At 40.3% G+C, this 72,089-nt stretch overlaps 3 protein-coding genes across 6 annotated transcripts in view; 2 read left to right on the forward strand and 1 right to left on the reverse strand.

Annotated features, from left to right (window-relative positions):
* Window positions 1-8,450: 8,450 nt before the first annotated feature.
* Window positions 8,451-18,862, forward strand: LOC116496056 (arylsulfatase D-like). Its single transcript, XM_032198965.1, is given in 10 exon segments — window positions 8,451-8,487; window positions 9,775-9,936; window positions 10,754-10,876; window positions 12,353-12,776; window positions 13,688-13,822; window positions 14,032-14,168; window positions 16,563-16,725; window positions 17,420-17,547; window positions 18,020-18,090; window positions 18,092-18,862. Coding segments are annotated over 10 exon segments (1,671 nt in total). The 3' UTR covers window positions 18,383-18,862.
* Window positions 18,863-23,027: 4,165 nt separating this feature from the next.
* On the forward strand, window positions 23,028-48,862 carry LOC116496139 (arylsulfatase H-like). Its single transcript, XM_032199086.1, is given in 12 exon segments — window positions 23,028-23,091; window positions 24,253-24,321; window positions 24,799-24,939; window positions 25,809-25,930; window positions 27,043-27,165; window positions 28,722-28,777; window positions 33,748-34,193; window positions 35,305-35,441; window positions 37,152-37,286; window positions 42,303-42,465; window positions 43,418-43,539; window positions 48,492-48,862. Coding segments are annotated over 11 exon segments (1,869 nt in total). The 5' UTR covers window positions 23,028-23,091; window positions 24,253-24,268.
* Window positions 48,863-54,824: 5,962 nt separating this feature from the next.
* Window positions 54,825-72,089, reverse strand: part of GYG2 (glycogenin 2) — an 18,141-nt gene continuing 876 nt past the window's right edge. For 2 of the 4 annotated variants that reach the window (XM_032207913.1, XM_032207914.1), the window contains exons 2-9: window positions 67,597-67,738; window positions 65,640-65,814; window positions 64,220-64,382; window positions 63,525-63,651; window positions 62,339-62,561; window positions 60,971-61,102; window positions 59,147-59,257; window positions 54,825-57,335 (exon numbers count right to left, since the gene is read on the reverse strand). In XM_032207913.1, coding sequence (XP_032063804.1) covers window positions 57,174-57,335; window positions 59,147-59,257; window positions 60,971-61,102; window positions 62,339-62,561; window positions 63,525-63,651; window positions 64,220-64,382; window positions 65,640-65,814; window positions 67,597-67,738 — 1,235 coding nt within the window. In that variant the 3' untranslated portion in view covers window positions 54,825-57,173. Of the gene's footprint in view, window positions 57,336-59,146; window positions 59,272-60,970; window positions 61,103-62,338; window positions 62,562-63,524; window positions 63,652-64,219; window positions 64,383-65,639; window positions 65,815-67,596; window positions 67,739-71,060; window positions 71,102-72,089 lie in introns of those variants that run through there. The other 2 variants (XM_032207916.1, XM_032207917.1) reach the window with 2 other exon arrangements.

The raw sequence follows: 72,089 nt of genomic DNA on the forward strand, positions 1-72,089 counted from the left end.
CAGCACATGAACAAAATGGAAGGCTTGTTGTTCAGTCTAGCAGATCCTTGTCTCAGATGAAATTATACACTTCTGTCTTAAGAGAGAAGCAGCAATATATTTATTGATATGATGTAGTAATCAAACAAAGCTTAATTGTAAATAAGACAGCAACTGAAGATTTGAGATGCCAAGGTACACTTGATTATTTATTGCATAGAGGACAAAATCAGACTCATTGGGGGAATCCTGTTGAGTCATGAGGTTCAGAGTGGAACCCTATGCTTTCTAAATTCCTTGAACCAAAGAGGTAAGGAGACTAGGTGTGGCTAAATTTACTTCTAGTCCCAGACATGGTAAATGGTTTATGTCTAAGGATTAGAAGTGCACAATCAATCTAAGATATAATCTTAGTGAAGTTTACAAAGTTTGGCAAGCTATTAATCACTTACTGGATCTGTTGCCACAAGGAATCGCTGTGAGGAGTAAGGGATGACCTTGAAAGATACCCCTGTCCCTTTGAGCTCCTCTTGTGCAGCCAGCTGCCATGCAGAAGAGCTCAAAGGGCTCTTGGCCTGCTCACTATTTAAGAGGTAAGACATTGAACTAATTGACATATTGTTTTTTGGCGCATACTCCATTGGCCCCGAGCCAGACGTCTGTCTGTCAGTTTCTCCAGCACCCAGCTTGAGCCAATATTGTGGTCACTATCCACACGAGCAAGGCATCAAGTGTAGCCAGTACACTGGTGACTATCTGCCTGAGCAAGACCTCAGGTTCAACTTGACTTCAGCATGAAATCACCTGCAAGATCATACACAGTTTTCAATATTTCAGGATGTGCTATTCTATGGAGATCACAATGCAACATTCTGAGCACCTGTCTGGCCCCATGGAGTAACATTTTTGTTTCTGAATATAAAATTTGGTATCTGTGATGTCTGCACTTAGGGACATGGTTTAGTGGGTGATATAGGTGTTAGGAGGATGGTTGGACCAGGTGATCTTGGAGGCCTTTCCAACCTCCATGATTCTATGACTATCTCAAGTTTGACTGACAGCTTCTGTCAAATAGCATCTCAAGTGCAAGAAAGGAATGGCAGTACCTGGAAATGTCAAAATCAGAATTATATGGAAAAAAAAAAATCACATAGTGTCTGCCTGTACCGCAATACTGAAGTGCATGCAACATTGCCACATAAGTTCTGTTCAGTGTCACATCATAACATGACTTTGTAGCTGACTAAGCAATTTAAAAAAAAAAAAAAAGTTTAATCCTTGATTACTAGTAATATAATAAAAAAGGTAAGACAGACTTCTGTCATGCTTTTCAGAATTTGTCTTCAGTTATTGTTTTCTCATCAGTACTTCAAGGTTCTTCTCTTGTCTTTACACTTCAATATTCTTCACAGGACTTTTTTTTTTTTTCTTATGAAGAGTTTTACTAACTTCAACAGAAGACTGGGATACTTCGAAAATTCAAACACATGAGATAGTTACAAAGTTGACTTTCTTCAAGTTTGGCATATATTTTTTAAACAGTCAGCACACCCATTAGGCAGTCTATTTATTTTTTATTAATCATTGCTAAGAGTAATAAACTATTTACAGATTAGTTACCTCAGTTTCTTCTTTCCATTAAATTCCATAATCTCTTTCTAAACAATGAGGGTAATACATTAGTGGTATGTAATCCTTTGATTACTACAGGTTATTTTTTCTATTTCTCAAAGCTGGCAGAATTAAAAAAAGACCAGAGCTATTCTGTATGAGATTGTGGTTTGCATCTCCTTCTTGTGTGTGACGTACATTAGAGGGCCATGCAGACAGCCACCAATTCTGATAGAACTTTATCAAGGAAAAGAAAATCTAAAGGCTAGCAGTGAGGAAGCTGATTTTTAAATATTGTTTCTTAACAATTAAAAATATATGTACTTTCAGGAAGCCACCATCAAGGTGCTTACTGTAAAATCCACAATGACCACTGTCATCACCCTTCAAATGATGAGTTTGTTTATTTTTATGGAATGCCTTTTAGCTTAGCAAAGAACTGTCAGATGACTTACCCTCCACGATTGATGTGAGTGTTCAGAGTGAAGCTCTGGTTTTATAATCAGATGATTGGCCTCATTATATTCACTTTTGCCTTACTTACTGGCTTGGTATCAGCTGGCAGACCATCATCTGCCTTGTTGGGTTTGTTCTCTGCAACTTACTGCTTATTATTGATTTGTAAAGCACAGGAACAGGGTTATGATGAGAGCCCACGAAATGTCAGCACACCCACTGCTAATGGAAAGGACTTCATTTCTTACCTTGAGGGAGACAGCATCATCTATCGAAAGTTAAAGTGTATTACCCTGCAAATATACTTCTGTTTCTGAGGCAGCTTGCTTCTCTGTTTGAATGTCTGAGAAATGATCAGTAAGCCACCAGTTTTCTGTCTATCTCTGTAGGCCAAACTGAAGATGCTGTTGACAAGGAGGGCTTTTAAAAAGTGCCATATTACCTTTCCCTCCTTCTGATTATGGCAGACAGTTGGAGAAACTAAAAGAAAGTGGCAGAAAAATTCTGGCTTCTGAGAATGATATTTCTGCAGGTGGGAACTGTTATTCAGAGACAGGAATTGTGTGGTCAGACCTGAAATAGAGTAAAGGGGACAAAACCAAATTTTATTTGTGCTGAAGGCTCCTGCTCCTTCCTTGCTTTCACACTCTTTCTTTGTCCTACTCCATGAGCTACAACTATCCCCATCAATTACTTCTTTGGGCTGAAGTTGTTGGTTCTTGAAGAAAATAATGGAATTGCTATTGCAATATGCAGATAAACATTGAAGTCCCTAATGCACTTCTCAAGACTTATGTACTGTACCCAGTAAGGACACTATGAATCTCTTCCAGATGTTGGTTTCATCAAGGTCTGCTTGTCAAGGTCTGTGGATTTTTTGTTTGTTTGTTTGTGTTGTTGTTGTTGTTTTGGTTTGTTTGTTTGTTTGTTTTGTGTGTGTGCATGTTTTTTCTTTTCTCCACATTGCAGGGATATTTTATATTAACATTTGTTTTGACTTCTGAACATTTTAGGATTCCCAATACACCAAGGACCTTTACCTTCTTTCCTATCTCTGGTTGAATAAAAGTATATTATTCATAGAATCATAGAATGGTTTGGGTTGGAAGGGACCTTAAAGACCACCTGTTTCCAACCCCCCTGCTATGGGCAGGGACACCTTCCACTAGACCAGGTTGCTCAAAGCCCCAGCCAGCCTGGTCTTGAACACTTGAATGGGGCAACTTTTTCTGGGCCAATCTTTTCTAGGCAACCTGTTCCAGTGCCTCACCACTCCCTGAGTAAAGAATTTCTTCCTAATATCTAATCTAAATCTAGCCTCTTTTCATTTAAAACCATTATTCCTTGTCCTATCACTCCACTCCCTGATAAGAGTTCCTCCTCAGCTTTCTTGTAGGCCCCCTGTAGCTTCTGGAAGGCTGCTATAAGGTCTCCCTGGAGCCTTCAGTTTTCCAGGCTGAACAGCTCCAACTCCCTCAGCCTGTCTTTGTAGGAGAGGTGCTCCAGCACAGATTCAGTGCATTATAGTGTGAGACATTTGTACCTTGTTTTTAAACCACCATAAGCACACACATTCTGTAGAAAGAGGGGTCAGGCTCTCATGGACCTCTGAAGTTGCATGACAAACCATGACAACACCATGCAACCACACAAGTATTAACACTGGCAAAGGAGAGAACCAACAGACCAAGAAGCTACAACAAGGATACAACCAGGAATTACAGAGGCTGAAATTGCTATGCACACACCAACTGCAGTGACTGATTTTGTCTCGGCAGGCTGGCTTGCTTGCCCTCTGCATTAGCCATGGCTGCCCTGCTTCCATCTGTATGGTGATTCTCCACACAACACAGAGCAGTCACTAGCCTCACTGCTTGTAATTTAATGATCTTCCACTCAGTTACCACTAAAGCTCCTTCTATTGGCCTTGGCTGTGAGAGTTTTCACTTTAAAACAGTTACTATTTGGTCAGCATTTGTCACAGGGAGTGAGCAGAGAAGTCTTCACCTTGGGGTAGGTGGAACGAAAAGCTTTGTGCTGCAATTTTAAAGAAGATGAGCACCCTCCGATTACTCTGAAACAAATACAAGCAGTGCTTTTGAAAAACCTCTCTTTACAAAGACCAGAAATCTTGAGAGGAAGAGGAGAGCAAGAGCAAAGCTCATGCAGCAGAGTAGGCATGAAGTGAGTAAAAGCTGAGCTGCTAATGAGGGGGAAAATAAAATTAAAAAGCCTTCGTATTTCCCCCGGGGCCAAATTTTCCCTCCTCCCCTTGCAGGCCACTGGCACCCTTCCCAGCAAGCTGGGGCTGGTGCTCCCTGGGCCTGGCAGGGCCTCTCCGGCACTCCCATAGCCAAAACAACATGTGAGTGGGGTTGGGGGGAACCACGGGGGTGCTCCATAATTAATGGTCTCTGTTTTCCTTCCCTCCTAAACGTTTCACACCCAGTTCCAATTCTGGGAGGATTCAGTGGCGAATGGCAGGTATTCCGCTTCCCTCATCATCTCTGGAGAGTTGCTGGGGCCTTGCAGTGGCATACAGCCAGCACAGTTTGCCTATGAGTTGATTTCATGCGGTGTCCACAGCTCCTCCAGCATCAGGGCTCATCCTTGATTAAAAAACACAGGTCAGTTTCTTGGAGAGTTTGGGTTAGTGGCAATGCGCAACACCAAGTGGTAATACAGTGCTATATAGTGACAGATAGCAAGTAATGATGGTAGCAGTATATAATCTAAACTACAATACAAAAAAAACTCACCAGCTGCAAGTACTGAGCAAATGACTGTGCTTACACCAGCTCCCAGCTGATTGCCCACACCCCGCCCTGAGCATCTGGCTGCCTGGAAGCTGTGTGAGGAGAGGGCAAGGTGGAACAGCATGTCGCACATGGCATGTGGCATGTGTTTCTTCTGGAGTCATAGAGCATGCTGCAGTTAGCATTTTTAATTGCGTTCTAATATATTGTTGAATGTGATTAACCTGTTGTACAGTATGTCTTTATAGAAAAGAGAAAACAAGCATTTATTCTCAGCTAACAGCTAAACAGCAGCATACCTCTACACATTATTTGGAAAAGTTTGTCCTAATACTTATAATTCATTTCTGTTGTATTTAAATAAGTGGCAAAGGGTGTTCTGTTGTTGTTTGGTTGGGTTTTTATTTATGTACTTATTTCTCACTTAAATGAGAAAATTATTTATTTCAGTATCCAAAGTAGAAAAACAAAACACAGAAACAAAACCAATTGTTTTGCTGTGTCTGATGACTGACATTTTGTGTAACTGACATTTTACAGCTGTACATCTCCTAGCATCTTTAAGAAGGAGTTGATTCTTTAAACTCTGATGGATTCCCAGAGTGCATGGTTGTGTGGCCAGTCTTCTGGGAATGAGGGAGATGAGATATGAGAGACACGACTGGCTTTGCTATATTAGCATTTTGGTCATGGGCAGATCTTTTTTAAATGAAGGTGTGTCTTTTTTCTTGTCCATAATACTAAAAGAAGGATAGACAAATAAGGATACAATCTGGAAATGTATTCAACATGTTAAATATTCAGAGGATGCGCAGAAACTGCCAGGAGTCAAGCTTCAAGGGGTGAGGAAGGAGCTGATTTTCTTGCAATTTCAAGCATGCAGCTTGCTTGCTGTAAAGCAAAGCTGAAGAAAACAGCTCTGCATGACAAGCTGCCTAGAAAAAGTTGTATAAACCTATCTGGAGTTGTTACAAATCCATTTGAGTTAGGTCCACCTGATTCAGCCACATAATAAACAAAGCAAAAGCTTCTTTTATTAAATCTCTTAAAGTGACTGTTTAGCTGCAGGCTTTGTAGCATTGCTGGCAGGTTGAACAAATTGTATCAATTAAGCCTTCACTACTGGTTGATAAATTTGGAGAGAGAAGTGATGGGGCAGTCATGTGTAATATCACTTTCAGAAGACAGTAATTTCTAGATAAGGCTTACAGACAATTAAAAAATGTTTAACTGAGTGAGGTATGTCCACACAGATGTGGGCTGGCCTGTTCCTGGAGCTCATGGCTCATTTTGCAGAAATGTTTAGTGTGATTTACTACAGTCCCATGACATTTTATGTGGAGGTACTAGGCTGAATAACTGATGGTGCGTACTTCTGGCTGTAAATGGAGAAATAAAGTTTTTAGTTAACACTGCCATGTGAGAACTTTTCAGCTGAAATTTAGTAGTAATACCACTGATTACGTTCAAGCCAATAGCAAGTATTCTTACAGTTTGTCAGCTCTATTCGAGCTTTGGGAATCTGCCTTTACTTCCAGTCATTCTAGTGATTCTTTGCCTGGGAGACCTACTGAGAATACCCTAGTACCATCAGAGTTTCCTTTGGCCATGCAAAGACTAAGGAAGCCATATAATTATTATTTCAAGATCAGCAAATACCCAGCACTTCACGCCATGAGAAAACAAAATGCTAAGATGCCACTGCAAACATAATTGAAAGTGGATTTCATCATTTGCTTTCTTTTTCTTTTTTTATGTAACAGACAGAGATGGGAAGCACTACTCTTGTCCTCAGCATGGAAGGAAGAATACCAGAGTGACAGCAATTGGCTGCTAGAGGCTGCTTATTTACAGGGTTCTTTAGAGACCCTCCCCCTGCACCTCGAACTGAACTTATTAGTACTCTGGAAGGATTCATTACACCAGTACAGTGCTCTGTAACTCTTACAGAATGGTGCATTGGCAAATAGGATATTTTCCTTTGCTTAAAATAATTAATCCAAGTATGGAGATTGAAAATACCAATGCTGTTTCTAAAGCAACATTTCATCACAGTTCTGTAAATCACTGTTTTAAAAGAGTAGTAGATTGTACAAAACACATCTAGAACTTTGCTCCTGAATGACTGAATTCCTGTAGTAACCAGCTGGTTACTTATTTACGGCTAGGAGTGCTCAGTCTTATCTGTTTACAGAAAATCCTGTGTGTTGTGTTTACCTGTTAGAGGTGATGGTTTCTTGTTTATTCAAAAACACTCAGTGAATCTTAGACAAAAAGACAATTTTGTCTTTTTACAAGAGAGACTGAACTGCCCTGTGTCCATCAAAATTAGCATGTATTGCAAATACAGTGTGCAAGTTAAAAATCAGTCCAGGACTAGGTCTTAATATTGTTGATCTAGCAGTACTTATTTGGAGGGTTATGTAGCTTCAAATATTCTAGGCATATTTATATAAGTCTGTTATGCATATGTAAAAATGTAAATTCTCTTTTTGCCAGATATTAGATATAATTGTCTGGTATGGGGGTGCTGGCATCTTGGAATGCCAGTAGAAAAGCTACTGCAGCTTCTCTGACCCAAGTGACCTAGGTGGTAGAGATGGAAGAAGTGAAATCAGTAAAATTCTACCCTTCTGCTTCCCAGTGAAAGTAAGGCTGGAAAATGGAGTTTCCCACTGTTTTGTTTATCATATTGCAGATATGCTGCCAGAGGAACTCCCAGCACTGCCCCAGTCTTACAAATCCCATATGTTAAAAGTTCCTTTGCTGCATTTCAGGAGATGCCTACTATTGGCACTGTCTTCATGTTTACTCTGGAACACATTTGGCTTGTCTACAGCTATGGACTCTAAACCCAACCTAGTTTTGTTTCTGGCTGATGATCTCAGAGATGTAGGATGTTATGGGAACAATACCATGAGGTAAAAAAAAAAAAAAAAAAAAAAAAAAAAAAAAAACTATCAATATAATATATAGCATAGAATATCTTCACAGAATCACAGAATTTCTAGGTTGGAAGAGACCTCAAGATCATCGAGTCCAACCTCTGACCTAACACTAACAGTCCCCACTAAACCATATCCCTAAGCTCTACACCTAAACGTCTTTTAAAGACTTCCAGGGATGGTGACTCCACCACTTCCCTGGGCAGCCTGTTCCAATGTCTAACAACCCTTGGGTAATTAAACCTAATGATAAAATAAGAAAAATTCTTAAGGCACTGGTAATTCAGGAATTTGTGCACTTAAGTCCTTGTTGTATGCACACACATTTGAGGCCTAAGTAAACAATGTATAGTGAAAGAAAAAATCATATTTTCATTTTGTTCTTTTTTAAGTTCTTTCTGAGAATTTCTCCCCCACTCCTCAATGTGCTAACTCTCCCACCACCTGTTTTGGTAATAAGGTTTTCTGTCATTCTCATTCATTAATTTCTTTCATTTTTTTTCATAGTTCAGCCTTCCTGTGTCCACCCAGTGATTTTCCAGAATCCCTTGTCCACTTACTTGCTGTCTCTTCCGATACACCCTAGTCTAGACTCATGTGGTCTGACACAAATGAGTCGTTGCATGGTTAAGTTCCTTCAAAACTGGTGGTTCCATTCCTTCAAATCTTAAAGGCAAAGCAGAAGTGAATGGGCATTGGGAGCATGTCTTACAAGCCTCAGCTCGTGCCATCTGAATGGCGTACAGCCATTTTGCTGGCAGGCTCTGCACTCATCTCCCTCAGATGATGGTGGTGGGGTTGTGCAGAGGAGTAGGCTTATGGAAGTCCATTATCCTTTTCTGCTGGTTGTGAAAATAGTCAGGAGACCTTTTTGTTGGTGTTGTAGTCCAGTTATCTGGGAGATCTAGGCTACCATACAAATGTAAGCACATCAAGTTACATGTGAAATGCTAGAATATAAAATATTAAAATATTTGTTAAATGTAAAGTTACATGCAAAGATACGCCAGTGTGTTATGAAATAAGTACAGTGTTTAAAAGCACGGAACAGAAAATCTTGGTTCCAATAACTCTAGACACTTGTCGTGGTTTAACCCGACCGGCAGCTAAACACCACGCAGCCGTTCGCTCACCCTCCCCCCTCCCTCTCTGGGACGGGGGAGAGAAATGGAAAGTGAAGCCCGTGAGTTGAGATAAAGACAGTTTAATAAGACAGGAAAAAAAAATAACAAAATAATAATAACAATAATAATAATGATGATACAATGGTGATAATACGAAAGTAATAATAGTATGTACAAACAAGTGATGCACAATGCAATTGCTCACCACCCGCTGACCGATGCCCAGCCTAACCCCGAGCAGTACGGCCCCCTCCCCCCGGCTAGCCACCCCTATATATTGTTTAGCATGACGTCAGATGGTATGGAATACCCCTTTGGCTAGTTTGGGTCACCTGTCCTGGGTCTGTCCCCTCCCAGCTCTTACTGCACCCCCCAGCCTGCCCGTTGGCAGGACAGAGCAAAGGCTGAGATGTCCTTGGCTTAGTATAAGCACTGCTCTGCAACAATTAAAGCATCGGGGTGTTATCAGCACTCTTCTCATTCTAAGCCAAAACACAGCATTCCACCAGCTACTAGGAAGAAAATTAATTCTGTGCTAACTGAAACCAGGACAACACTCTGGGAGACTCTCTGGCTTAGTGAATTCTAAAATTCAGGGTCGAAATGGGCTGACAAAAGCAACTTGCAGGAAGTATTTGAATAAAAAATATAACCCTCCTTAGATAAATCTTTCAAGTTGTATTTTCAAACTAAACATTACCACCAAAGCCCGGATTTCTTTTCAGTGTTGTCAAATGTGCTCTATGGCTATGTCCCAAGAATGTATTCTCCAGTGGCTACAACCTAATTCACCCACTGTACCAAGATTTTTTTACCATACTAGTCCTGCAGTTTACAAAAAAATAACTTTCTGAGGAAATGCCGAAAAGCTCCAGTTCTTCTTGGAAATGTATTAAAATAAAGTTTGGGTTACTTTGCTTCTATTGAAATTGAAACTCTCTTTTAGGACCCCAGACATTGACTGCCTGGCAAGAGGAGTGAAGCTTACTCAGCACATTGCCGCAGCTCAGTTTTTCACTCCCAGCAGAGCAGCGTTTCTCATTGGCAGATACCCCATCAGATCAGGTTGGGCCCATCTTGAATTGCAAATTTCTCAGTGCTGAGATACTACAATAACCAATAAGAAGGAACAGAAGAGAATTCAACTATTTCCTCACCCTGAGTTGGAAAGTACATTGCCAGTGGCTATAACTTTATATATGTGACTTCTGAATGGGAACACTACCTCACCAGCTGAGACACCTTTAGCCTTACTTTGTAGGATTCAGGAACACTATATGATAAAAATAGATATGTATGGAGAAATGCTGACAATAATATGTCATTTCTTTACTACAACACAACCTGGGGCAAACTGTTGGAATTTGTCTTGGAGTGTTGGATCCATTCCTCACCTACCTGAGGCACCTTTTGGAGGACTTTATAGATATCTTTCTTTCACTAGAAAACATACGGCAAAATTATATTCTTAGTTTAGGAGACCTACATGCAAAATCTGTATGTTGGGTAAACTGTATATCACTTAACATTGCACAGCATCCCCAAGACAGGGAAATGCAACTGTTACCTCTCATTTTAGACTAAAAGCAAAGAGACTAAATTAGCAGTTACTCAGAAAGGCAGAAAATAAAACCTACTGTATAACGTCACTATTGATTAATTCTTAACTTGATGGTAAATCTGGTGCCAAGCAGTATTTGTTTTGACGGATAACTCTTGACTATCTGAAGCACTTAGGCACGCTATTGATAACATGATGTGACTGCCTTCAATATACGCTTGGCAGAGTGAGGCACCCTGCTATCCTCAGGTTAAGTACCAGATTTGGGGCTGAGAGGAGCAGCCCAGCAAGCAGAGTGACTGACCTAGCTATTTCCATCAGGGATGGCTTCCAGCAATCGGTACCGAGCGCTGCAGTGGAATGCTGGATCAGGAGGGCCCCCTGAAAATGAAACAACTTTTTCCAAGCTTCTACAGCAACAAGGCTATACCACTGGGCTGGTAGGTACGTGAAAAAGTTTTAGCATGAGTCTGAAAAATGACCTGGTTACATGAAGGGAATTTAGGGATTGTAATTGCCCCAAATTGTCCGTGAATACTCTCCAAAAGATTGAGGAGAGAAAACAACAACTTGTATTTGCAAAATTTAAAATACTGTGGTGTAAAGAGTTTTAAGAAAATATGAATGCCTGTATAGGGTATGGGAGACAGGAAGGATTAAAACCCAACTCATGATTATAATGGGTGAGAATTTATTTCACTTGGCCTAAGACTTTTCAATGATTGGTCCACTGAAAGAGTTTTGTTAACATCAAGATTGTTCCAGATAAAACAGTCTTTAAGTGTTTCACCTGCCTTTAGGAGTCAAGAGGCAAATAAACCAAAGAGGATAGGGAAAGAAAGAAATAAAGCTTGTACGCACAGAGCAGGTGATGTCTCACAGGTGAGGTTGTGAGGTCCCAAAGAGTCATGGTACTGTAGCAGTTCCCTCAGATAAAGCCAAGATACAAAGATGTCAGAGAAACACTACCCTGGAGGACTTTCCTATCTGTGACTTTGGTAAGACTTCAGCAGTTTCAAGTTTCATCTACTTTTGCCAAATACTCAAAAATGGACTAGCTAAGTGTCTCTTTTCACTTCTATTCTGCTTTTACTACTGCTCACGTGATATACACTTCTGCAATGATTGCCTTAGCATGAATTAATAGGTAGGGTAAGCATTGTGTCCCTTAAAGTGATGGGCTTCAGCTGTGCCAAATGCAGTCATCTCCAAGTTCTGGAAATAAATACAGCTGTATGGAATCACAAACTAATGAAGTGAAGTCTTCCTGGCTGAGTCTATAAATTACTTGGCAATCGTGTAACCCAGCAAACATTAGGGTGCTTTGATCCAGCAGTTTTCTAAGCAGAAAATAGTTTTTGTCTGCTTGATCTGTTAGGGAGACTGGGCAGGGATGGAGTGAATGGTTGGAATATAGCTTTTTCTCCTTTTCATGTTGAGTAGGGATAATGCCTGGGAAATCATCTTCCTGAGTCTGGTGATCAAAATGTTTGGTAATGTAGGCAAAAGGCTTACTGGATCTTCTAGTAAATTTGTAACATTATATTAAAATGAAGTTGCAAGTGAAGCATTTGAAAGTTGGGAAGTGAATGTAATAAAGCAGATGGTGATTTAGAGTACTGTAATTCCCTGATCTTCATTAAAAGGTGATTAAAATCCCATCCCTATGTGACCCTCATCACTTCAGTAGCTGACCACCCTGCAGATTTCTCTGTTTCTTGCATGGGGATTGCATATCATGATACAACATTCACCTGATCAAGCACTGGTTTCTCCCTGCATCCTTATGTACCTCAGTACTACATTGAAAGAGGGAGTGATTCACCTAATCCCCAGGCAGATATTTACAATGCTACCTTGGGCTCCTTTTGAGTTGTCCACCTTTATGTTCTAATTTCTGTCATGCTTCAAAACTTTCAGGAAAGTGGTATCAAGGTGTAAACTGTAAATCCTTCAATGATCATTGTCACCACCCTCTAAATCATGGGTTTGATTACTGTTATGGCATGCCTTTCACACTTCTGAACAATAGTCAAGAAAACAAACCTCCAGAGCTGGGTGTAGCCCTTCAAGCTAAACTTTGGCTTTACAGTCAGATAATTATCATTGCTGTGATCGCTCTTACCACTGGAAAACTGACTGGTTTGATTTCCATCTGCTGGAAGATAATTGCCTGTTTTACTTTGGTGGACTGCCTTTTCTTTATTTCATGGTACTCCAGTTATGGCTTAGTGCAGCACTGGAATTGTATCCTGATGAGAAATCATGATGTCACTGAGCAGCTGATGAGATTAGAGAGGACCACTTCCCTCATGCTGAAAGAGGCAGTGTCATTTATCAAAAGGTAAATGATTGTGGTTTTCTTTAAAAGTGGGAGGATACTCTGGGCTCTTGGAATAGTATTTTTTTTCCACAATACCTATAGCTGTATCTTGATAACTTTGAAACTCACATCCAAGTTCCCTATTAAAAAAACCAAAGGACTTAAATTTTAATTGCAACTGCCCACTTTTGAAGTGACAGCAAATGAGATGGCTTTTCACCAAATCATACATGACCATCTCACTATAAACTCTAATCTGTACATAGTTAATTCACTCCAAGATTAACCAGCTAATTTTTACATTTCACTCTACAAGCCTCATTTTTGCTTTTTCTCATAATCCTTATAAAACACACAGATAAAAGGTGTATGATGCACAAAATCTTGTGAAAATCTCAAAACACTTGAATTCCATTTTCATGCCATTCAAACACTTGAAAAGGGAACTGAGTAAGATCATTCATTTACTAGCTTCAAGTTACTCTTTGGCCTGCACAGCTGATGATAAACAATTCAGTGTGCCAAATATCTTTCTGGAAAACAAAGAGAATAACTATTCTTTTCTTAAAATCTGTGAAAACAAATGTACTGACAAGTATAAAAGGCCATCTTAGAAAAGCCATATAAATCTTAAAGTAAACATAAGACTGTATCCATTTGCATTTAATTAAAGAGGCATCAGTCAGTCAACTGATTCATTTAAGCACTGTGTAAATGCTATGCCTGTTTACACATTGGAATTTGAAAATAATCTGGCTGGAAATGATCCTTCTTGCCTACATTTAATGCAACAATAATTAACTATGATCAATGAGGTGCGTTATGTGTGGGCACAGTATAGACCCATTATGTCTATGCATAGATGAATATGAAAACTCAAGATATTACAAATGTATATAAAAAATGATTATCATTTTTTGTTGTTTTTTAAGAAACAGGTATGGACCATTCCTTCTCTTTGTTTCCTTTCTACATGTTCACACCCCTCTCTTCACCACAGCAAAATTTATTGGGAAAAACCATCACGGTTTATATGGAGACAATGTAGAAGAAATGGACTTGATGGTGGTTAAGTATTCTTGATGAAGGGTGTGTTTCAGATACATATGCCTGTGTATTTTAAAGCAGGAGAACTAATAAAACCAAAATATCCACAGAAATTTAAGCTGTTAAAGACTTCTCATAGTGCATTGCAAAAGATTATTATTGAAACATTATAAATGTGGGGTGATTTTTCTAATTGCTTAATAGGAAACTTTCTGTCTCCTTAAATTTAAGGCAAAATTCTGGATTCACTTGACAAGGAAGGTTTGGAAAATCATACGTTCACATACTTTGCCTCTGATCATGGAGGACACTTGGAAGCTCAGGCTGGCTCTGCCCAGCTAGGTGGCTGGAATGGTATTTATAAAGGTAGAAAATTCATTATGGCCTTACATCTAGGCCAGAAACAGAAACAATGAATTTGCCTGTCTGCAGCTGTCAAGGCTGGAGTGAGTTATGTTGTTTTCCAGCTTGAAATACAGGTGACATTCAGAGGTAATTTAATCTTAAAATTACCTTTTTTTTTTTTTCAGTAAAGTGCAAGTGTTATTACACATCTCCTTGACAAAGGGATTGTATAGTTTGATACCTGTAAACTATTCAGTGTTCTCAGATGAAAGTCACTGAAAAAAATGTGATAGTTCCCTTCATCTCTCCCCTTGCCACCTCCAATAGGATTGTTCCTGATTTGCTTGTTTTTTCTCATTATCTTCAAGAAATCATTGCTACTCACCTAATTGTTATGAAATAGGGTAAGGACACATTGTGCTATGACTTGCAGCAACCGTGTAGTGCCTGTATGCTTTTATACTCTATGCAAAATCAGTGATTAGCATAAGATCTGAATGACTTTGGTGGTCTACAAAGACCTCATTCTCTACCTCCTACTCTGTGCTGTGAATTATGCTTCAATCTGCTCAGTGGTGTAGTAGCTTTTTCAAGCAAAAAGGATATGTATTCATTACGTATTCTCCCACTTACCCCAGTAGTCCTGTGTCATCATGCAGATGACACCAAGTTAGGTGCGTGTGTCGATCTGCTCAAGGGTAGGAAGGCTCTGCAGGAAGATCTGGATAGGCTGGACTGATGGGCTGAGGCCAACCGTGTGAAGTTCAACAAGGCCAAGTGCCGGGTCCTGCACCTGGGGAACAACAACAGAGCTACAGGCTGGGAGATGAGTGGTTGGAAAGCTGCCTGGAGGAAAAGGACCTGGGAGTATTGGTGGATAGTCAGCTGAATATGAGCCAGCAGTGTGCTCAGATGGCCAAGAAGGCCAACAGCATCCTGGCTTGTATAAGAAGCAGTGTGCCCAGCAGGTCTAGGGAAGGGATTGTCCCCCTGTCCTTAGCTCTGGTGAGGCCGCACCTCGAGTACTGTGTTCAGTTTTGGGCCCCTGGCTACAAGAAGGACATGGAGGTGATCAAGCAAGTCCAGAGAATGGCAATGAAGCTGGTGAGGGGTCTGAAGAACAAGTCTTACAGGGAGCAGCTGAGGGAGCTGGGATTGTTCAGCCTGGAGAAAAGGAGGCTCAGGGGCGACCTTATCACACTCTACAGGTACCTTAAAGGAGGCTGTAGCGAGGTGGGGTTGGTCTATTCTCCCATGCGCCTGTTGACAAGATGAGGGGGAATGGGCTGAAGTTGAGCCAGGGGTGTTTTCGGTTGGATATTAGGAAAAAATTCTTTACTGAAAGGGTTGTTAGGCATTGGAATGGGCTGCCCAGGGAAGTGGTGGAGTCACCATGCCTGGAGGTCTTTAAAAGACTTTTAGATATAGTGCTTAGTGATATGGTTTAGTGGAGGACTGGTTAGTGTTAGGTCAGGAGTTGGACTAGGTGACCTTGAAGGTCTCTTCCAACCGAGATGATTCTGTGATTCTGTGATCATACCACTTCATCCTGTGTCCTGTCATGAATAGGTGAGAGAGTGCAGTGGAGGAGGTTTAGGCTCTGTTACCAGCAATGAATCATCTACTACTTATCCAAACTTCTGATATGTTTATTTTCCCAAAACAGATTGCTTCCAATTCAAAACCTTCTTAAGCCTCTCCACAGGACACAGTCAAGGTCAAAGACATGAAATTTTGGCTGCCATGTGGTGGATGCTTTGCTGCTGAGCAATGGAGCTGTTGGCTCTTACCAAGGAGAAGGGCTTTCAACTAGTACACTGATCTTCTATCTCACTCCGTATTTCCTGCCTTTGCTTGATAAATTATTTCTTTTTATGCATAATAAGACTGATTCATAAGCCTGAAGGGATCTAGCAATGGCAGTGTTTTTGCCATATTGAACATCTTAATTAAAACAGATTTCTGCCTTCAGAGTTAGTTAAATATTGTCTTAATATATATAGAGCATCAAGATGCTTATGCTGGTAGCAAGTTGGAGAAGGATGTTTTCCTTCCATTTTAAGTAATGTGTATATGACTTGATTTCTCAGGTTCATATCTTTTGCTTCTAGGTTGTTCAGAGATGTTGCATTAAGCATTGGGAGAGTTAGGTCCAAATCTCAATTTCAAAAATGCAAAATGTGTATAAAGCATATGGAAATGTAAGTGTTAAGGACACAGATTTTGAAAGGAATTCATGGCTACAAAAATAAGATTTTTTTTTTTTTACAGCTATTTATTAAAGTGGGATATTAAGTCTTGTGTAATTTTAAACAGAATATCAAATACTTCTTCAGTCTTGTGAGTACTTCCTCTGTGAGTTCTTCCTCATGAGTTTCCCTCTGAACTGCCATATGTTGATTAATTTTACTGCAGGTAGAAAAGGCATGGGAGGCTGGGAAGGAGGGATTCATGTGCCAGGAGTATTCAGATGGCCAGGAGTGTTACCTGCAGGCACAGTTATCGATGAACCTACAAGTCTGATGGATATTTATCCCACGGTTGTTCATCTAGCTGGAGGAATATTGCCACAGGACAGGTGGGGAGATGTTTTCAACAAAAGAAATTGATAGGAGACCTAACTACTAAATAATTACAGTGTTGTTGTTTTTTGTATCATCCTTGGAGATCCCACAAATATTCCATTATTCTCAAGTCTAGTCTAAGATTTTAAACTAGAGAACAAATCCCCCCAGATATGCCCACAGGTATGTATGTCACCAGAGGAGTTGCTACTGCAAAAGACCAGGTGCTTCTTTCAAAAACAGGTTCGGCATCTCTCATGAAAGAATTGGTGGCTGAGGTTCTTCTGGTACTGACTGACCTCAGTTATGGACACAAATTCCACTTTAGATTCCTCCTAAAATGATTAAACACGTTCTTGTCCAACAGATTTCTAAAAGCTCCTTTGAAATGTGCTATATATAAACAATTATGAGATCAGTATTGATTTTCTGAATAAAGGGTATTTTTCCAGTAGACCAAACTCTAAATGGAGTTCAAATATTGCTGGCATGAGTTGACCCAGCTATTTTTAAACTAAATAAATTAATTAACTAAAATCTAGGTATTTAAAATACTAATTGACAATCTTCTGGCTGCTCTAAATCTATGAACAAATTATTTTTATGCTGTCTCTAGCACTAGTGTAGCTAATGCAAAATCAGTAATAAGTATACAGTTCACTCTGTCAGGTTTGTCCCCACTTAAGTACATTTCTTTCATTACATTAGGGTGATTGATGGACGAAACTTGATGCTTTTACTGCAAGGAAGAACTCAAAGTTCAGAGCATGAGTTCCTGTTTCACTGTTGTGGGTCCTACCTGCATGCAGTGCGGTGGCACCAAAAGGACGGTAAGTGTAAATGTTTGCTCCATGTTAACTGCAGAATATGAGGTTTCTCCTCCTGTTGGCTGTTTTGCGAATTGACAGGTTTATTATATGATAGGTGTATCTGTACTGATATCTGAGATTCTTGAAATTGTTATGCATGATATATCAGTAATTCTAGGTAGCTGGAGGTGTCTTACAGCAAAGAGAGATTTGTAATAAAGGAAATGTATTATAGAAAGTGGGGTAGGAATACAGGCTGTCTACTACTGCATTGGAAGATGGATGTTGTTGTCTTCATATTTGTAGTGTTTTCCATCTTCAAAGTCAGTACTCAGTGCAGAGGATCTGATCTGTGATGATGGGAGAGCCAGGGCGTATGAGAAGAGGTATCTGTAGTAAATAGTCATATTCCTTGAATACACTTTAACTTGAAGACACTTTCCATTTTTCTCCATTGTCTTATAGTCATGCCATAAGATTTCTTTCCTGCCTGGTGAAGCCGTCTGGAAGGCTCATTATGTGACCCCAGTCTTTCATCCACTTGGGGCTGGGACTTACTATGGAAAAGGAAATTTGCCTGTGTTTTGGGGAAGGCATGACCCATCATGAGCCTCCGTTGCTGTTTGACCTCTCACAAGACCCTTCTGAAGCCAAACCTCTGTCAGCTGACACTGAGCCCCTCTTTGACACTGTGGTAGAGCGGATTGGGAGAGCCATAGAAGAGCACTGCAGGACACTGACTCCAGTACCAGAGCAGCTCTCCCTGTACAACGTCATCTGGAAGCTGTGGCTGCAGCCCTGCTGTGGGACATTCCCTTTCTGTTGGTGTGATAAGGAAGGTGACAGCACACAAAATTTGTGAGATGAATGTCAGGTAACATGTCCTGAGGCACTAAGTCCTCTGCTGAACAAGCTTTCAGAAAATAATCAGGACTTTCCACTGTCTGGTAAGCAAAGTGGATGAAATAAAGAAAAGTAATGTTGAGTAGAGATTTTTTCCTTTATTCCTCACCAGTAGTCAGAAGTCTAAGTCCTGTCTTTTGTGGTAAAGGGCTTGAATGGATGGATACTGTGGTAGTTTTTTTTTTTTGTTTGTTTGTTTGTTGTTTGTTTGTGGGTTTTGTTTGTTTTTGCTTTCAGATTTACATGTAAGAGACAACTGTCCTAATAGGCCTAAACTCTATCAGATTTATGCCTGCTCAAAGAAGACAACTGGAGAACTCTGCAGAGAGCCTAGTGTATAGTGTTGAGCAGGCATACAGTAAGAAATATTGGACTTACCTAGAACACTACGTGTTTGCAGTCATGCCCTGTGGTCTATAAATCATAGTTATCCAACACAGCAGTTTGAGTCATTATTGCTTCCTGTATTCTTCTGTTATCTTTCCAAGAATATTGTTGAGACTCTGAACAATTGTAAGTTTGTGAAGGATACTCCTCAAGCTGTAAATAACTTTTTGAGTAGAAGAATAGAATAGAAATTGAATAGAACTAGAACTTTGAATAGCACTTTTTTTTAAGCTGTAAATAACTTTTTGAATAGATTTGCAGCTTTAGTTGAGTGACAATAACACATATCACAGATAGTAGAAAGTTCCAAACACTGAAGTCCGGTATAACTCTGCAATACTGACAAAAGAGAGAGAAGCATTTTGCTCTACAGATGGAGGTCTTGGTGCGTACTAACTTGGCAAACAGCAGTTTTATTGAATAAAAGATGCCAATTAAAGTGTTTTGGATAAATAGCTTACACTGTTTCAGATGACACCAAGTTAGGTGCGTGTGTCGATCTGCTTGAGGGTAGGAAAGCTCTGCAGGAGGATCTGGATAGGCTGCACCAATGGGCTGAGGTCAACTGCATGAAGTTCAACAAGGCCAAGTGCCGGGTCCTGCACCTGGGGCGCAATAACCCCAAGCAGAGCTACAGACTGGGAGAGGAATGGTTGGAAAGCTGCCAGGCAGAGAAGGACCTGGGAGTGATGGTGGACAGTCGGCTGAATATGAGCCAGCAGTGTGCTCAGGTGGCCAAGAAAGCCAACGGCATCCTGGCTTGTATCAGGAACAGCGTGACCAGCAGGGCTAGGGAGGTGATCGTCCCCCTGTACTCAGCTCTGGTGAGGCCGCACCTCGAGTACTGTGTTCAGTTTTGGGCCCCTCGCTACAAGAAGGACATCGAGGTGCTTGAGCGGGTGCAGAGAAGGGCGACGAAGCTGGTGAGGGGCCTGGAGAACAAGTCCTACGAGGAGCGGCTGAGGGAGCTGGGCTTGTTCAGCCTGGAGAAGAGGAGGCTCAGGGGCGACCTTATCGCTCTTTTTAGGTACCTCAAGGGAGGCTGTAGCGAGGTGGGGGTTGGTCTGTTCTCCCATGTGCCTGGTGACAGGACGAGGGGGAATGGGCTTAAGTTGAGCCAGGGGAGTTTTAGGCTAGATGTTAGGAAGAACTTCTTCACTGAAAGGGTTGTGAGGCACTGGAACAGGCTGCCCAGGGAAGTGGTGGAGTCACCATCCCTGGAAGTCTTCAAAAGACGTTTAGATGTAGAGCTTAGGGATATGGTTTAGTGGAGGGCTGTTAGCGTTAGGTTGGAGGTTGGACTCGATGACCTTGAGGTCTCTTCCAACCTAGAAAATTCTGTGATTCTGTGATTCTGTGAAAGTCAGTTAGCAAAACACAGTTCATTTGAGAGTCATATTGGAATTAGCGCTCATAAATATTTGGCAGCAGTATACTTATGTTTACAAACTGTAACTTGTAAAAATGGATCATGCCAGTACTAGTTAAAAAACAAAACAAAACAAACAAACAAACAAAAAAAAACTGCTAGTGATGTGATCCTAGCCAGACTTTCTAAGGAGGCAAGTGACTTTGTTTGCACTGAAGATTGTAGTGAAATTGCAGAGATTTTAGTGCTTTAAACTGTATTTTTGACCATTCTTTGCAGTACGTAGATGAAGTCAGAGTTTATCATAAGCATGCTGCTAAAACTCTGTAGAGAAATTGGACTTTGAAGTGAGGAATTTGAAAGTGAATGATTGTAGGGATTTTTTTATTTTCCTATGACTGCCCCTACAAGCATTTTACTTGCTAAGCCAGTTTAGTTGCTTAACTGTTTCTTTATCATCTCAGTGTTTTTCCATAAGTATTACATAACAAAAAATAATACAGATTTCTGTTTGTGTCATTTCAATATTTAGCTTCTTCTGTACAACAAGTTCAATCTGAAAACTTGTCAGAGTTAAAAGGGAATATTACCACTGTCATCGTCTCTTTGTAGTACTGAGATGTGAGAAACAGAGAGGCCATATAAAGCACACAAAAACTCAAATGTTTTTTCTGGCAGAGAATTCACCAGTAGTAGTGTGTAGTGAGGAAACAACAAATTCCTGTACTTTGGTACAATTTAAACACAGCTGAAAAGGAGGAAATACTACAGGGCTTGGAATGCAAATAAACATAATCCCCTTTCTGCTTCATTGTTACAAACTTTTTTTTTTTTTTTTTCTTCTCCTAATAAATTATCTTGGTTTAAAAATTAATTTTGTTGGAAACAATAAGTTATCATAGGTGTTACCTTTGCTTTGGGTCACTAACATAGTGGTGAGTAATAGGATGTAAGGGCTGCACAAGCAGCCTCCACTTCCAGACATAGTTTTATTACTAGGGAAAAATTTAAAGCATTTTTTGTTATTATTATTTTTTCCTTGTGGTTTTAAAGATATGCCAGCAGCAGCATGGACACATCTTCAGTAGAGATCACATGGTCAGAACAATGGAAACAGCCTAGAAAACTGAAAGAAAAATTTAGTCATAATTTGGACCAAAGACAGATGTAATTTAATTCTTATATTATTGGCAATTTTTAAAGACACACCTTTCCCAAAGTGTGACATAATTTTCAAGAGAGACAATTCTCAATAACAATCTTTGCACCAGAAAGATCACAAGCTGTTAAGTAATTGTACTAAATAAGTATTATAGTCAAACAGGTCTTAGTAAAAGTAGCCAAATTTGGTACCTTGTGTCTTAAAAGGTAACCAAGCAGTCATGTGTGCAAGGAGGTCAACAAAAACCTGCCTCTAGCCATGGTTATCCCTGCCAATGTGTTGTACGAACCCGCCAGGTGAAGCCGCTACATCTTTCTGCCTCACTGACTTCTGCTGACTTCTCTCGAGTGCAGTTAAATTCACCAGTCACAATGTTCAAGAGACTGGAAGGACTGAAATGTCAACAAATGAACAGATGAGAGTTTCTCTGATTGCTCAAGACCTTTAGAAGGGTAAAATGCATTGCAGCAGAGCTAACTTCCCAAAGTGTATGTGTGCAAGGAGGAACACTAAACCTGCAGCTGTGAGAGAAGACAGTGCAATTAATATCTTCAGGTAGGTTTAATATCACAGTAGGTTTAGCTTTCCTCAAAATGCAATGAAGAATAAAAGATGACATGAAAGAAGAAAAGGGGGAGGACAAGCTAATCCCGTTATCCTGCCTGGAAGGCCAGAAAGCAGGGTGGGAGGAAACAAAACCACAGGCTCTGAGTTCAGTTTGGCAATTATTTGTGGCATCTCTTTGCAGGCATTAAAATAGAGCAGTGTTAGGCTTTACACAAATCTGCACAGAATTAACTGGGTAGGGAGTCTAGAAAAGGCAGTGGCCGCGTTGTGCCAGTGTTTCAAGAATAAAGACTTTGTACTCTGCCTGGAATTCATGTGAAACCTCAGTGGCAGTCCCGCTCGCTCACTGCTCCTGGCAGGCATCCCAGCAGTTCCTGTGTCCAAGACTGGGGGAAGGGAGATTAAGAGCAAAAGCACTAAATCCAGTCCGGCTTCCTCCCACATACATCTTAGAGGATGAGGACTGCTCAGCAAACCAAGGAGCAAGAAAAATTTGAGAGAAAGAAGAATCATTTGTTTTCCACATTGTTGAAAGGGGCTGGTCTTTTTTATTAGACTTTATGTCTGTTTATTGTGGCTTACTGGTTTACAGAGGAAACTGCTATTTGCCATTTTCTTGGATTTGTGTAAATTACTGTACTGATTTCCAGAGGACAATATTATTTTTAGATTTATGCATTACATTGTTTTTTTGTTTTGTTTTGTTTAACAACTAAGGAAACTTCACAAGCCCTAGGCCTCACTATGGTGTTCATCACACTCTCAGTGATGTCAGTGAGAGCTCTGCTTGTAGAAGGAATCAGCCCCTAACAGAAAAAAGGTGAATATGTATATTTAAATTTATTTTTAACAAGTTTTGTATTTCTTCTAATCCTTCAGTAAGGGTAGTGTTCGTAAAATAGCTTGTATTAAATCAGGGAGCAATAATTTTAATCTTACCACAGCCAATAGTATTAAAATCCAAATATATTTTAATATTACCACTGCAGCTCCTCAGTTTGTAATTCCCAGCTTTCTTTAGAAGCTCTACAAAATCTTTGTCTAAACACTAATGCAACTGCAGTCACCAGCTGGCTGTGCCACACAAACCTGTGGGAACACAGTGGAAGGCAAGAGAGCTGTTGTACCAGCTTGGAAAGCTCATCGGCACCCACAGGAGATGAAGACAAGGAAATGTGGCAAAGTAAGGATTACTCATGGACTGGATATTTCATATTGTGATTTCATTTCTTAGTGAATAAACAAACATCTTGAATTTACATCAGTGTACAGCATTAAGATGAGGTGTGCCAGTCCCAGTGCAACCAATTTATCCCTGGCATCTGCATGCCTGTTTGAATGGTTCCAGTACAATATCTTCTGCAGATCTCTTGGTCTGCATCTATTCACAAGCAAAACGAGTGCATTCCCCAAGCCATTCTTTGACCAAAGCAACTAGTTGTCCTCAGCAAGCATAGGAAACTGCTTCCACTCATAAAATGTGCCTTGCCAGGCAGAAATAAATATTTAGAAACCTAAAAGCTATTTCTAGTCTTTTAAAGTCCAGGTTGAGTTCACAGAGGTAACAGGTAGAAAAACCTGCTTGTAAACTTATAAATGGCATTAAGCCTAGAAGTTCTTTATCAGAATATTTATGTTTCTGGACAGTTTTTAGTAACATTCAGATAGAAGCACCTCCCTGAACATACTAAATGGCATCTAAACCTAAGTGTTACAGTCCCTTCCCTAAGATTTAAACTCTAATTATTGGTTTCCAGGCAGGCTTTTCTTTAATGCATGCTTTGTAGTTTCTAAGATCACAGTAAGGATTAGCTTCTTTTCCTGGACCTTAAAGATAGTTTGATATTACATAGAGAGTGAGGTATTAGTTTTACTTATCACTTCCTCCTGTTTGCCACCTAATGGAAGACTTCCTTTCAGTGAAGTTCTGTGCTTCAATCTGTAGGCGTTTAGCCTTCTTGCCAAACACCCATCCCCCTAAAATTAATAGCAGATAAGAGCAGGCTGCATCTTGTAAAACTTCATGCTGTGCTATCTGACCCTGTGTGTCCTCAGAAACACTCTCTCCTACCTTGCAGTGTCAGTTCAGGAGAGCTCTGTACACATGTGCTCAGGAATTCAGAGAGTGCATGATCAAGCCCTAGTAGTTCAGTCCCCCTCTGTCACAGTCAGCCACAGGCAGTGGTGATGTGATTGTGGTAATGAAATGTAGTTAATGACTAACTTTACAGACAAGATCACTAGAGCTGCTGGGCTCTGATTGTTGTGTTTTGTTTTGTTTTGTTTTAATGCGTTTTTTGTTTTTGATTTTGTTTTTGTTTTTTTTTGTTGTTGTTTTAACCAGAATTATATAACGAACTATGTACCTGTTCCACACAAGGGGAAGCCATGAAGTTTACCAGGGAACACAGTGGTAAGAAAAGGTATCGCTGAGGGTCTTTCCTATATTTTTAAGTGTTGCACTTAAGAAAATGTAATCTCTTATTTCTTTTTTTTTTTTTTTTTTTTCCTTAAATTGATAATCTAAGAGCAGAAAATACAGATTTAGAACTGTAGGTCTTTCAAGGCCTTTCAGCCTATTCTTACAGGATACGGAGGTTTAGTAGCATATGTAGTATATGGTGTATTACATTTAATATATGTCTGATGAGATTAGTGCAAATCTCAAGAAGGAAAAGTACATACAAGATTCTTATGCAAATGGGAAAAGGTAATACCGGTTTCAGAGAAATCGAGTTTTGTAAATACTCAGGAGCTCCATCTGCTGCCAGTATTTGGTAGCTCTTTGCATCTAAAAAGTCTTCATAATACTTAAAGGATAATAATTTAAACTACATTCTAAAGCTCGCAAGCAGGTTTCTAATATTAACCTTTTTACTTTTAACTTCAGGAGATGCCTAAGCATTTGGCTCACTTTATGTTTGTTTCCAAGAACTTGTGTATCAAATCCTTCAAAACCCAATTTTTTACTAATACTGGCTGATGATCTTGGTATTGGAGATGTGGGTTGTTATGGCAATGATACAATAAGGTAAGAGTGCTTTCTACAAATTAAATTACCTCCCTCCTTGCTGGTGAATTTTAGTAGGGGGAAAAAAAATGTCACTGATGGCATTACTAGAAAACTTATTAATGGATTAGTTTATCTAGATACACTTCTTTTCAAATACATGTATAAAATAAATGTTTTACAGTAATTTCTATTGGAGTAATAATTATATGAGCATGCTTGAGTGACTTTCTTGGACTTCCAGTTTTCAGCATGTATCATCAGAATTTTGTAAATGTGCAAAATTCTGCACAGAAATGTGCCCTATATTTTTCAGGCATGTGTATAATTTGTAAGTTTCCACAACTCATGGGTTGAAATGCTAAGGACCACGATTAGGATATAGTAACAGCTAACAATTCCAAAAGGCTTGTTACAGAATGACAGCTCAGTCTATGATGTGATCTATTTCTCCCTATTGCACTTTTCAGTCTTGATGTAGCCTGGCTGATTGGTAGAATGATTGTATATATATATATATCCCTTGCCTATTCTGACCTATTTTAGTCTCACAAATTGTGTGTCCTGTTTCTATTAGTAGAATCTTTTTCACTGTGCTTCATGAGCTTTTGATACAGGGTAGACCAGAAGACCAGAAATGCCTTTATATATATATATATATATATACATATATCTCTCTATATACATAAAACACATATCTATAGAAAATTCCTTTTCAAAGTAGTTAAGATATCTCAAAAATACATAACACAATTGTCCTAGTTGAGTTGTAGATAAAAAGAGGAATTTGTAAATTTGGTGAGTATGTCCTAGACAAAACTAGGAGGACCAGGACACTGAGAACTTCTGTATAATACATTTTTTATCAGAGATGTGATTTTTCTCTTTAGGACCCCTAACATTGATGGCCTGGCAAAGGAAGGAGTGAGACTTAGTCAGCACATTGCTGCAGCTTCTGTCTGTACTCCAAGCAGAGCAGCCTTCCTGACTGGCAGATACCCCATCAGATCAGGTTGGGCCTCTCTCTAATGGTTGACTGAAGCTTGTCTAGCCATTATTGCTGTTAAAAATCCCCTTAAATAAACCCCTTTAATAAAGGCTTGTTAATCTAAGGATTTGGGGCATCAGTGAGATGGGCAGAAATCAAGATGACTAGATTCACTGATTGAGTTGTATGGGAAAAGCCCCACATAAAGCACGTTTAATGCAGTTAAATAACCACACAGAAACAGATAAAAATCAAAACAGCACAAAGCACTCAGAGGTAGAAACATAAAGGGAAAAAAAAATGTAAACACTGTATGTTCAGTGGTATTAAAATTATGTTAAAACATAATATTTTGAGTATCCTGACAAACATTTTCATAATGAAATCTGTTAGGCAGTGAAATAGTTCTCAACAATAATGTTTTAAAACAAATATTTTAAAAACAAGACAAAACTTGAGCCATGTTATCTCCCAGTAATCATGAGAGTGTAGATCTTCTGATCTGATTCTGACTTGCTAAAGAAGATGGTTTTGTGGAGAAAGGAAATCATGAGCTGTACATTTCAGAAGTGTGTGCCCATGACTCTGTGAATCTTTTGTTTTAGATAAACTTTCCCCTTTTTGTCTCTTTTTCATTTTCTTTCTTTCTTTCTTTCTTTCTTTCTTTCTTTCTTTCTTTCTTTCTTTCTTTCTTTCTTTCTTTCTTTCTTTCTTTCTTTCTTTCTTTCTTTCTTTTTCTTTCTTTCTTTCTCTTTCTCTCTCTCTCTTTCTTTCTCTCTTTCTCTCTTTCTCTCTCTCTCTCTCTCTCTCTCTCTTTCTCTCTTTTCAACATTATGTTGTGATATAACTTTGGTTTTAAGAGGTTGCCTAATGTCCAAACATAGACGTCTTGGTGCAATTTTAGACACTCCAGCATAGCTGAGGTATCTGCATTGGACTAGCATTTACAACATGGGACGGGACTTGGAGGATATATTCTTTTGGGGGTCAATTAGAATATCCTGCAGCGTACTGAACGTACAATAAAAAGGTACTCGACTTAGGCAGCTGAATCTTATTGGTTAGAAAGAACAACCTGAAGAGACTGAAAATCTTAAGTATGGCTTGTTTTAGTTTAAAGACTTATTTTTCTCCAGGCATGGCATCCAATACGTAACACCGTGTTCTTTTTTGGAATGGGTGTTCTGGGGGCCTCCCACCAAATGAAACTACTTTTGCCACAATACTGCACCAGCAAGGCTATTCTACAGCACTTGTAGGTATGAGATGTAGAAACTTGCCGCCTTTTCATTGGTGTTATTAAAACGAGGCTGTTTCAGTAAATATTTTTCTTTTCCAAAATGTTTAGGATCAGTTAGAGTTTTTGTAGGCATAACTTTAAAAATCAGCAGGGTTTTTAGAATTCCACTCACACCCAACAGTGTCAACACAGTATATATGATAAATCCAAAATAAGGATGTATGGAATACTCAGATATACACAGCAAAATAAGTAAATAAATAAAAAATAAATAAAATCTCATTTGCCAAGCACAGATTGCTTTAGAAAAACAGAGATATTCAGTGATCTATCTGAGCAGGAAAATGTCTGCCAGTTGACACCCAGACACTACAGTGTCTTAATTATATCTGATGGATAGATTTTCTATTACTTATGCATCCCACTTATCATACAAACTCTAAAAATACCTTAAGTTTCTGCAAAAAACAGTTCTGCAAAGTGAGACACTCCCCCCCCCCCAAAAAAAAAAAAAAAAAAAAAAAAAAAAGCTGAAAGAGTCCCATTGCCTCTGGTGGTTTTTGGATCAGAACCCATGTTCAAGAAAGAAAATCCCATTAACTGTTTGCCAGTTTCACCTGAACAGTGATTATGGATTTGTCCTTCAAGCACCTCTCATTCTTAAGCTCTTTTTGAGGTAGCAAATGTGTCATGTGCTTAACTGTAATGACTATGATTTCCATGCCTCTTCTTGGCTCTGGCACACTGAGGTGTCATGTAGTTCCTAATGAGTATTAGTGATGTACAAGCTTCACAGGAGCCTGTGCAAAAAGGGGATCTTTCCTAGCTCCTTGCAGTCTGTTACAGCTTGTGCTGTTAAACGCATTCATATTCAGGCTCACAGAGCTGGTTTGGAGCTTTCCAAAGTTATTTCTCTGGCTAATAGGCCCAAAGCCCATGGTCATAGACTGTCTGTCCTTCAATGTCAGGATAATTACACTGCTCTGTAATATGACTTCATTAAGCTTCATTATCAGTGCATGACATATTCTGATATGTCCAATTGTACTGGATAATTGGATAATTGTACTGGATAATTGGAATGGCCTATTTTTGCTACTCATTTTAGGATGAATATAGACACAGAGACCCAATGTGTACAGCTTCTTCCTGAAATCTGTTCTTGAATGTGAAGGTCAAATAGAAATTTTGTGTAAATTAGCTCATATTTTTGCACTGTTTATTTTGGCAAAAGGGATTCTCCCCGCCAGGCCATCCATTAATGAATGACTACATTATCATTTAAAAATAATAAGCACCAAATAGCACAACCATATTGGTACTTATTCAGGGAGGTGGCTGAGCTGGACCATTGCCCTGTATGGAATTTTGTTAAGATAAGTGAGGAAAAACAGATATTCTGCTCAGACAGAGTGCCAGAGTATGATTGCTCCCAGAGAGCCTGTCCTATTCCAACCTGCTCCTCCCTTGGCTGCACCTTAACTGAGGAGTGCAGCCAAACTTTTAGAAATACTGGCAGACACATGAGACTAATAATGTTGGATTTTGTTTAATACCTTTATTTTGTATTTGCAGGGAAGCGGCATATGGCTGTGAATCCTCCCAAGATCATTGCCAGGCGCAGAACTGAGGCGCAGAATTGAGGCGCCCCCTCCCCGGCCGTTCAAAAGCTGCCCCTAGGGAGCTCGAGCAACCAGGACGGGCAAACAGGGCATGGCGCGTCAGAAGGGCGTGGCGCAGCAGTTCGCGCAGGCAGGGTGGGCAGGAAGGGCAGAGCGCTCCCCTCGCCCATAAGAACACCTCCTTAACAACAGCCGTTAGCTAGGTGATAATGGTCTCCACCAGGCAGGGTGCGCTCTCCAGGAAGTCGGTACACACCCAGACTGACTACCCGTTAAAAAATGCCGCAGTTCAGGTCACGGGATGCAAGGAGCATCTGAGCCTGTTCCTGCCATCAGTGGGAGGCAGAGAAACTGCGTGCATGAGGTGCGAGCAGGTGGGTGACCTGGTCCGCATGGTGGCAGAACTCAAGGAGAAGGTGGAGAGGTTGAGGGATATCAGGGAGTGTGAGCGGGAGATAGACTTGTGGAGCTACTCCCTGCAGGGCCTCAAGGAGAGGTATCGAGGTGAGACACCCGCTGACAGATGCCCAGCCTAACCCCAAGCAGTCTGGCCCCCTCCCCCAGCTAGCCACCCCTATATATTGTTTAGCATGACATCAGATGGTATGGAATACCCCTTTGGCTACTTTGGGTCACCTGTCCTGGGTCTGTCCCCTCCCAGCTCTTACTGCACCCCCAGCCTGCCCGTTGGCAGGACAGAGCAAGAAGCTGAAATGTCCTTGGCTTAGTATAAGCACTGCTCTGCAACAATTAAAACATCGGGGTGTTATCAGCACTCTTCTCATCCTAAGCCATAACACAGCATTCTACCAGCCACTAGGAAGAAAATCAACTCTGTTCTAACTGAAACCAGGACATCTATCCACCCCTTATTCCATATCATTTATGTCATGCTCAGGTTACACTCTTTTCCATACATTCTAATTAGTCACCATTTTCATGTAGGGTAGATTGTAGTCGTGGTAGTGATAACATACAGTATTATATAGTAATTAACATGGTATAATTCAATTCATGGGCTATTCTCACCCAGTATTAAATCTCCTTGAGGTACACACCGGACCTCTCCGTTCTTTGCATCACCCACCAAGTGTATCCAGGTCCCTGAGCAAAAACAATTCCACGAATGGGTTTGCCTTTTCCTGAGGCAGGAGTAGCCCAGACTGTTTTACCCAACATATTTCTTACATGCACTACAGGAACTTTATCCTCATCTACAGTACATAACAAGTTTGATTGGGCAGGTCCAGCTCAGTTGGCAGATCCCCTAGTATTGACTAACCAGGTGGCCTTTGCCAAATGCGTATCCCAATTTTTGAATGTCCCAGCGCCCATTGCTTTCAATGTAGTCTTTAACAGTCCATTGTATCGTTCAACTTTCCCGGAGGCTGGTGCATGATAGGGGATGTGATACACCCACTCAATACCATGTTCTTTGGCCCAAGTGTCTATAAGGTTGTTTTGGAAATGAGTCCCATTGTCTGACTCTATTATTTCTGGGGTGCCATGTCGCCATAGGACTTGCTTTTCAAGGCCCAGGATAGTGTTCCGGGCGGTGGCATGAGGCACAGGATATGTTTCCAGCCATCTGGTGGTTGCTTCCACCATGGTAAGTACATGGCGCTTGCCATTGCGAGTTTGAGGGAGTGTGATGTAATCAATCTGCCAGGCCTCTCCATATTTCTATTTCAGCCATCGTCCTCCATACCAAAGAGGCTTTGACTGTTTGGCTTGCTTGATTGCAGCACATGTTTCACAGTCATGAATAACCTGTGCTATAGCGTCCATGGTCAGGTCCACCCCTCGGTCACGAGCCCATCTGTATGTTGCATCTCTACCTTGATGGCCTGAGGTGTCATGGGCCCATCGGGCTATAAATAATTCACCTTTATGCTGCCAATCCAGATCCACCTGAGCTACTTCAATCTTAGCAGCCTGATCCACCTGCTGGTTGTTTTGATGTTCTTCAGTAGCCCGATTCTTGGGCACATGAGCATCTACGTGACGTACTTTCACAGCCAGCTTCTCTACCCGAGCAGCAATATCTTGCCACAATGCAGCAGCCCAGATGGGTTTGCCCCTACGCTGCCAGTTGTTTTGCTTCCATTGCTGTAACCATCCCCACAGGGCATTTGCTACCATCCATGAATCAGTGTAGAGATAGAGAACTGGCCATTTTTCTCGTTCAGCAATGTCTAAAGCCAGATGAATGGCCTTCACTTCTGCAAACTGACTCGATTCACCTTCTCCCTCAGCAGCTTCTGCAACTCGTCGTGTAGGACTCCATACAGCAGCCTTCCATCTCCGATGCTTTCCCACAATACGACAGGACCCATCAGTGAACAGGGCATATTTCTTTTCATTCTCTGGTAACTGGTTGTACAGTGGGGCTTCTTCAGCACGACCCACCTCCTCCTCTGATGATATCCCAAAGTATTTGCCTTCGGCCAGTCCATAATCACTTCCAGTATTCCTGGGCGACTGGGGTTTCCTATTCAAGCCTGCTGAGTAATCAGTGCAACCCACTTGCTCCATGTAGCATCAGTTGCATGATGCGTAGAAGAGACCCTTCCCTTGAACATCCAGCCTAGTACCGGCAATCGGGGTGCTAGGAGGAGCTGCGCTTCAGTACCGACCACCTCTGAAGCAGATCGAACTCCTTCATATGCTGCCAATATCTCCTTTTCAGTTGGAGTATAGCGGGCCTCAGACCCTCTGTATCCCCGACTCCAAAACCCCAGGGGCCGACCTCGAGTTTCCCCAGGTTCTTTCTGCCAGAGGCTCCAGGTGGGGCCGTTCTCCCCGGCTGCAGTGTAGAGCACATTCTTTACATCTGGTCCTGTTTGAACTGGCCCAAGGGCTACTGCATGAACTATTTCCTGCTTGGTTTGTTCAAAGGCTTGTCGTTGCTCAGGGCCCCATTCAAACTCATTCTTCTTACGGGTTACTTGGTAGAGCGGGTTTACAATCAGACTGTAATTTGGGATGTGCATTCTCCAAAACCCCACAACACCTAGGAAAGTCTGTGTTTCCTTTTTGTTAGTTGGTGGAGACATAGCTGTTATTTTGTTGATCACATCCATTGGGATTTGACGACGTCCATCTTGCCATTTTATTCCTAAAAACTGGATCTCTCGTGCAGGTCCTTTGACTTTATTTTGTTTTATGGCAAAACCGGCTTTCAGAAGGATTTGGACTATTTTCTTCCCTTTCTCGAAAACTTCCTCTGCTGTGTCACCCCACACAATAATGTCATCGATGTACTGCAGGTGTTCAGGAGCTTCCCCCTGCTCCAGCGCAGACTGGATCAGTCCATGGCAAATGGTAGGTCTGTGTTTCCACCCCTGGGGCAGTCGATTCCAAGTATATTGGGCTCCCCTCCAAGTGAAAGCAAACTGTGGCCGGCACTCTGCTGCTAGAGGGATGGAGAAAAATGCATTAGCGATATCAATTGTGGTGTACCACTTGGCTGCCTTCGATTCAAGTTCGTACTGAAGTTCCAGCATGTCCGGCACTGCAGCACTCAGTGGTGGCGTCACTTCGTTCAGGCCACGATAGTCCACTGTTAGTCTCCACTCGCCATTAGACTTTCGCACTGGCCATATGGGACTATTGAAAGGTGAATGAGTCTTGCTGATCACTCCTTGGTTCTCCAATTGACGAATTAGCTTATGGATGGGAATCAGGGAGTCTCGGTTAGTGCGATATTGCCGCTGGTGCACAGTTGTGGTAGCGATTGGCACTCGCTGTTCTTCGATCCTCAGCAACCCCACAACAGAGGGGTCCTCTGAGAGACCAGGCAAGGTAGATAATTGTTTAATGCCTTCTGTCTCTAAGGCAGCTATACCAAAAGCCCACCGGAACCCTTTTGGGTCCTTGCAATATCCTCTTCTAAGATAGCCTATGCCAAAGATACATGGAACATCCGGGCAAGTCACAATGCGGTGCTTTTCCCACTCATTCCCAGTCAGACTCACTTCAGCCTCCAATACAGTCAACTGCTGAGATCCCCCTGTCACTCCACAAATACAGATGGGCTCTGGTCCTTTATAGCTCGATGGCATTATAGTACATTGTGCACCGGTGTCTACTAAAGCCTTATACTTCTGTGCGTCTGACGTGCCAGGCCATCGAATCCACACAGTCCAATAAACTCGATTATCCCTTTCCTCCCCCTGGCTGGAGGCAGGGCCTCCCTATTCCTGGTCAGAATCTTCTTCGTTTCTGTGTTTGAAGGACTGTCTGCTGGAAGTTGGAGCAGCAAACTTTTCAAAGAATCCCTTTTTCCCAATTGTTTTCTTTTGCAACTCATGTAACCGTGCCTCTAGGGTCGCGGTAGATTTTCCATCCCATTTTCTCATGTCCTCTCCATGGTCTCGTAAGTAAAACCACAGGGTGGCACAGGGTGAGTACCCACCATATCGTCTTCCTTGTGCGGATGAACACCTACCCCTGATAGCTGAGACACTGCTTTGTACAGGTGCGGAGGAGAATAATCTCTCTTCAAGTTGGTGAACCTTTTCAGAAAGTTTCTCCACAGTGTTCTCTTTTGGTCAGTGGACACTGGTTGGTTCAGGTGGGGATGAAGATAGATTCTCTTTAAGTTGGTGGAACTCTTCAGAAAGTTTCTCCACAGCTGAGACGCAGGCCTGTAAGGAAGAGGAGAGACTTTCTTCGTACTGCCGGAGTTGTTTAGCCACTTCATCCACTGTGGGTTCCTCATCTTCTTTCCAGGCCATTATTGCCAATGAGCTGGCATATGATGATGGTGCACTCCGTACAAACTTCCGCCACATGGGTCGTGTACACCTGACTTCATCTGGATCTTTGGATGTTTGTCTGAGGTCTGGATCCTCATAAATCACTTCCCATATGGCTAATTCCCTCAGGTACTGGATTCCCTTCTCCATAGTGGTCCACTTGCCTGGTAGACATAAAAGTTCTTCCTTGAAGGGATACCTTTCCCTCACAGCTGAGAGGAGACGAAAGTAGAAACAGACTGGGATGGATACGAGGCGCAGAACGGAGGCGCAGAACGGAGGCGCAGAACGGAGGCACAGAATCATGGTTTTGATTATTTTTATGGCATGCCTTTCACCCTCATGAATGAGTGTCAAGGCACGGATGACCCTGAGCTGGACAAGTCTCTGCAAGATAAATATTGGCTTCACTCACAGATAATCTTCTTTGCAGTGCTTACACTTCTGATTGGAAAACTTACCAGCTTATTCCAGGTAAAATGGAAAATAATTATATGTGTGACCATCTGCAGTCTCCTGTATTTCCTTTCTTGGTTCTCCAACTATGGATTCACCAAGTACTGGAACTGTATCCTGAAGAGAAAAGATGATATCACAGAACAACCAATGAACCTAGAAAAAACTACTTCTAATATGCTGATGGAGGCAGTTTCATTCATTGAAATGTAACCAACAAAAATTGTATCACCTCTTAAGGATTTTCTAAATCTGCTGCATCATACACCACTTGGTTAGGCAGCTGGCATGCCGCACCATCTGCCCCTAGTGCTGGCAAGTGACAATTTGGTGTTTTCTAGTATCCCGCAACTTGTCAGCATGCAACTGCTGTCCTTCACCTTTTACATAGCTTGTCAGCAACTCAGGAAAAGATACGATGATTTTGTTGCCTTTATGTTTTGTTCTGAAAGGGGTCCTGGCCAAGGACTATGAATTCCTATTCATAGGAATAGAAAAATAATCTTAGCCTGATGAATGGACTGTCATTTAAAGTTCCATATGAAGTTAATATTTTACAAGTTGGAGACTGATACTGAATTTTGTTTTGTTTTCCCAAGGTGCCCTTCATTTACAGTACTATCAGCTAGAGATAAACTAACTGCTAATTTCTTAGAAATATGTATGTGACAAGCCTGAGTATATCCCTGAATAACATTATATTATTTCTCTGTGGGATTGGAGGTTTTTTGTTTGTTCCTTTTTTAAGGGAAATTGGGGTGAGAGAAAACTCTTCTGTAAAACTTTGAACACAGATGTCCTCATAGAGGATATCCTCAGGTTCATAGGATATCCTGCCTGGCCTCTAGCTGCCCATGTTAAAGGAATGCGGTTCCTTGTGGTTTGAGTGTCATACCTGCCAGTTTCACAAGGATGTCTCAGATACTCAGTGACACCAATATTTGGGTTTAAGCAAGTGAGTCCTCTTCTCCCTGCCTCTGTGTGTGTATCAGTCTTTAGGCTATGAACTTTTGTGCTTGTTTATCTAATGTTCTACACATATTTAATTTGGAACAAGAGAAACATCCCATTACTATTTTGGTCTTCATACAGAACCAAAATCTTCGAGGAGTGTTTTAATCCCCTCTGTCTCCCAAGGCTTCAAAAATGCAAAGATGTCAAAATCCAAAATTCTTACTCTAGACCCTAAACATATTTTTAGTAAGATAGTCACTACCGTATTACTGTTATATATATCACTTGCATATTACTGTTATATTTTGTTCTGAGTGATAGTTTGTAGAGAAATGACTACTGTTGTTTTTTTTTGTTTTGTTTCAGAAACAAGCAGAGACCATTTCTTCTCTTTTTTTCCCTTTTACACGTTCACACTCCTCTCATTACCATGGAGAAGTTTCTGGGAAGAAGCAGACATGGCTTATATGGAGATAGTGTAGAGGAGATGGACTGGATAGTGGGTACGTGATGGCTTGAAGGAAATCCTTTATTTATTTGACTGTGAAAAAGAAACACCCCAACGAAGGGATGGTCACAGAACTCCCTATTCGTATATGACAAAAAAAAACTTGCCTTGGATATACAGTTAGCTCCAAAGATTGCCATTTCATTACCACAACTTTTTTCTTTCTTTTAGGTTGAAAGTGCAGGCTTTTCTTGTGAGGCTTTTTAGTTCCTACTTTTTAATTGACACACTTCTGTGTTGCAGTGTTAAAAGAAGTCAGCTAATCAGATTATTAATCAAATGTATTATATTACTCCAGCTGTCTAGTCTCAAAAGATATAACAGGTGCTGCTGATGAAGATTACATTATACACTGGTTGTTTTGTGTACTTGTTCCCTTCTATCAAGGAATAATCCTTACAGCAGAAATCTGAACTCCTTCCTAGCCAAAAGGTCAATTTAAGAAGTTATAATGTTTCATTTAATAAGTTAATTAAATTTAAAAATGTAACTTGCACTCACAGCTCAGATTTATACCTAAGCCTTAATTAGTAGTTCCTTTTTGCTTCAATGAGATGGAGAAAGATAGCTCTTATTAACATTTCCTGAAAAGTGAAGGTCCTACTGACAAAGTATGCACCACTCACCTCTAGTTGCCACACTCCAGACCAGATTCCCTGAGCCTTTTCTACATCCAATAATCATGTTTAAAAAAAATCTGCCTTGAAAGGAGCCTGATTGCTTGTGATTGGCAGCCCGAGCACCTCTGCAAGATCTGATCACACCAGAGGACTCTGGCACAATCCTTTTCTAATTTTTGGCACTAACTAAATTCAGACACAAGCTACTGAAGCAGAGCAGAATAGCAGAAGTACAACGGTGTAAGGAACATGTGTCACATAGGCCAAACAGGATGCCGCTAGTGAGGACAAAGAGATTTGGGCTGTAATTCAGAACCAAGAGGTCTAGATTCAATCTAAATTCCTTTTTGGAGGTAGAGTTTGTTTTTAGTCAAATGACTATCTTGGCCAAGGGGATGCATGAAATCTAGCTCATGACCCCCATCACTGGCCTTTATTTTTTTTCTTGCATGTCAGCTGTTGTTGCTTCTGTAGCTATGGAAGCTGTTTGTGGTGATCATATTTTGATGCAGTGGGTGATTGGGAAAAGCAACCGAAGATAAATTATACTCTGTATAAATGTTTTATCCTGTCAGTACTGAAAACATTCCTTATGAAGTTAGATCTGAATTGCACTCTGCGGAGTTTTTGCAACTGACTTCCAGAGAAGATCTTGGCTGATTGTGTGAAGCCTCATTTCAGAGTCTTTGTTTAGTCCATGGTGAAAAAAGCATTTTTCCTGTGACTAGGAAGCTCTATTGTCTAAGCTTTTCAAGATGCTCGAGGCTACACAGTGGAGAGAGTCCTTGACTCTGAGAATTTACAGCATAGAACTGACAGAACATTTTGAGAGGCCTGAATAAAAGGGGCATTCATGTAACTTATTTTCCATTTGGTTTTGTGTTTTATTTTCCAGAAACAGAATTTGGACACATTCAGCAGCTTTCTGTTAGGCTCTTATCGCTCCCATGATTTAGGATTACTCTGCATTGCTTATGATAGTTCATTACAGAACTCATTGAGGTCAATGGAATGAGTGTCTTCAAAAAATCTTAAAAATCTGACTGCATCTCAGGACATAATTATGATGTTTTCTTTGTTTATAGGTAGGCTTCTTGATGCTATTGACAAGGAAGGCTTGAAGAATACCACATTTGTTTATTTTGCATCTGATCACGGGGGATCTGTACGGGCTTACAGAGGAAATGCCTGCTTAGGTGGATGGAATGGGATCTATAAAGGTAAAATCTTGGCAGCATGTGCATGCATAAAACTAGCTATTAAAAATAAATATAATAGATAGATGAATAAATAGAATAGATAAATAGAATAAAAAAGCAACATGCTGGAATGAAAATCTTAGTTTGTAAGGCTGGAGCAACTTCAGGGCATCAGCTAGTCATCCTTCAGTTCCTAAACAAGATCTCTTTCACCAAAGCTGCTCCTGACAACTACATTGTCTTATCTATTCTTGAAGACGTTCAGCAATTCCCCAAGTACTCATTTGCATTGTCAATGCTACTAGATTTGTTTGTTTCCTGTTATTTACCTTTCCTTGCTTCAGATTATGCAGAAGCTCTTTCCTTATTCACCAATCTAAATTATTTTATTTGACACAATTTCATCTTGGCAGAACTATTACTGATATGCTAATTTCCTTCTACATGCTTAAAAGTTATACGATTATTGATTGCAATATTTATTCAGGCAGTCTACTGCTATTTGTTTTGGTTTGTTCTGTTTTGTTTTCCAAGACAGACACCACAGCTTGCCTTTTTCCAGTCTGATACCTCAGCAAATCTCCACAACTCAAATAAAACAACTCTTCATCAACTAGTGCTATGAATGCTCCAAACATTCATCAGGTTCAGACTGTTTGAAAACATCTGCCCTTAGTCAAGGCTTAATGGATGCCTAATGGATGATAGGGTAAACTGTTTGTTACTTGGTAACAAGCCAGGTTTGTGTATTAAAGACTCATACAGAAGCATCATTAAAATCAGTCAATATTTCAATTTTCTTTCCTGATTTGTTTGTTTGTTTCCCAGTGGATAGCAACTAGTACTTTTGCTTTTTTTTTTTTTTTTTTTTTTTTGCCATGATACTTCTCATTTCTCTCTCTCATCACTAGTTAACTTACATTACATGTTCTGTGCTTTCTGATTTTGTCATTAAGAGTCCATAAAATAAACCCATCCTTAATAGCCTGACTGAGATTCTTCCTCTTATATTAGAATCATAGAATCATAGAATATCCTGAGTTGGAAGGGACCCTTAAGGATCATCAAGTCCAACTCTTGACACCGCACAGGTCTACCCAAAAGTTCAGACCATGTGCCTAAGTTCACAGTCCAATCTCTTCTTAAATTCAGACAGGCTCGGTGCAGTGACCACTTCCCTGGGGAGCCTGTTCCAGTGTGCAACCACCCTCTCTGTGAAGAACCCCCTCCTGACGTCCAGCCTAAATTTCCCCTGCCTCAGCTTAACCCTGTTCCCGCGGGTCCTGTCACTGGTGTTAATGGAGAAAAGGTCTCCTGCCTCTCGACACCCCCTTACGAGGAAGTTGTAGACTGTGATGAGGTCTCCCCTCAGCCTCCTCTTCTCTAGGCTGAACAGGCCCAGTGACCTCAGCCGTTCCTCGTACGTCTTCCCCTCAAGGCCTTTCATCATCTTCGTAGCCCTCCTCTGGACACTTTCCAACAGTTTCATGTCCTTTTTATACTGTGGTGCCCAGAACTGCACACAGTACTCGAGGTGAGGCCGCACCAGCACAGAGTAGAGCGGGACAATCACCTCCCTTGACCTACTAGCGATGCCGTGCTTGATGCACCCCAGGACACGATTGGCCCTCCTGGCTGCCAGGGCACATTGCTGGCTCATTACTCCTTCTTGGACTTGGAATCCACAGAAAAAGCACATGAAATGCCTAAATAATTATACTTCCTAATTTTCCACTGAAATACATGTACGAAGACTTAAACTTGTGCCCTTTAATACTGGTTCTTTAAAGACTCACCAGTTCTTACTGATATTTCCCCCACAAACAGTTTCTCCGAGGAGTCCTCCTTTACCAGTCCTGTAGCTTCATTCAAATCTACCTTGCTGGAGTTCCTTGTTTTGTTTTTTTGCCTTACTTCTTTAGGTCTTAAATTTTTCATGGTCACTCTTACCAACCCACCTTCCATGTGGTTATTCTCCACTTATTCTTGCTCTAGTACTAAATCATAGAATCACAGTATGGCTTGTGTTGTAACAGACTTTAAATGTCATCTTTTTCCAACCCCTCTGCCATGGGCAGGGACACCTCCCACTAGATCAGGTTGCTTAAAGCCTCATCCAACCTGGCCTTGAACACTTCGAGGGATGGGGCATCCACAGCTTCTCGGGGCAGCGTCTTCCTGTGCCTCACGACCCTCTGAGTGATGTTTCTTCCTAATATATAATCTAAATCTCCCCTCTTTTAGTTTAAAACCATTACTTCTTGTCCTATCACTACAGTCCCTGATAAGAGTCCCTCCTTAACTTTCTTGTAGGTACCCTTTAGGTATTGAAAAGTTGTTCTCCAGGGGTCTCCCCGGAGCCTTCCCTTCTCCAGGCTGAACAACCCCAACTCCCTCAGCCTGTCTTTGTAGGAGAGGTGCTCCATCACTTTGGTCATCTTCAAGGCCCTCCTCTGGATTCGTTGTAGTATGTCCATGTCATTCTTCTGCTGGAGGCCCCAGAGGTGAATGCAGGACTTCAGGTGGGATCTGATGAGAGCAGATTAGAAGGGGAAAAACACTTCCCTCACCCTGCTGGCCACTCTTCTTTTGCTGCAGGCCAGTATACAGTTGGTTTTTCTGGGCTGCAAGAGCACATTGCCAGCTCACATCAAGCTTCTCATCAACCAACACCTCCAGGTCCTTCTCCTGAATTCATAAATACTCCCTTCTACTTGCTTTTTCCATCTCTTTTGTCATTTGTAGAAAATAAGCAAGGAAGAAAACAGTTTCTAAAGCCCACTGCTGGTTAGTATTTGTTTTTCCTCCATTTCCCTTAGATGAGCTCTGTACTCCTTTCTCTGTACTTCACCATGAACTCAGCAGTGCTGCTTTGCATCAAAGCATACATCAGTGCAGCAGAGGCTAAAGACCAAACCCTTAATGCTTTTATGACAACAGCTCTGATGAGATTCCTTAATCTGGACTGAAATCCTTTGGAATTCCTCTAGCTGTCTGAACCCATGAGATAACTCTCCAGATTTCTAAGACCTGAAAAGCCACTCTGATATCTTCGGCAGCTTAGCACTTACTGTATAATGAAGACTGAAAACTGTTCCTATTGCTTATTTCCCTACAAATGAAGATTCAGGTGCTTTGATCTTGCTCAGCATCAAAATGCACATTCTCTAGCAGTAAGTGCTTTGATGAGCCACACAATAAATTTTTGATAGAGCTTAGATCACATCCAGTAGCAGTCCTAAATGCAAAATTAGCCTTCAGTTCTGGACATGAAGTTTCCATACCAGTAACAGATGCCAAAAAAAAAGCCAATGGACTAACTTGAGTCTAACCTAGGGTATTCACTAGCCTAAAATAAGAACATGAATAACAAGAGGTGAAAGGTGAATGTGATTAGATAGTGACTTCAATGAGGCCAATGATGAAAACATGCCTGCTTAGAGATGAGACAAGGGGAGATAGATATAATACTAGTTTAGAAATTAACATCAGAAAGGGGTTATTCACATTTATCTCTGCATACAACAGAAGAGGGGATATCCCGTTAATTCATAAATACCTGTAGAACTCACTGCTGTAAGGTGTTATTACTGCTAAGAGGATATTAAAAACAAGAAGAGCCATGCACATGGGTAATAAGAACAGGTGTTAGTAAACAACAAGGTGTGAGAAACCATCATTCTACAAAGCACAAGGTTATTGCACAAGTAGGTGGACTTGCCCTTTTTGTAATCCACCATACGACTTTGTCAACCTCTCAAACCAAGCTCTGGGAACCTTGCCTCTCAGCACTAAGTATGAGCATACCTCGTCCATAGTAAAAGCCAGGGCCTAGTTTAAACAACCATCCACATTTGCTGGTTTATTAACTGAACTAATACACCAGCTTCAAGTTTTACTTGACAAATTTTCTACCAGTTTTTTCAGCAATGTCTGGGCATTTCTGCCCTCAATAGAATGAACAACAGAGTAAATGTCATGTATGTACCTGAGCTTCACACTTACATTTTTTTTATTTTCTGAATGGACCATCAACTTGGCTAATGGATTTCTGGCTTTAATGGAGTTAAATGGATTTTCTGGCTTAATTAATATACCCATCCTTGACATTAAGAACAGACATTTGCAGTTAATTAATCATTCTCACTTTGAAGCAGCATTCAAAAATATTTATATATATATATTTTGGCTAACAAGATAGCCAATGCATGGAAGAAAAAAATATAGGAGAAGGTTAAGAAGATTAGAGGAATGCAGAAAAAAAAAAAAAAAAAAAAAAAAAAGAAGACTTTGGATTTTTTTCACATCAATAGAAATGTAGGTGGAAGTCTTCCTTACTGTAAAACATTTAGAGTGCTTCCCCATTTACCACACGGTTCTGCACATGGGACCATGGGACCACCTCAGACCATCCCTGGGATTGTAAACTCTTGGAGGGCAATCATTATCATAGTTCCTCTCACTGCTCTCCAGGATTGGAGAAATCATTTTGTAATGTTCAGCAGCCTCTGGTTTAGAAACGTCTGACTGTGGGAGTGTGCCCATGGGGGTCGACAAGCCCCAATCTGTTGACCAAGTTTGCCCTGTGTTAATTCCTTTTCTTGGGCACCATGTGAGGCTGCAACCTCTCTTTCATTGACAGAGCCAGATATTGCTTTTTACTAATAACAGATGTGCATGTTTTTAGGGAGTGTGATTATTCTCAAACATGACATTCAATTAAAAATACAGGTTAGAATGTCCTCTGAAGCATCAGAGGGTGAAATTATTCCTCTTATGCCCAAAACGCTGCTTTGTATTGAGTTTCTATATATACCCCACAAAGAAGTTTAAAATAAAGTAATAAGTAATCAGCTTATTCTTGAAGAATGGGGCTTGCATTGTAGTCATTTTGCTGTTTTCCATGTTTTCATTAAAAGTATTTGAATATTTTGAAATTTTTAAATCCTTTAATTATACATGCATAATAAATGCCCAGTATCTCTCATTCTTATATTTATCTGTTTTTGTTTTGTTTTGTTTTTTCTCCTCTAACAGGTGGAAAAGGAATGGGAGGTTTGGAAGGAGGGATCCGTGTTCCAGGAATAGTTAGATGGCCTGGAGCATTGCCTGCAGACATAGTTATCAGTGAACCAACGAGCCTTATGGACATTTTCCCAACAGTGGTTCAGCTGGCTGGAGGGGTAGTGCCTCAAGACAGGTACAAAAGTGGCTTCATAAACCATGCTTGCTCTCCTTCCTTGATTTAGATCAAAGCTGATTATATGTCACACATCCTAATGCCCATGGGTTAAATTCTATTAGTTGTTAAACCAGATAGTTCTCTAGCAATCTTCTGCTTAGTTTTCCCCATCTTACCTTAATACATGGGAAAGGCAAACAACATGTGTTATCAAGGATCAGTTAGATAACTCAGTTTTCTAATCACTGAAAGGGAACCTGGACTACTGGAGTCACTGGGATGACTTTGGAAAAAAAAAAAAAAAAAGAACTTTTATATGAAAAATTGTAAATTCATAAAGCTGGTTGGTCCTGTTAAAAATACCTAAGACAGGCCCTTTCCCGGACTGGGATGCCTGGTTCTTTGTGAGTAGGGAAGATGGATCAAACAGCCTGTATTTGGTACCAGTAATGGAGAAGTTCATTCCTCGGTAGTAAACAAATGGTAGCATCTATGTTAGACTCCTCTAAAGAACAAGTGAAAGGCTGGATGCCTATGGCATTCTGAGCAAAAAGCAGAAAAGTCCTTGTGTTGCATCACTAAGCCAACTGTCAGCCAGTTAACTAAGTGGCACTATTTTTACACAGCCCTAAGCTCACAGAGATATCGGTGACTTCAGTTTCAGGGAGTCAGATTAAAAGTGGTGACCCTTGCCTTTTCTATGGTTATCACTTGTTTACCCCTAGGAAAATTACATTAATGATAATTTCTCTCTCCAGGATGTGTGAACTAAATGCAATTGCACAAACTGCTATTAACTACTAATCGCTGGCCTCCACCCTTCTACACAATTAAAAATGCCAGGGCTCGTTAGCTAAACAGTAGCTTATTCTAGAAATACCTGAAATCCTAATTCTGCATGCATGCTGAGTGCATACCGCTGCAGGGTGAAACTCCTGAACAGCCTGGTGACCTCTGTCCTCTTCATCAGGGTCATCGACGGATGCACCTTACTGCCTCTACTGCAGGGAACAGCTCGGCACTCAGAGCACGAGTTCATGTTTCACTACTGTGGTGCAGTGTTGCATGCAGTGCGGTGGCACCAAAAGGACAGCGAGTATAAACACTTCCATCCTCCCGCTGATCAGAGATAATGCAACAACCTCTAATTTCCAGTACAGTAGCATGTAAAAACATCTCTACACATCTGGAGTGTCTTTCTTTAAACTTTTGCAAGGTGCACAATGGCTGAGCTGTTCACTAGCCATCCTGCCTTGCCTGAGGGAAGGGTTTTGCTTCCTGTGTAGCACAGCTTTAAGATTCCATGTTGTTGCTGTGTCTCTATTGCTTTTGCTGTGCAAGCACTCAGAATCAGCTTTACTTTGAAGAAAAAGGAACTGCACACATATGGTCTTTATCTTAAGGAGTAGTTTGTTTTCAGTAGCCCTACGTTATTTGTTTTGTTCTTTTTCAGCTGTGGCATTAGGCAAGCTGACTGTAGCTGTAATGTTCTCTCTAGCTTTCAACAAGCACCAAATTTTTGCTGATGTCATCCTCCATTGAAGCATAAAATAGAATGGGCTAGCGACAGGAGGCTGAGTCCTTACTCCTGCTCAGAATGGAGGGTGGCATCTGTGTGACCAAACAGAAGCAGTGATTCACCTCCTGACTAGCACATCTGGGCACGTCATTAGCAAGTTAGATCAGTCGCACCTAAAAGTGCCTGCTGCTCTCCACTGACTAAAAAGGGAGCGGAGACTGCCCATATCAGATATAAAAATCTCCCTTATGTTAACTTAAAGTTACTTGAGATTAATTATACCTTCTGTGAGCAGATGATGTGAGAGTATTTGTAAAGCTGACAAATTAGTCATCACCACTATACATTTTTGTTTGTTTTCATTCTGCACAGCTGGAAAAATTCAGAAGCCAGTGGAGTAGGCTATACCTACTCACCTTCCTTTAGGAATTTGAACGAGCCCCTTTGATTTTTGTTTTCTGTATTTATGAAGTGAGAGAATAATTACTGAAATCTTGTGAGACTACAATTAAGTAACAGTTACAAAATGCTAGGGTATTCCACCAACATCAGCTGTTCAAATTCAGCTGTTGGTATGCTGACAAGAAGCTGGCTGTTTGAGAAGTACTTTGAGTGCTGACAGTGTGGTGAGATGTCAGGCAGCCCTGAAAATCTTTCTTACGTCAATGTTAACTGAGTGATCTTTCTTGAACTTATCTAGATTTTCTTTATGATGCTTTCTGATACTATGGCAGTTTCAAAAATTAATAGTATCAAGACCAGAGTCTACCTGCTGAGAAAACACCTGAAAACTGCAAAACTTATTCATACTTGCAAACATTTCAGAATAGATTTTCTCTGTTCCTGTCACAGATGAGATCGTTCTGCTAGAACACACAAGGGCATCAGGATAATTACTGAGAGCTTTGCAGTCCTTCTTGTTGGCGTGTATAAACACATACCAGGGTTGCAACACCAATTTTTTTTAGTCACGCTGCCAGTTTAAACCTGAGGTCAGTGCCCTTGACATCATGCCACAGAAGCCTGGCTCCGAGGCAGGAAGTCACTGAAAGTCACTGAGCTTGGCTGGCAGGAAACGTGGGGGAAAGCAACAAAGACTTAATGTACTGCGCCGGGGGCCAGTGGCCGGGGCTGACGAGGGGGCTCGGCTGTGGGCCGGGCAGCAGCCGCCCAGCGGAGCGGGAGGGGAAGGCGCCGCCAGGGGGCAGCGCGGCACCGCCACAACCGCCCCAAACCGCCATAACCGCCGCAACCGCCGCCGCGCTCCGCCTCAAGGCGCAGCTACCGCGCTTGGGGGCGCCTCGGCGTGAGTCAGGCGTCAAATAAGCACTTTAGACAAAGAGATTAATAAATAATGACAATAACAATTCCCTGGATCTCTGGCGCAGTTACCAGACCCACTTTTCGTTTTTAAATTTGGATAAGCATGCAGAGGAGCGTGCTCCCCCCCTCCAATCACAAAAATCCATCACAGGTTGCTTATGAAGCAACCCACCCTGAGCATATCATGTTCTTGTGCTTTGGTTTGCACTGTGGAATGAACTTGAAGACCGTAACTTTAGAGCAAACTCTGAAATAGCTTCTGAAATAGCTTCTGGTTTCACAACAAATACGCTCTCATCACTCTCAGATTTTGAGCAGATAGGACCAGAGAGTTAATTTCCAGTAAAGCACCCCCAAAGAAATATAGTGCAAATATCAAGCTATTAACACCTCTTTTGCTCTACTAATCAGTTTTTAATAGGTTATCTTACTTGCAATATAGACACAGATATGATATACAGATGTTATACAGGGTTATTTTGTCTTCCTCTGAAACTAAAGCACAGCTACAGTGCTCATGCCTTTCTACAGTTTTTAACATTGAAACACACTGTGGATGGCTAGGGGATTGAAAAGAATAGGATGTTCTGCATATGAAAGACTAGCTTACCAAATATTATTCTTTTGCTCAACTTTCAGCTAGGGCAGAAATTCTGATTCTTTGCTCTGACAGCCATTCCTTCTTACTAGGCTGGCAGACGTTAAGTCTGTTTAAGTTTTCTTATAGTTGAGCCCACTGAAAGGTGTATCACATTCATATTATGCATTTAATAGCTGCTCCCTTGTATTTGCTGGACAGGCTGAATATGAAGCCATTGTGTCTTACTGTCAGGATCCATAAATTAAGCCCTTCGCTGAAGCCAGAAGAATCCTTTGGCTGTATGTTGAAGTGTTTTCCTCTACCACAACACAATAAGACTTATTAGTGATAGCCCATTTCTTTCTGCTCATTAAATTGATTGATTGTTACCAGATGGGTTTGAGAGATGTTTGGATGGAAGAAGCAGGTTTTCTTTCCCTTAGATATATTACATTAACATGTTGCCCTAAAATTCACACGCATTCTTCAAATTCCGTCAGAGATACTTCAGTAGTAAATTGTGTATCCCTCCTTGCCTCTTGGAGATGGCCCAAATCTCTGCTGGTTCCATCATTGCTGATTTATACCACCTTTTTTAATTTTTAATTCTTTTTTTTTCCTTTTTTTTTTTTTCCTGATCCCTCTGTAACCTCATTGTTTACTCAGCTCACCAGCACAGGTTAATTACAGTCAGCCTGACTCTGTCCTTCCGAATGACCTAACAAGGACCCAGCTCTCTCCCACTCTGCAACCCCAGTAATTCTTTGCAGCTGTGAAAAACAGATATTAAAATTTTTGCAAAATCAGAACAATTCTGCTTAGGCACTCTACTCTTGATTGCTGTAGGATATATGTTGTGAGGAATTCAGTTCAGTTGGTAAAAGAGTGACTTGATTTGCTTTTTCTGAACACTGATCACAAACTTCTCTATTGTAGGAGTTCATAGCTGTCTATCTCCTATTTGTCTGTGAAATGGTCGGTCATTTTAGCTATATCACAGTCATACAGCTAATCAGAAAAAAAAAATGCATATGGCCTAGAGGGTACTTGTTTAACTCCTTCTAACAAGCATCTATGCTATGCAACCAACAGACATAGGACCCAAACCCCATGCGTAGGGAACCCTGATATGACAGAGAGTGCTCACGTTCTTGTTGTAAGATAAAAACATACTTTTAGTCACAAGACAGGGAAAAGTAGGTGGTGTCGGAACACATCCTTGCCAGCAGGATAGCACCCACCCAAACAGAGCTAAGGAATACCTGTCCCCGGTAAGTCATCATCAGCAGCGAGCCATTTTCTTTTCTGAAATCCAGGTCTGCATCCTTTCTCTGACAACTTCAGAAATGGAGACATCTAAAATCTAACAATTCTAAATGTGTTATATAGAAACATTTCAGAAACATTGAGCCATCATCCCTGCACAGAAACGTAGAACCATAGCTTAGCAGGATGTGGAAATTGTAGAGTAGGAATTAATAGAAACATGGCAAGATAGAAGCAGATCTTAAGCTAAAAGATTATCCAAGCTTTAATAGCTGTTATTTGCTTCCCCTCACATTTTAAGAAGGTTTTGGCAGTGATGGTGGTGGTTTTTGTGTTTTGTTTTTTTTTTTTTCCAATTAACAACTTCTCCTAACGACTGTGACACAAAACAAATAGAAGAGTAAAGCTACAGAATCCCCAACACAAAGCTCAGCACAGGGGACAACAGACAGAAGGACAGTTCAGCAGATCCCATTGAACCAAAAAGAAAAATGCCACGTAGGCATTTGTCATTTGAGATGTTGGCTGTTTGTGCTCAATGCTTCAAAGAAAGGGCTCCAAGTGTTGAAGATCCCCTTTCTTCTCCTCTCCTTTTTCAGATGTAGTGTCTAATAGCTGTCTTCTTACTGGGCTCTTCTTTGCCTCCTCTTGGAACATGCTCAGTGTAGTGCTTTCTAAACACAGGGAGAGGAACAGAGGGAAAGGAGGAGGGAGGGGGAAAGGAAAAATCCCCATTTGAACTACATTTACTTTGTCATTTTTTCACTACAAGTTAGTTTGCACTTATCCAGTGGTCAGTACAACAGCTTGGTGAAATACAAGCTCTGAAGCTGCAAACTGATTGCATTCATGGTATTCACTTAACTATCCCCCACATTTTATTGTTTTCATGGCCTGCCATTAATGCCCTATTTGAAGAAGTGCTTGAAAATGGGCACAGAAATGTGTTGCATCAGCTCCTGCCCAGGTGCTGCTCTTGGCTCAGACATACAGAGCTAGCAGAACCACCATCTACCTGTATCTACACTGAGAAATGGGGGATACATTCTCCATTTTCCCCACCAAGAGGACTATAGTGTTTTAAAGGGTCACAAGAAATGGGCAGGCTTTCTGCACCCAAAATACTAGACCTAAGCATCCACCAAGTGTATGTGGCCTTGCCAGCACTCACAGCTCAGATGTGCCTTTGAGTCATGAAAACAATCCTGAGTCCCTGCCAGGTCCCCAAAAGAGCTTTTTCCCCAGACATGACAGCCACGAGGGGAGCTTGCAGGTAACTTAAAACTTGAACCACCCTTCCAGGGACCTCCCTGACTCCTACTGCCACTAAGCTGTTCAAATGTGGTTTTGTTACAGGGGGCACCACATGGAAAGCTCATTATGTGACTCCAGTATTCCAGCCAGAAGATTCCAGAGCCTGTTTTGGAAGACGAATTTGCCCGTGTTTCGGGGACAGTGTAACCCGTCATGACCCTCCCCTGCTGTTTGATCTCTCCCAAGATCCTTCTGAGGCAAATCCTCTCTCAGCTGACACTGAGCCCTTGTTTGATACCATAGTGAACAGAATAGGGAAGGCTGTGGAAGAGCATCGCAGGACGCTGACTCCAGTCCCACAGCAGCTCTCTTCTTACAATAACGTATGGAAGCCATGGCTGCAGCCGTGCTGCGGCATGTTTCCCTTCTGTTGGTGTGATAAAGAAACCAACAAAGCCAATGACATGCTTTAATACCGAAATCAAAGTACAGTTAGCTTAAAAAAGGTACTAATTTTCACATGCACAGGACTACAGTCATATAGAGATGGGGACAAATTACACTGTAATAACTGAAAGGGACGATCTCTTCTCTCACAAAAATTCACTCAGCCTATACTTTAAAAAAAAAAAAAATATATATATATATATGCTCAAAACATATTTTGTCTGAGTCACCTGTATAATCTATACCTCAAATGCACAATTCTAGATCAAATATCCAGGTAAATGAACCAAAATTTCTTTCCTCACTGATTTTAAATTCAAATAAGTTATAGATGGCATGAAATCAAACTTTAATTGCTGCTGTATATACAGGTAACATGCTTGTTAAGGCAAAAGGACTGAGTCCAAGTAGATCTCTCCTTTCAAGCCTTGCCTTTTTAATAGAAAAAGCTGTTGTGTGCTTAGAGCACAGTTATGCATTTAACTTGGAGCCATGAAAACACACTGGCCTCTAAGAAATATAAGCTTTTATTTTACAGCAACAGTTTGCTTTATCTGTGCATTCATTTATCTATCACATAAGAATTCCCAGCGGGGAGAAGACAAACAAAGAAACTGCAAGTATGTTTTAAAAAAGTAGGTAGCTAAATTTACAATCCCAAATTCAGCAGGAAAGTATCCAGCTCTTCTGGAATGCTAAACCACGGCGATTCCTACTGACGCACCTTTTCTATGTTGTTAAATCATGTTCTGTGTAAGAGCATTGAAAATCATCATCCAGCTGCCTGGACAAGATAGGTCCCAAATTTCACAATCTGCGAGACTGATTCATAAGCTGCATGTCCCACTTCAACGGTAATGCCCCCGATTTCATATGCTCCACACTAATACGCTCCATGAAAAATGTGCTTTGTTTTGGAAGACGGTATTTTGATTTCAGCAGGAGGTGTTAAAAAATTCACAGCACACTAATCACCTCAGTGTATGTATAGGTCATATTCGACAAGCCAAACAAGTGTCAGCACTCTGCACAGTAATTAGGGAAAGGTAGGGAATTAAAATGTCTAATCCTCTCTCGCTGCTCTCTGGTTAACTAAATCATTGCTCAATATATAATCCTAACCATGTTTTTGCAGGGGTTTTGTGTCAGCTCCAATTTTTATGCAGAGGCTCCTACATTTTCTGCTTAAAAAAGAAAAAAAAAAAAAAAAAAAAAGTACGCTGTGTGGCAGAGACAACTTCTAAGCCTTCCTGAGCACTGTGTTCACTCCTACCATGCAGCTAAATATCTGCATGATTTCAAGTGACAAGGGAGGGCAAGACCAGACCAGCAGAAGCTTCAGGTAACTTGTTTCCCTAAACCTATCAGCCTTGCACAATACGAAGGTCACCCGTGTGTCAATTTTCCCCCTTGTAGAACAGGGAGGAGATAAGGAGGCCAGGGCAGCACAGCACTGCGGGGTTGGTAATCCCAGAGCAGCGTGCAGCTCTCGAGCTGTGACAGCTGGTCCCAGTCCTTTCATCAGCCTCAGGACAAAACAGCACGTGTGCCTGGAATTACACACTTTTTGAGGTGTTTTCAAGCAAGCTCCTGACTTTTATCCCTCATGTGCACATCACCAGTGTGGTAAGTCACAATGTTTTGGTCTAAAGAGCACACGTTGTGACCATGATGCAGCACCAAAAGAAGTTTCCATACAGCAAAAGTGGTATTTCTTCACGTTATTTCCACTTAGTATTTTTCCTCTAAAAGGACACCGAGCAAATTATGCGGATGTTATTCTGCACAAATCAAAGGGCTAATCTGACAATGAACTGATAAGACAGATCAATGTCAGGCTTGACAGAAGCATCTAAAAATACATTTGTTCTTACTGCTTGATAGCATTTAAATCCAGATCGGCCTTGCTAAGAACTTGTCAAAAGATATTTTTCTGTGTCTGACAGGGATTGAAACCAGAGCAGCTGGATTCACAAGGAAAGAAAAGAGCCTAAAAGACCCTGTGCTTTAAAGCCAGTTCGGCTGACTCAGAGATGGAGGAGCGATCTTGCTGCTCGGGGGGGAACAAAGGCAAAAGTCAGAGTCAGTCCAGCCTGCCCAGTAACATCTATGCTGCCAGTAAAGCCTGGCCATAAAGTTACCCTCTGATCACCCCAGCACTCTCCTCCCCACCCCCAACCAGTCAGACACAAGAACCTGCCCCATCACAGGCTGGGCCATGACTAATGGGTCTGCCAAGAGGCAGGCAGCACAAAAACACAGGTCTTGCAGGCAGAGTGGGAAGCCCAGTACATCAGCGAAACCCCCAAAACCAATCTCTGACCAGAGTGTGAATATTTCTGGCCCGTGGTCAAAGGCAGGCTAAGAGCTAGCAACAGGAGCAGAGGGCATTTGGATGGGCTGATACCACATTCAGCACTAAAGCCTGCCCTTCACCTCGCAGCAGAGACATGGTAAATCATCACCAGAATTAGAAATTATTTAGATTTTATTATTATTAAAGTTATGAGGTAACTTATTTTACCTGTTTCCTGCAGATCCTGGCCATGGAGTGGTGGCAGATCTCTTGACTTTATGCATCCAGCAGCCTGCTCTGCAGGACATCACGCTATTCCTATGTCCCGGGAACACACATTCCCCCTAAAGCAGGTGAACCCAACACCATGCTTAAGAGTTGTGCTGGGTGCATGCTTCCAAATAAAATGCATTAACGAATAAAAGGCTGTTTTTGTCAAATGTGACACATTTGCATCTGTATGATACTAAAAAATAAACTCAGTTACAAAGGAGTGCTTTTTTTCTGAAAAAAATGTAATGATATTCCAAAAAAAAAAAAAAAAAAAAAAAAAAAAAGGAATATATGATGCTCTCTCCATTGTTTTCTCATGGCTTCTCCCTTTGTAGAAGGGAAGAAGCACCACATGAACTGGCCTATTAGGCGAATCTGAGAGACCTTGTAAACCACCAAGCCACTGTTAACCACAGGAGAATGCGCCTACATATGGTTAAATACAGGTGCCATACAGAGGGAAGCAGCCCTGTAACAAAAGAAGTTTGTTTTTATGGAAAGGGCTGTGGCTGAACTGTACAAATGTCTGACATTTGTGATGTATGAAGCTGACTTCCATCTAAATAGTTTGATCATTATTAAATAACATTTGGAATCTCTGCACTAGACTGACTCAACAAAGTAATTGTTTTGAGTCTCACAACAGTGAGACAATAAGCTTCTAAAATAACTCACTTCACCGTGTTTAAATACCACAGACGCGTTGACTTGCTCTCTGCTGTGACCCAGGGGAACACCACTGCATAAATCACTAGAGCCCATCACCTGAGAGTACAAATAATTGCGTAACAGACAAACTGAGAACAGAAATTTGTGTTTGGGGGACACAACTCATTTACACGAGTAATGAAAGGGAAGAAGTGAAATCAAAAGACTTCTGCTCCCCACTGGATTGTAGGCTAAAATACATACACACATAGTGTTGAAATGAATCTCAGAATATTTCTGTAGAATGTTTTAATTGCAAAATTACTTCTGAACAACTCTGCAAAACTCAAATTTATTAAAAGCATATTTTCTCTTTGCATTACTGTGCTGCATTACCAAGATGTTTGAAAGGGGAAAAAAAAAGTGACATTTCTGAGGAAAATGGGGATATTGCAGATTGTGAATGACTTTAGCTTCTGTTCTGCCACATTTCTAAAGGCTGTAGGTTTTTGAAACACAAAGAATTTAAGAAGGTTTCAGAATGAAAAAACAGGTACCCACCAATCACAAGTGATCGTTTTTGTTCCAAATACTTAATAATATGGGTAGGCTTTGAAAAAATGCAGTTCTTTAAGTCTAAAATAAAAGAAAATCACCTGTTTCTAGTATTACACATCTAAAGGAAAACCACCTACATCTATCACAGTTCAGATCCCTCTACAGTCCTGTAAATGGAAACAAACACTCCTCTGAGGTGGTTAATGTCCTGTCATCCTGAGGTGGGAAAAATATTAAAATAATCACAAATTGAACCCTGACTGTCTAGGAATGTTTTTCCCTTCAATTTACTGATAGTTTAAAGGAACCTGGCAACCTCCAAAGCAAGGTTAAGGAAAAGGCTTGCAACTGTGCCTTTTCATGTATTCATGGTGTATCATTGCAAGCATTCTAATGGTTTTTATAATGATTTATAATGTTATATGTAACTTATTATTTTTAAATACCTTTGCTGAAATCATGATATGCAATTATTAAAAGTGCAAAATTTATACCAGGAGGTAACAAACTCCTTGAGCGTTGCCCCTTGTAACTCAGCACCACATAAACTACTTGTTCATGAGCCAGACAGCTCAGGATGAACAGACTTTCAGCTGAAGCATTTTGCAGCCCACACACTGAAAATGCACGGTATTCCAATGAGAAGTATTAACTGACATGCCTTTTTGCAGGCTATTTAGAGTTGACTGCTAGCCATTTTATCTCATTTATAGGGCTGATTTAAAAATAATCAAACCTCATAATAGTGAAAACTGTGGAAAAAAGGAAACAGATATGACTTTTTCTCATACACTGAGCTAAATACTTTTAAGGAATGGTAAAATCGTTCTAACAGTATTAATTAAGAGAAAACAGGTCCCTCTCATGTTATTTTCAGTCAGATGAATCAAAAACAGTTTAGCTTAGTAAAGCAACAGAAACCATCACAGAATAAATAGGCATGCTGCAGACATTTTCAGAAGCATGTACACATATAAAGCCACCTGCTAATAACCCAGTCTCACGTTCAGGGACAAGAAAATATAAAGGCAGAAAAATAAAGAGGCTCTTTTTCTTTTCTTTTCCCAAATATCAGCCTTACAAAACATAACTGGTGTGAGCAGGCTGAACTACAGAGACAAAACTCTTCTTTCCCAGAACAACCAAATGCAAGGTCCTCACAAGACACCAGGAAGTACAGTAAGAAGGGACATTTCAAGAACAACAATCTCCTTTTCCCTTAAGCTTGGGAAGTGCATTAACCCACTCGTCTAAGATTTTCAAGAATTTTCCTTATGGCACACCCACAGTATCTCCTGTTTTTAAATGAAGAGCACCCAATAAAACTATTGTATTGCAAATGAAACTACCCTCCTAGGTTCTGCTGTAAATAACTAAGCCCATGATAGCAGAGGAGACAGCGTATTGTGACTCAAACACAAGCTGTCCACTTGAAATGCCAAGTCTGCCACACAGCAATAGGTCAGAGTTTGGCCTTTCAAAATCCTTACAGCTGCTTCACTGGTCACCAGGGCTTAAACAATGCTGGCAAAACCCTCACTGACACCCACCACACACACACCAGACATTAATTAAAACCACCAGAGATCTCTTAATCTAATATGTCATCTTTTCCCTTAGCATTTCATCGAGACAGAGTGCTGGTTCTACAGCACCTTTCCAAGTTTCTAAAGTGAAAATGTGTCTTGTTCAGGGATGAGTGGTGCTATCAGAAAGTCTATTTTTCCTGACTTTCTTTACCCTAAAAGTACCTGGAGCTACATCATATCTTAATATGGAAGAAATTCTGGGTGAGGCTTGGTTTATTTCCAAGCAATGCCTTGACTTAGCAAACCCTGTGGTTCACGACAACATGCTGCACAGAATACCCTCCAAACCTGCTTGTGGCCCCACAATTTCACAGTGATGTCCACAAAGATCAAAGGATACTGCCCAAAATACAGCACATGCAAATTCTGGATAAACTGAAAAGACTGTCCCTTCTCACACTCTGGTGACAGCAGTAGGGAGCTAGAACCCACCAAGATACCACAACACTTGTAACTGTTTCAACGTTTTGTGTGTGAAGACTTAATGCACAAAAACTTGGGCAAGGTTTTTAACAGCAGCTATATTTTTTTCTGTGAAACACAATAACCCAACTACTGTTGTGAGAGATTCTAAGCTTATAATTATGTATGCCTATAGAAATAATTGTAACTCACACCTTTTAATTCTTCTCAGCTGGCAGCACTAATGTCTCAAAAGCAATTTAATAAGATGAAAGGAAAACAAAGTAAGCAGTCAGTCACAAACAGCACCCCCTGGCACAACATAAACAATCTTTAACCATGCATCATCTGATGAGCACATGACTTCACAGGTACTCTCCATTTCTGCTTTATTTTCATGACATTAGTCTGCTACATTTCTTTGCAAAACACTGTATAATCCACACACAATACCATTTTACATCTTAACACTTTCAGATGTATTCCATAACAGCTCCTTTTACTACATCGATATGCCTATTTTGAAACTGTTCGATTACTGATTTCACATCAGTAATTTTTCCCATAATCTAATTAATGCTCCCACTGAGATCTAGTAGTTAACGTAGTACAGCTGCATGAAGCACGAGTTTGCGTTGCTGACTACTGTTATATAGAGTTTTCAAAAACTGTTTTACATTTTATTAGCAATAACAGTAAAATAATTATAAAATGGAGTACTTTTTCAGAAGTGCACAAGTAACTTGTGACTAAGAAAGAGATCAGTATATCAAACGCCACGTGAATACATTCAGTACACTACATAATCTCCAGATAGTGCTGTGCTGGGCCATACAAAACAAGATGCAGAAATGGCCTGCCTGCGTTAACGTGTGAAGGTTACCTGCCATGGGAAGGCAAGTTGTCAAGGGTCCCTTTATGATCAGTGGAGAGACTTATCTTCTGGACATCTCTCTCTTCAACTTCAGAGACCTTAAACACCTAACTTGGACTAGGAGTTTGACTTCAACAGACCCACCAAAGACAGAGACCCACAATTCCCATATTCTGAATACTGAGAATAAATGAGAAAAAGAACTAGATAAAACTGGAAATAGCCCACAAAAGTAGAAGTAACTATTACCTAATGTTTGCAATAGTGTAATTCTAAAACACTCAAAAATCACTTTTCTTCCTTTAATGAATCTTTTTACTCTTTCATTCCTTTCCTAATTTATGCAAGTTATCCCCCCTCTTCCCATCCTTTTTGGCAGAAGAAAAAGAAAACACCATTTCCTTCCCTTTTACCCCTCTTTTTCCTTCACTAGCATCTATGGTAATCCCTCTGCTGTGTAACTTTGTTCCACTGTCTTTTAAACAAAACCCCTGAATTATTTCATTAGGTTTATCTGTACCAAAATTGGTGACAGATTAAGACTGAAACATGTCTCAGGTCCCACATCAGCACAGCAGAATTCTCATTCTAAGATTTGACACAGTTATTTATAATGCTGCTGAATATGTTATCATATTAGCATGCCTGACAAGCTTCTTTCTTTCAAAGTGTTTCTTTTTTTCTTGTTTGTTAAAACAAACTTGCCATGATTAGTCACATTTAAATACCCAAATTCACAAAGCAATCCCCTTACTTAACATAAAGGAGTCTCATCAATACATTTTTCTGGAACTCCACTCAGATTTATTAGTTCCAACATAGAGCTATTGTTTGAAAGATCCTTAAAAGGCCTATTTACTACAACAAGTACTAATTGTGTTTTCAATTTCATTCAAACTGGAGCAACTATGCTAAATGAGAAGAATGCCTCTGTCAGCTGCAGTCTGGAGTACTGTAAACAAAGTAATATGAAGCACCAGAAGGTTTATACCATAGTGTCAGTCAGCATTTCTTCCTCTAACTATGCAACTCTGAACACACAAGTAAAGCTAACGTATATTAAAACAAACAAAAACCAGTATCCTATAGCAAGAACATAAAAGGTTAACATACATTATCCTTACCTTAAGACTACTCTTCATCACACTGGTACCTGAGCAGTTTCCATATAAAACAGGCAGAATAACCACTAGAGATCTCTGACAAAGTCTGAATGTACTCTAAACCTAATTATACTTAAATGAAAAAGTTTAGTTATAGACTCGTATGAGGCCACGATTTCATCTCACTTTTCTCCCAAATTGAAATCTACACCATGGTTGCCCTGGGACTTGTTAATTTGCTTTCAAGAGAAAGGTCTTCATTTTAAAAGTTTTTGAAGCCTCTTCTAAGAGATAAAAGTACTCTGAAATAATCTCAACTTCCAACATATTTTACTCATGACTGTTCCTGCACCATACTAAATGGGGAACAGTTTCAGACTCAGAAGGTATCATTCATTACACCTCAGAAGGCACTATTGGAGAACAATAAAGATAAGGCACACGTAACTGTTAAAAAACACAAAACAAACAGGAGTCTCTATCTGTTAATCTTCCCTCAACTTTGGTGTCAAATAAACTACGAAGATATCCAAATGCTCAAGGTTGCTTTTATAGAAGAAAGAGATCATGACGGTCATTACAGTTCACTTCATCTTAAAGTAAAAATGTGTCCAGTTTCTTTTTTATATGTTCAAAAGCATCTTTTCCCATATAGTCCATACGCCCTTCCTCCCATTTTCTCCGTTCATCTTCAGGATTTGGTTCTTCTGGTTTGAGGTGAATTGAGAGCTCTGAAACAGAATGCGTAACCTCATTCTGCAGGAAGAAGCACAACAGTAGGAAAACAGTTATTTGATTGTTCTTATTTCAGTGCTGTGAAGTTAATACTTGAAAGTCAAATTCCTGCTTTACACAGTTGCAGTTAAAACATGCAAGCAAACAAACAAAAAACAAACAGTATTTAAACACTCATGCTTGGTTTGATAACGTGATCTCGTTGTCTTAGCATCTGTGAACACACCAAGCAGTTATTTTGCTTCTCTTAACTCAAAGCTTGGCACGCTCAGCAACAATACAATGAGATTTCATCACGGGGCTCTCATACGGGCCTAAGTTCCTTTTGGAACATTTTGGCCAAGAATTTTATTGCATCTTCAGTGAGATTAGTGTTATTTATCAGACATGAACCACGTGTTAAATTAATTCAGGAGACTGATATTTATGTGAGACTAAGTTGGAATGACATTACAAAATTCTGAATCATGGTTCAAGATCAAGTTTTCACAGGTGCAGAAAAGTAAGATATATTATTAGTGATAATTTCAACCAAATAAAAGAAAAAACATGTATGTGACTGACCAATGTTAGTAAAAGTAGAACATCCCAACAATTATAACCAGTAATAAAGAAGAAATACAACAAAGGCTAATAAAGACAGGTATTGAAAATCTGCTTTCAGTACTATTCCAAGAGGCTCAGGGGCAAACAACTCATCTCATGTTATAAACAAAGTTAAAACCAACCAGAACAGGCTTCCAGTGAAGCCCTCACCTATTCAGTTATAAACATGCTTTAGAATAGGACTGATTAACTGGAATTAGTGAGATATTAGGCTTAAACCGACTAAGTGCCCTGGAATTGCCATTATATCTGCCAGTTCGGGGCACAGGACTTACACAAGACTTGCACCCACAGACCTGGTAAGGTATTTGGCACAGCCAACATGAAACTATATACTCAAGTTAACTGCACTCTTCCTACATATCCTTGCCTGGGACCAAATCTGTACGTGACTTTAAAGATCAATAAACGCTCTGAAGTGCATGCTTGCTCCATATACATGCAAATATGCATATTTAATTCATGCTATTTAATTCTTAGGTTATGTATATACATATCTACAGTAATGCAAGGAGATTCATTTGTGGTTTTTTGTTTTTTGTTTTTTTTAATTATTATTATTATTATTAAAACCTTTAGCAAAAATTACCAACAGCCTTGGATAAGTTAACAGCTGAACAGGAATCAACATGTTTTCATAATTAGCTAGGGCCCAAACACCCTCACTGCACAGAAGCTACAATTTCTCTTACCAAGTTGTTTCTTAGTCTTAAAAAATGTCACCTTAGTGACAATCTACCCATTTTCCTCTGTAGGAAAATGTCTGTGCTGTGCACCTCACAAGATCCAACTCCTTGACACCCTGTCACTCCACTATTGCCAAATTCGGTACTGCTGTCACACTGCCCACAGATAAACGCAGTGCAAGATCGCACAGCCTTGTAGCTCAGGCTCTGTGCCTGACTTGCAGTACATCGCCTTCCACTTGCTTGGAAACATCACTTCAGCAGGTGAAAAGAACAAACAAAACATGACAAAAAACATTGATGATTATGTTATTGGACAGTTACAAGCTGGCACTGAAAAATATACACTTAAAAATTACAAGTATAACTGCTAAAATGGGATCATACGCCAGTATTGGAAGAGGTTAAGAAATTAATTACATAGATGAAATATTTTTACACATTGTACACATTGTTAGTAGATATTTTCCAAAATGATGCTGGCAGCAAAGACATGCATGCAATTATCAACCAAACTGCAATGCAGAAAGCTACGTGTACCAGTTCTGAGGTTTCCTGAAATGCAGGATGAGAAGTAAGTTGTTCTGAAGGTCTGTCAGGCTCAGAGGGATGGACGTTAGAACCGCATTGTTCAACTTCACATACAGGTTGCTAAAATACAACCACTGAGGTTTTATTAGGAGAACAAGTTTTTTCCCCACAGTCTCCTTATCATGAGAATGCATACAATACAAGCGGATTTCAGTCTTGGGATAGAGAAAAGCAATGGATGGGAGGAAACATCATGAAATATTATCAACAAGGACAAAATTAATCTCACCCAGCTTTAGCTATCAAAATGGCACCGAATCTAAGCTCCTACTATAATCAATCCAGGATAAGTACCTCCAGAGGGCAGCTCATCTCATCCTAAGATTGTTTCAAGAGTGGCTGACACTTTTCAGAGACTACCGAAAGAGCCTGGAAAACTAGCTCACAGTAGATGTCCACATTCATAAGGCCAAACTTAAATGTGAAACAAATCTCATTTTAGGATTCCAGCTTGCTCTGTACCTCAAGCTTTTTATATGCACAGAATGAGAACAGAACAATGTATTCCAAAACAGAAACAAAACAGGCTGCCCCAAAAATATTTCCCCAAATATTTGCCTTTGCCACTCATTGAAACACAAATGAGGAGACAGCCCCCACTCTGGGGTCTCTTTTGCCAAAAGCAAAAGACTCACAAGACTACTGAAGCTAAGCAACATAAAATGGAATGATGGTGTTCCTAACTAAGAAGAGAATCAGATTGTTCACTTCAAATTAATACAGTCTTCCCATAAACCAATCTTACTCTATTGTAATTAAAAAAAAAATAAAATAGTGTAATTCACATTTGAATTTAAGTAAACATTGTTATTTTTTCACCCCAAAAGAGCATCTGGAAAATGTATTCCCTATTTAATTTCAGCATTTCCAATGGTCAGATGCATCAGACACAAGGTAAAACATTCTTGCTAAAAGAATCATTCTTAAGTTGTAAGACTGGAATGTTTGCAGTTTTCCTTCAGCACTTCCACACTGGAAAAGAGTGGAAAAGAAAGGAGGGAAGGCTACAGCTTTATTTTATGGAGCAACTATAGTCTGAAGTGCTGAACATAATAAAAACTGTCTTTTCCTTAACAGAAAATAGTCCACAAGAGTAGACATTACAACATCGATTTTATTTTCCCCTAATTGTACCGTGCTATAGCATGGCTTATCATACACACACGGTGACTTACACCTGCAGAAACGTTACTCTATTACCTCCAGTCACATTTCTGCACGAAATAAGGAGAGTCAGTGCAACAGAAATACCCAAATACATGAAGAGTGACAGAAATACCAGGGCCTCTGCAGTGATCACCACTGAATTCTTTGCACAATACTCCTTGTTGCCTGAATCATTGAAATCTGAGGAACAGTTTTCTGAATCAGCACTTCAGGGATAAAAAAAAAAAAAAAAAAAAAAAAAAAAAAATCTACACAAAAGGGATAAAAGGATTTTAGCTTTAAGAATATTTATTTACAGGAACATTAATACTCAGTAGATTAATTTAGTAACATAGGTCCTTAATAACATGTAATAAAAGGAATCTAACAACTTTCAGTATGTAATCTCGATGCAAACTCTTTCAGCCTCCAGGTATGTCACGCACACATGACTAAAGATTAAAGAAAAATATTCTTGAGACTATTTCTTATGAAAGCAAAAAAAATCAATGGTGACAGCTAAAGTGAAGAAGCTATAATCTCCCAGATCAGAAACCTAAATCAAAATCTTATTTTAGCATACCATTTTACTTTGTTACTGTATATGAGAATGTACAGCACACTTACAACTTCGAAACTGAGTTCCTCAGGTGGACAAGTCATTTCATACGTCTGCTCTGGAGGTACAGGCATTTGTAGCGAATTGGCCTCAGAAGGCTCAACCTTTTTCAGTGTAATTTCAACTCCATTGAAAGTATGCTAACAAAAACAAGAACATCCTGTCACTGAAATAAAATTTTGCAGGAAATCAACACCTTATTTCCAACAGCTTCACTTCTAACGTTTTCAGCATTGAAATTAATAAAGTCAAACAATTTGCGGTCCCAGTATCAGAGCATATTGCAATTTAGATTTATGAACTAAAGAGTATGCTGCCATCATCAGGAGGGAAACCTAACACGTCCTTTTATCTTAATGTTACTGCAGTTGAACTATTTCTTCACTGCATATTTTTATTTTTTTTAAATTAAAATGCATTGAAGTATGAGATCAAAACCTTCCCATTCCTTCCTCTGCTTTCCAATTTGTCATGACGTTTATAAACCAAATTCCTCTCTGGAGCTTTGATGATAATTGTCCAACTGATCACATGGCACTATGCAGTTCATGTAATGATGGTTAACAGTTTAATATTTATAAAGCATAAAAGAAAATATTTATATATGCATAAAAGTGACTTAAATTGTCACATCTGGATATGAAATTAAAAATCTTATCTTCCTTCTACTCACAGAATCACAGGATTGTAGGGGTTGGAAGGGACCTCAAGAGATCATCGGGTCCAACCCCCCTGCCAAATCGGGTTCCCTAGAGCAGTTTCTACTCATTAGTTTATAATGTAGGTCTCCAAGAAAGCATCTGTTTATCAACAGATTTTTATTCTATTCATGAAAACTATACGTTGCTGTACTTCTGATGAAAAAACGAGTAAAGAGTTCAGTAAATGCTTGATGATGTACAACTAACTTATATAACATCCCAAATGTTATTAACTCTGCCTATGCAGATCTGATTTCTTAAAGCTCTCATAAAACAAATTAAAAAGCAGGGCTGAAAAGGTAGATTTTACTACAGCTCAAAGCCTAGTGTGATGGTCTAAATCAGCTTAGCTTCAAGAAGTCAGAAGTCTGTTTCATAGCCAGATGATCACCTTCTCTGCCTAATTTGTCCCATATTTTGTGTTTAATTTGCAGAACGCATTTACATACGTTGCCATACAAACTCCTCCTCAGTTAAGAAGGGGAATGGGAGAAATCTTTGTAAAGCCACGGTACCCCAAGTCCTTCCTAAACTGTTAGTTTAGATGCCGGTAGAAGCAGTCACTGCTATTGCCAATCAGCAGATGTTCTCCCACGTAATTCTTTCCTCTGGAGAAGGCGGTATTCAGAATTTTTCTGTGACTCAGTACATTCCCACTAACTCCTTGATAGTTACCTTGCGTTCCTCAGATTCTGATTGTTCCGTCTTTTGAAGCTTTTCTAACAAAGGCAGGATACTGGCACTGTATATATTCCACCAGAGGGCAAGAAATGACAGCTGATGAAAAGACCCAGAGGTGGTGCCATCGTGCATAACTCTCTTTGTTTGAAGGTTGTATTTGTAGTTCCAGGGCTTTGTTGCTCCCAAGAAGTGAACAACTTTGGCATCTCTGCCAAAACTGTAGAAATTAAACATACAGGTCTATACATCAAAGATAATTTTAGCATATATACATTGCTAAAGAAACATGCTTACTCTCACTGGTGAAGTAATTTTGACATTTTCTAACAGCAACACATTCAGTATGAGTATATATATTAACATTTTTATCTTTTTAGATTAAGGCATTTCACATAGCATACAGTAAACAAAAGACTACACTGCCATTTGCTTCCCTCTGCTAATTCCAGTAGAAAAATTCATGAAGGAAAGTGCAAATGCAGTCCCATTTCCAGTCCTCCTCCATGCCCTGTTCACAAATAAATACCACTTCAAACACCAAATCAACAGAATTGGTTAACACTGATCTCATTTTGAAAATAACTAATAAAAACATCATCCTAAGTTCACTCCCCAAAAAGAATGCTTCATGCAACTGTAACAGTAATTCATGACACCCTAAATCTTAAAAGCAACTTGCCTCTTGCCAGAAAAGATTCTCTAACTGAACTGTCTGAGGTAATATAATTACCAGCACAAATTCAGTTTCAAGGAAGAGCCTATGTCGTTTTTTTGTTTGTTTGTTTTGTTTTAAGAAAAAAAAAAATAGAGAGAAAGAAAAATCCCAACTATTTCCTATAGAACTGACTGGAAAAAAGGGGAAGAAATTTAAAATAAAGCTGTCAGAAGCTAATGTTGAAGTAATTCAATTATTTCCAAATTTGGGAAAAGCTTTTCTGAAGCAACTTTTGAGACAAAGCAGCCAACTCTGGGACTCTATCTGTCCCATAGATAGATACAAGAAACTTTTGTATTGCTCTTAAGCTTCTATTATGCAATTTTTACAAAATATGTCATTTCTTACTGCTGTAATTTAAATTAACAGAATATGCCAGTATTATTCTCTCACTTTCTTGTAATAAATGATTTGTTGCTAGCAAGCTACAGTGATTTATAATCAGCCAAAAGCGTCACTACTTACTGATTGAAAGCAGGAACATAGGTGTACACAGCACTGCTGCTTAAGTTGTAGATGAAAGGTAAGTGTTTACCAATATCTGCTGTTGCCCAGTTGCTGAAGAAGCTATTCAACAAGCCTTGATCACCCCCTAAAGCATACATAAAACAGTATTAGCATAATGTATAACATGCAAATTTACATCAAAATTTCGTGTCCAGGGATGGATGTGAGACTGGTGTGTTCACGGGACTGCAGGTTAGACTTGAGAAAATGGCCACATGAGCAGGTGCAAGTGAGTAATACCTGGTCCACTCTGATGCAATTTCAATGTAAGTGGAGTCCTATTGGAACATATGAAGAGAGGAGTAGGAAGGGGTTTTGGTCTCCCTCAGAGCAGAAGATCAGCTATATTTCTCTCTCCTAAACCAGACAGCAAAATTAAAACTTACTGAGCGAGACTCAGACACAATGTCCCTTCATTACAATTTTCTGGGAATCGCAGCCTGCAGTAAGTCAACATGTCCTAAATACTGTGTAAGAGGCAAAGATCCACACCATAAATTTTTGTGGAAACATAATTACTTAAAGCCTAGAGAACTCCTGCCTTTCTCCATTCTGCCAGATAGCATGGAAGCTACAGAAAAAATGCCTTATTGAGAATGAATCTAATTTCTTGCACTTCAACTCTTACTCCTTGCCCCTCTGTTATGCCTTACCGTCAAAGCTGCCATGTTCAGCAGCAAACTGGAGCAGCAGGTTGTAAGTTTTTAAAGATGGTCGGAACACAAATACACCACTATTAAAGCAGTCAGGCCAGCCAGAATCCGGAGCTGCTGAAAACTCTTCTCGATCAAACAATTCATCAACATTGCAAAGCACCTTGGAGACAGTAGTAGAAAAGTAGTTGTTACCGAAGATGTTTTTCTGGAACATGAGTAGCTAAATCAGTACTAACAAATTCAGTTTAGTTCTACCAAGGATGTAGATTGCATAGAATAACAGGAGATACAATGCCAAACATGTTTGTGGCTAGCACTTATTTTTTTAATATACTAAGGTAACATTAACTGTGGTTCCCCATGACTTCTCTGATAAAAGTGCAAACCCTATGAAATTACTTCATAAGCCTCAGAGACCCTCCAAAAGGTCCCTTTAAATATTACAACGTACCATGAAAACACGTAGTCTCCTTATTTCTTAGCTCACTTTCTCAGAATCCATTGTTCCCAGTAACTGCAACAAAGCTCAGAATCCAAACAATTTGACTTAGCAACAGGATGACTAAAGGGGTAGCAGAAAAAACGCCTCTTTTTACTGGTTTTCTAATATATGTTAAGCTCAGTCTTGCTTTGGTTTGGTTTCAAAGCTTCACAGTGAAGTGGGAAAAATCGATCGGGTTAAGGCCCAGGGCAGCGTTAAAGTTGGTGGAAAGACGGCTGTGCAGTCACTGAATGCCTGCACCCCACCCATAACAGTCATCAAGGGAGCCACTGTGAAAAATAGAACGATTACTATTTTTTTCTTTTTAATTCAATTAAAAAACACAGCCAAATACTTGCCTTCTTCCTTTAACATTAAACAGGAAATCATACGCTTTTCCCCTCACTCCCTGAGAATAATAATTTAATTTGGTTTCTAATGCAACTATAATCTTATTAAATCAAAATGCATTCCACTCTCTCAAAATGAAGTGCTTAAGTGCAGAGAAAGGCATGACTGTTGCCAAAATTAGTCTTTTCTTTTTTAATCTCCATCTGAAAAAAATATGAATGTTTCTGGCTTTTTCCCCCCCCCTCTATTTTATAACGAGCCTGCCTCCCTGACCAGAGTAAGTCCAAACAGAAGTGTATGAAAGAGATCTCTTCTAAACATCTGTCAGAAGCCAATTTGCATAGTGTGTGTTTATATCTTTTGAGGACAGTCCTGAGGCTACTCTCAGAAACAGGATCCACTTCTCTGCAGTGAGCAGAACTGTGAGCACTGCCAAACATCCAGCTGGAGCTTCTGTGACCATGTGTCTCCCAGCAAATCTGGTCACTTTGTAGGCCACTAGGTTGCGAGACGAGGAAGCATCCCACACCCAGAGCAGCTGTTTAAGACAGACAAAAACGTTGCCACAGCTCCTACTCTACTCACCAAAGTGTCTGCATCCATGAAGACACATTTGCTATAATGAGTAAGAGTCCAGCAGTGAAGCTTAGTGAAGGTTACACCCAGTTCTGGCCTCTGCAACAGAGCCAACCGGACCGAGTCAGCACTGTCGAGTGCATCCACCTCGATGACTTCATCGAACACGCTGCGCAGGACAGACCTACCAGAGCAAGCAGTGGAGGGAAAGAAGGAAATTTATGGAGGTTCATCAGACTCCACTTCTGGCATGAAAATAGTGACACACAGCACATTTACTATGACAGTAACAAAGGTTAGATTGATTGGTTAGAAAACGACATCAAAAGTTCAAAGTCCTTGTAAACAGTCTGCTGAAGTGACAGATACGAGGCCATAAACCAGCGCTTCTTCCACTAAGGGAGCAGCACATCCACTTTGGGATGCCAGCACATCTCAGAAATGACAGGTGCTGCATGGAGGAGAAAACAATCCTTACTTTAGTTACTCAGTCTCCTATAGAAACACTGACAGAAATTAAAGTAACTTTCACTCCTGCACAACCGTCTCTAAGGAACAGCACCGTACTGTGTTACGTGTGGCAGGCACTGTCAGTGCAGTTGGTAGCACCTATCATGCCTGAGCAAAAGCAGCTCCAAAATTGCACCTTCTAAAACAGAAGTTATATGCTTGCTCACTACTGTAAGTCATCTCAAATGAGACTTTCAGGAAAACATCTTTTCTCTGTGCATCTCTTTCACATGAATTTAATAGGTGATATCAAAGTAGCTAATTTTCCTTCAAGGCACAAAAAAAAAAGTATTTCAAGCAGCTCATTTATTTACATTACACTATTAACTACGAAGCCCTGGATGTCATATAAACACAGAAAGAGAAAAGCCTGTGCTGATTATCGAGATTTCAGAATCATTAGATTTTGCTCACCTGATCTTCAAGTGACAGAAGTTAACTATGAAAGAATAAAGAGCAGATACAGATTTCTAGAAACATAGTTCAGTGACAAACTTTTAAAAATGTTATCCTTGGTTTAAAAGGGGGGGAGGAGGCGGAGGTAGGGGGTCTTGTCCCAGTGAAGATTGAGGGAGCAGGAAGAAATGAAAAAATTGAGACTTAGCATCCACCCAGTTGTCAAATGTATTTAAAAGTCATTCAGGAAGGTTTCATTGTTATCACAGATCCTATCTGTGAGAGAAATCCTGGAAAAACAGATTTATGGATATCTAAAGGAGCAAAAAAAGGGAAATTATGTTTCTTGAGCCAGCTGCATTGCTAATACTTTCAAATGGCATACAGAAATTGGGAGCTTGCACACTTCCTAAGCCACAGCAGGATTAAGAGCTTGAGTAGTTGTGGCATGTCATGTTCCTTTTAACAACTAACACAGTCCTCCAAAAAATCAAGGCTAGAGTTCAACAGATCTAATGAGATTTCTGTACACACAGTTCTGTCGTGCCTGTAGAATCACATCCCAAACTGGAAAGTGATTTAAAAAAGGGCAGAAAGAAATGTATTCCCCATCATGTTAGCAGGGCGCTAATAGTTTAAGATCAGTCATCTGAATTTGAGCCACTGATATCTTTGGAGAGTTCTGATGTCAGAGGTGGTAGGTATCTTGCTCTCCCTAAAATAAAAAACACTTGGAGGAAGCAAAAAACAAAACCAATACCACCTTTATTTTGGCTCAAAAGCAAGACACTAAAAGCCTACTTCCCAAACTTTTGGCTAACGTTCCCAATTATGAGCTTGAGAATCAACTTCCAGCCACAAGCTCTATTTCTGCAAGTGAATTCTTACCAGGCTTACAGTCATATCATGGATATTATTTGGGACTCCCCTCAGAAATCACTGGCCAAGTGGGAAATTCTACAGACAATACCATGAAGCCCTCAGGAAGCCTATTAAAATCCTTCACATTACTTCTTATTTTTTCCATATTATCACTCTCCAAAACAACATGAATTCTTACCTCATCCCACTGGAAACACCTGGTGTAATTAGCACTGCCAATTTTCTAGATGTCGTATGGTTCCTCAGTGACTGTCCAAGAACCAGAGCTCCTTGACAATAAACATCATCAGTAGCGAGGGTCACAAAGGCTTGATCCGTTACTGCAAGCAAATATTCAGAAGAGTCATTTTACAGCTTTAACATAAGCTCTTTTGGCTCTACAATCTCCCTCCTCCAGCTAACCAACAGGCTATAGCTTATAACAACCTGCAGCTCCTGTGATAAGCTCTTTTCTTGCCCAAATTCCCCCAGAGGACAAAACTGAATAGAAAATCCAATAAACATCATTGCAGAATATATGTTTCTGATTTTTTTTTTCCCGATTTACATAATACTAGGTAGGAAGTTTTCAGACTAGTCTTAAACAAATAATTCTCTGGGTCACGTTGCCTAAACCTAATGACAAATCAAACAAGCTGATCTATAAATATTTAGATTGTACATTTATCTAACATAACATTGTATCTAACAATACAACTGATAAAGAAAGTTTTCCTGTTTATATAGTGCCGAAGCTAAGGAAAAAAAAAAGTTAAATACAAACCAGAAATACCTTTCTTTCCATTACCTCACTAAATCAACCTACCAGGCATTATTCTTCACTTTATTCCCTCTGTACTGGTGTAACTGGTGCTGGCTGAGTAACTGGTACCTACTGACATATGCAAAGGAACTGCTGCTGAGGTTGGCAGCCCCGCCAAAGTTAAGGCTCCCTTACCTTAAGCAACTCTGAGAAAATTAGTTGTGTTCCTCAGAGTCAAAAGGCATATGGAATAAAAAAAAAAAGTTACAATAAAAAAGAAAGCAAGCTACACTCCTGCACGGTTTTGTAAAGGTACTAGAGCACGTTTCGTAAAGGTACTGGGCCTGCGACACCAGCTGCTGCTTCTTCAGCTCTGCCCTCCAACAGAGACATTATCGGGGTTATGGGGCAAGCCAGAACCAAAAATTCAGTGATGTGATGGGCATCCCTCAGAGATGAAGGAATACCTCAGCTTTCTAGGCTGCAACATTAACCAGAACAAGGTAACTGGGTCACACAGGACAAGGGGAATTCCACTAAGCTACAGAGCTTCAGTAATAATTTGTCCTGAATTACTCGTATAAAACCACCATCATTTTTAGGGACAAGCAATTGTGATAAACTATTAAAAAACAAAACAAAACACCATGCCACATGGTTTCCAGGATCCATGAGAGACACTCAGAAGGAATCTGGCAGAACCAGCGCAGAGCACCCAACAATTGCCCTCAAGAGGCTGCCGAAACGCACAGGTTGAAGCCTCTGCCCTAGCATCGAGGTGTGTCATGAAGCACAGCCGGAGCCCTCAGACGCTGAGCACTTCCATTTCCCTGTCATACAAACCCAGAGGGAAACCCAGACCCTCTGTGTGCTGGTCTGTCCCCCCATCACCAGCCAGGCCCAAACTCTCAGCAGGCACAGACACCGCGCTCTTCCTACACCACCACAGGCCCCCACAACACTCAACAATTTCGGCAGTGGCAAACTTAGCCAAAACACTCAGTTATCCACCCAAACGTAAACCAGCTTGCAGATCCCTCAGCTAAGCAAATTCCAACAGCCTTGTTAATCACAATTCCCAGAAGCAAACCAAGTAAAAAGGAGCTTTCTCTGTGGAAACACCTGAGCCTCCTGTTATCACAACAGCTCAAGCAAGTTACGAGTGTCACAAAAAACAACGAGTAACTGGGGCTTACATGGAGAGGTTTGGAAGGACAGTTGTAAGCTGCCCCTGCTGCAGCTTTCCAAAAGGTTACACAAATACAAGCACACACCCAAAAAAAATAATAATGACCAACACACACCAAAAAAAAAAAAAAAAAAAAAAAAAGCTGAAGGCCACTTCAGCAATAAAATTATTCTCCAAAGACACAAAGACTCAAAAGACTCAGCAAAGAAAGGCACTTAGGCACTTTTGTGTTAGGCAACAAGCATCTCCAGCCAAAAAAAGTAATAAAACAACTAGTGAGAAGAATGTAGGGGGTAGGCTAGTACAAAAAGCAAACTGTGAAAAGAGTAGGTGTTTAAATCTTAAAACCGCTATTTTAAATAACAACCATAAAACCGAGCACATAATCTCCTTACTGTTTCTGCAAATTCTTTTAGCTACAGAAACCAAATATTTACATATATAATGCACCTAAAACTAAACAAGCTGCTCATCAAAGAGTTCAGCAAGCTGGTGTGGCAAATTACCACATCTTACACATACTTTCATGCCAGCACCTCTCAGACGAAAGCTGTGGTCAGAACGAGAAGTAGGCAAACAGCTGAATGAATACAGCTTCTAAGAAACTTTGGCTAATGCTTAGCAAAGTAAAGAAACCAATTTTGTCTCCTGCAAATCAGCTGTGGGATACATTTTATGGCTTTCTTAATATAGTGAACCATTACAGAGGTAATTAAATTGATAATCAAACTACTGGCTGAAACCATACAACATTAAACTGTTACTGATGCAAACAGAAACATATGCTAGCTATTCTAAAATGATGCAGAGCTATCAGTTACTCTGTTAAAGATCCACGGGTGGGGGCTAAAATCAAAAGACTTTATCATTACTTGTTCTTTCATTTAATCCATGTTTTCAAGGGGAAAAAAAAAAAAAAAGCATTACTTTAATTTCCCTGTTTAGACTATTCCTTGAAAATCTGTCCCTATAATTACTCTATTTTTAAAACTCAAAACTACAGATAAGATTTGCATAAAGATCTACGAAAATAAACTCTGCCAAAAATTCCCATTTAAATTAAAGAAAGAATAATGTTGCTTTTAATTTAATCTACACAGGGCTTCACCCACTGATTGCAAGCTGCAAGAGCAGCAATATTTGATCTTTAAGTTTGAAAGCCAAGGGTGTTGGTACTTAAAATTCATTGCAACTAGATTTTTTTTTTCTTTTTTAGAAGTGTCAAGGGCAGCTTTATGCATAATTTTCAGTTCTTTGAGCTGAATGACAATAGGATTTGTCACAGAAAACACCTAGTGTGAAGAGTATTGAGTTTTCAAGCAAATTGTTTTCAAGCTGTGAAACCCTATGGCTGATATCATTGACTCTCAGGAAATTATAAGAAAAGTAAGAGTATGAATAGAATCACATTAAAACTACGTTGTATGGATTTATGACTGCTGATTTATCTTATCTAGACAACCACACAGCACATGAAGTTGCAAGTTTAGAAATCACAATTGCCAGCACTGGCAAAAGTTTCTCAGCAGAAACCAGAGACTTCCAAGGAAATAACTGTGGTGAGTTATTTTAGAGACCACTCCCAAGCTGCAGATGGCAGCACAGAAAAGATAGCAAAATTAATGTGAATCACTGCAATAGGCAGAGTGATTTTATGCGCAACATGTTCCAGATTTTTTAGTCAAGATCACCAGCTTCTTATGCTACTTACTCATAGCAGTGCCTCAGACAAAACTGCCAGGGGCAATATCCTTAAACAGGCCTGAAAACCAGTTCTAGGGCTGCAGAAAAGCCTTGGAATCTGCACCAGCAAGCAGACTGAGCGGTTCTCACTTTGATGATCACAGAAAAAGGGGAGACAGAGAATGAACAAACTCCAGTGAGAGTCAGAAGTTACTCATAAAATAAGCACTGAATGAAACACATACCTGCCAGCTTTAAGACAAGTTTAAGTAGTTTCTTTCATAACCCAACAGACATAGCTTTGTAAACATATTTTTGTCTTCTGACAGACAGAGAAAGGATAAATGTGCTCTAGCAGCGGCTCCTGGAGTAACAGATTTGTCAAGTTGCCCACTCCAAAGCTGCCATGGGAGACAGAGACTTGTAGGCTACAACTCTCCTGCAGGCACACTCTAAATAATACGTTGCTGTCACGCATAAGAATAAGAGTACATAGAAGAGATAAAAATCTCCAACAGGCTGGCTATGTCCCCCGTATGTACGGTCTTGTGTGCTAACCAACACTGGCTGTTTTCTTACATCCCTCCCCATTACCATCTGCTGTTCCTTTCTCATCCCTTCACTAAAAATGTGATCCCTGTGGGGTCAGCACGTTACAGCTCAGGTCTGTGCCCGCTCTGAAACCTGCAGCAACAAGGCCATGGCCACCCCTGCCCACCTCATCTCCTGTGATAGTAGTGTTGTTACCCCCCTCCCACACCCAGGTCCCTGTGCACCTTCCCCCAGAGGCATGTTTGACCAAAGGCGGGTCAGGCTTACTGCAGAGATAAAGTCACAGCCTCCTGGCTTCGCTGACCTACCACAACCATTTTCAGAAGCATCTGGCACAGAAAGCTCGGCTCCAGCTGACAACTGGAGCCTCAGCACCAGGGAGACGTATCTCGCCACAAGTAGGTAGAATGAGTAACGTTGTGAAAGGCTTTGTAAGACCACCCACAGAAATTACTATGCACATTTTCAGCAAAGAGAGGGTTCCTGCCATAGCAATCAAGCGATG

The sequence above is a fragment of the Aythya fuligula genome, chromosome 1 (genome assembly GCF_009819795.1).
Source record: "Aythya fuligula isolate bAytFul2 chromosome 1, bAytFul2.pri, whole genome shotgun sequence".
Lineage (NCBI taxonomy): Eukaryota > Metazoa > Chordata > Aves > Anseriformes > Anatidae > Aythya > Aythya fuligula.